The sequence below is a fragment of the Podarcis liolepis genome (assembly GCF_965112155.1).
Source record: "Podarcis liolepis genome assembly, chromosome: 7".
NCBI classification, from domain to species: domain Eukaryota; kingdom Metazoa; phylum Chordata; class Lepidosauria; order Squamata; family Lacertidae; genus Podarcis; species Podarcis liolepis.
Window position 1 is genome coordinate 73,242,256 of NC_139561.1, and position 71,031 is coordinate 73,313,286.

The following is a 71,031-nucleotide window of genomic DNA, read 5'->3' on the forward strand; positions in this document are numbered from 1 at the left end:
TGCCCCTCACAAGGCCCTGTGCAGGTGTGTACAAAGCTGGGGGCCACAAGTGAGAATTAATGCATGCACGGACTACATGTGAGGAGGAGGAAGCTGACAGCCAGTGAATCTTCCTGGAGTGGTTGTAAGCAAGGAGGCAGTCTGGTGGGGGCTGGCTGAGGGCACAATGAGGTTGGTGGTGGGGCAGAGCCCTGTTTGCCTTAAAGCAGTGTTCCCCAACCTTGGGCCTCCAGCTGTTTTTGGACTACAACTCCCATAATACCTCGCTAGCAAGACCAGTGGTCAAGGATGATGGGAATTGTAGTCCAAAAACAGCTGGAGGCCCAAGGTTGGGGAACACTGCCTTAAAGAACCAGCCTCCACTGCTTAGTAGTGACTCTTCGCGCCAGGGACAGGGAACCTGTGACCCTTCAAGATGTTGCTGGACTCCAGCTCCCATAATCCCTGAACATTGGTCACGCTGGCCGGGGACAATTGGAGTTGAAGTGCAATAGCACCAGGAAAGCCAATCTCTGCTTCACAAGGTCTGCCGTGCGTTGCTTCTATGGGAAGCCACCGAGAGGATGTCAACAGCACGAGGCATTATAGAATGGACGAGCTGCTAACCATTCAGAATTGTCACCTTGGGAGTTGAAAGCCACACCCAAGGAGTCACCAGAGGATCGTTTCCATGGACATGGCCTAGCTTAACCTTTCCAAGGCACGTAGCCTCACCCTCAGCTTAAGTAGATGGAGTTTGTTATTATTAGGTGGCACATTGGAGGGAAACACCTGGCATCGTAAGCGCTGTTGGAAAAGAGGTGGGTCCAGACAGGTTGTTCTTGAGATGATTCAAACTAGGCCTGATAGTGACACAATCATGTGTTTTAATGCAGATCCAGGTTCTGAGGGGCTCTTGAACAAGGTGCCTCCCTCCTTGCCACTGTTGTAGGAACATAGGAAGCTGTCTTATATCAAGTCAGACTTTTGGTCTGTCTAGATCAGTACACTGACTAGCAGCAGCTCTATGGGGTTTTCAGGCAAGGGGTCTACCTGGAGATGCCAGGGATTGAACCTGGAACCTCCTGCTTGCAAGGCAGATGCTCTACCACTGAGCTATGGCCCTTCTATCCATAGGGGGTCCCTGTAGCCATCCTTGATCCTGCTGCTGCTGTGCATCCATCTGCCCTGTCAATCTGCTTCCCATCCTCACACCTGCTCAGCTTGCTGCATTTCCAGCACTGTGTCTAGTTGCGCAAGCCACTTCAGCTCTTTTGCAGAACTGCAAAGGTTTAGGATTGCTCCCAAAGAAGGAACCTGTGTTCCAAAGCACACTGAAGAGTAATAAATCTTATTGGTTGGCACTTTTGAAAACCCCTTGTTGCATTTTTTCTAGTTTCTGCGCCTCCTTCCTGGCTGGGGCCTGTGTGTGAGTGCACGTGCGCCTCAACTTCTGAGTTGTCTTCCAAAACATCTAGAGGGCACCAGGTTGGCAAAGGCTGCAGCGCAACCTTGGGGGACCTTGCCTAGATAGCAGCACCCCTGTCTGCGTGCATTGCTTGTTTGTCGAGAAAGTGCATTCCTGCCCCCTGGTGGCAACCCTTACCCTGGTGGAGGTACAGAAACTGCCTCTTCTCGTGCTAGTTCGGAAGAGTTAAAGGTATATATAAATACAGAAGTTGAGCAATGACATGGAGTCATTAAGAGTGAATTGAACGTATGAGTTGCCTAACCAGATCACAGCAAAAAAGGCTGTGTGGTCCAGTGTTCTTTGTCTTCAAACGCCTTGGAAGCTTGCAACAGTGGTGGACTTGGGCAATATGGCGCCCTGTGCGAGGCCAACATTTGACACCCTCTGGCCTACTTGCTGCCTTCCCAAATCAGGCTAAGTGAGGTGCTGGGCTTTGGGAAGGAGGCGTAAGGCTCTGGCAAGATCCTAGAGCCCTTCCACATCCTTCCCAAAGCTGGGTAAGTGATAACCAAGCTTTGGGAAAGAGGGAGGTGAACTCCAGGACTCTGTCAGAGGTTCATGCCTCTTCCCCAAAACCTGGAACCTTGCTTCCCGGGCTTTGAGAAGCTGCTCCTCCCGGCTCAACATCTAGTACAGTGGTACCTCAGGTTAAGTACTTAATTTGTTCCGGAGGTCCGTTCTTAATCTGAACTGTTCTTAACCTGAAGCACCACTTTAGCTAATGGGGCCTCCTGCTGCTGCCGCACCTCTGCAGCACGATTTTTGTTCTCATCCTGAAGTAAAGTTCTTAACCTGAGGTACTGTTTCTGGGTTAGCGGAGTCTGTAACCTGAAGTGTATGTAACCTGAAGCGTATGTAACCCGAGGTACCATTGTATGTGCATACCACTCACACAGCCCTAAATCTGCAAGCAGGGCATGATCACAGCAGTTGTCTGCTGTTTTATGCCCTGTTTCTGCTGAAACTATAAGGGGGGGGGCTTTTTATGCCTAAGGGCCACATTCCCTTATAAGGAACTTTTGGGAATGGGGGCACAAGCCAGTGGTGGATAAGACCAGAGGCAAAAGTGGAGCGAGGCGCCTTCACAGTTCAAGGACACTCTTCAGTCTGGCAAAGAAGGGATGCAGCAGGAGTGTGGCCTGGGAGGAGGCATGGCCTAGGGAGAGTCCCAAGGGCTGACTTAAGACCTTGGGACTCACATTTGGTCCATCCCCATGACAAGGTAGCCAAATTCTCCAGACCTGTATAAGGTAGGGATGTGGAACCTTTGGCCCTCCAGGTGTTGGACTCCAACTGTTATGAGTGTGCCCAATCACTAGGGTTGATTAGAGATGGGTGAGAAATTCCATTCAGTTTGTATCTAGAGGCAAACTGACTGAATTTGAATTCTATGAAACAACACACAAACAAAGCACAGCCCTCCTTCGCAATTCACACTTTTCTGAATTTTGCAATGCCAAGTGTGCATATAAATGCACATATTAGTGGAAGTAGCATACAAAAATGCATTCAGTGTGGGGAAATTGCTTTGCAGAAATGTGCATGTTAGAAAAAATTGTATGCAACAACGTGTATATTAAGGGAAATTTGTATTAGAGTGCTTCTTTGGTACATGAGGGCTTTCATGAGGGCTTGTTTTTGTTTTTAATTGCAAACTGTTGTGAAAATGTGGAGAACTGAACTTAAGATTGGGGAAAAATGAGAAACTGAAATTGACCCATTTGCCTATCCCTAGGGATGATGGGAGTCTGACAACAGGTGCTCCACCCCCTGATATAATATATTTTAAGAATCCGTGTGTGTAGAATTGGAAAGGGAATGTTAATGGAGCTGGAAAACAACAGTCCTAACAAAGTTAGGAAGTTTGCCTTTCGTTAGGCAGATTGGCTGATGGTGCTCAACAGCTGTACTTCTGAAAGACTAGGAAATACCTGAAAGGTTTGTACCTCTTCCCCAACCCAAGCTAAGATGTCTTCATGAAAAGGACAGACTTCCCTTTGAGATAGAGAAAGACACAGAGAGCTGAGCTTGAGCTCTGCAAGCATCATAGGGTGCCAGTGAATGTCCCTTTGTGGACTTTGGCTGTCTCCTGGAGCTTCCAATGATAGTCAACCCATATATTTGTAAATAAGTGAAAACATTATGACAAGCCTCCAGGGATGTCCATCCAAAGGGGTTTGAGCATGGGCCAGGGTTGCACTCCAGGAGCTTCTCATCAGTTAGAGAAGTGGGATGAGCATAACAATATGATGCCCTTGTTAAAGGCCTAGGAGCCTCGGTCAGGAACAAACAATCAGTGATGGGGAGAACATTTCAAAGGCAGATCAAGTGATCCACATGGGCAAGGCCTATCAGTCTGCGCTGCAACTAAGGTCTAGCTATCTCCTGCATGTTCCTAGCACTTCCAGATGTTGAAGAGACATCACATACATGATCTAATTTTAATCCTTACAACAGTTCTGCAAAGGTAAGTCCACATCGCGTCCCCATATTGCAGATGGAGGGGCTGAGGCTGAGGCCCAAGATCGGTTCATGGCGCAGATGAGAGCGAAACCGTGGAATTCCTCATTTGCACCACGGCGTCTTACCCAATGCACCGTGCTCTTCATAGTTCCCAACAGGGAAAGATCTTCTTACATTTTTAACTTGAACATTTCCAGCTGTCAGCGACCTTATTGCAGTCTCCAGTTGCAGTCAGAACATCCTTACCTTGTGGATCAGACTTTTAATAGGTTCCTGACACTTTTTAAAACTAGTTCTGCTTCTGTGCAGACTGACACAGTGCCAGATTTATGTATAAACTAAACAAGCTATAGCTTAGGGCCCCACTCTCTTGTGAGCCCCCCCCAAAAAATTAAAGGGGGAAAAACTGGATGTCCATTTCCAAAATATAAGACAAAAAACAAATAAAATAAAACCTACATACAGCAACAGTGTTTTGTGTTGTGTAGGCTCCTATGATGTAAGTAATGGGCCCCGCCTGATAGCCTGCTCCCTAAAATATCACTGGTTTGCTCATTTCTATATATAGCGTGCCTACATTCTGCATGGACTGGTTGTATCTAGGTCCATAAATTACCATGTAGCATACATTCAACACAAAAAACAGTGACAATTTGTTGTTGACAAAGGACACCTGGACCTTCAGCAGCTTAGGGCCTCATAAAACCTAAATCTGGCCCATCTAAAACAGGGATGGGGACACTTTTGGAGGCCGCATGCCAATAGTGGGTGGGACCAGAGGCAAGAGGAGAGGGTGGAGCAATGAACATAAATTTTACCTTTGCACAGGAGGCTAGTTTCTACGCCCGCTCACACACCCTTCTCTGTCCGCCATCCAGGCAAGCAAAAGTAATTTGGACACAATCCAACCAAGCAAACACACTCAAGAATGTGAAGCAAGGCTGGCGAGGGGGTGTGGCCTGGGAAGGTAGGGTATTAATTTACAAGGCCCTGAACGACTTAGGTCCAGGGTACTGCTTTAAATGCCAGCATGATCACTGAGATCACCTTCAGGGGCATCACTGATGGTTCCCCAAGTTTGCAAGGCTTATCTGACAGCAGCAAGAAACTTTTGTGTCATTGGCACTGTCCTGTGGAATGTTGTGCCAACAGAGAATTCAGAAGGAGCCTTTGCTTTGAACCTGAAACATTTTCTGCGCTGCCAAGTTTATGCAGTCATTGCTGTTGCACTGTAAGCTGCGTGGAGATTTAGGGACAGTGCATTTTGTTAAGAGGACAACGTGTTGTGTTCCATCCACACTAGTGGGAGTGACGACCAGGTTTGCATTGTTTTGGACTAATGTATGGATGTGAATGCAATTCTCCTTGTTGTTGCACTATTCCCAATGTTGCAATGCAGCTTTCGGCTCAAAAACACACACACAAAAACATTAATAAAAAGCACATTTTGTCAGAAAATATGTTCCGAAACACATATTTAAATATATAGATGTTCCATAACAGTTGAGTAAACATAGAGTGGCACTGCTAGAGTGAACACCAAGTGTGGCAATAGTTGGCAGGATAATATTGATGAACAGCGGAGCTTATTGAATGGAAGATGCTAATGTTCTCTCAGAGCTTATGAAATGAGAATGGGACTGTTCCTTGGGGCTGCAGCCCATGCATCCAGCTGTATGCACATAAGGATTTGTGAATTAAAGGGAAAGTATGAATGCAAAGTCAGGGTGGGTTTTTTCTTTAAATCAACATAATAAAGTGTATTAGTATGCTGCATTTTCTTGGAAATCTCCTCCCTCTTAAAACAAGGTCATTCCACAATCACATGGACTACTTCAAACAGGGACACCTTGTCCTAAACCCTGCCTTAATTTCCCCTCTTATAACCTTTCTCATTCACTCCATTAACTTATAACGCATACAAATACTGTCCCCCTAATACAACACAATGAGGAATGGGTGGTACAACCAAACTAATGTTCATTTTCAGCAGAAAAAATAGCTTAGAGCCAGCCTTGGGTGGAGCTTGGCCAAACTTTGCCAAAGGTGGAACATCCTTCACCAGCAAAGGAAGGAAAAAACTGATGTGCAAGGGGGACAATTGATCGCCAGGGCCTTTTTCCTGAAACTTTTCCCTCCCCTGATTTCAGGGTCTTTTGGCTGAAGCTTTTTCTTCCATTGAGGTTCATCACGAATTCTGATTGATCGTCTCCCGGATCCATGGCACGACACAGCACACTTTTGCATACACACCCGGGTTCCCTCTCTGTGCGCACACTTGTGTTCCCCAAGAAACCACACCTTCGAGTTCCCCGCCACAGGTGAGTGGGCCCCCAGAGTCACCCTGCATGGAGAAATGGAAGAAGTTTTCAGCAGGTGCACATCTCCATTCTGTGTGTTCCTCTACATGGTGCTACTTAAACTCAGTTAAATGGCCTGCTTTGTTTTGCATAACATAGCAAGCATACTTGGGTCTGTCATGTTCAGCAGGGGAGAGCCATTGCTCAGTGGCAGAGTGTAGTTTTGTGTGCTTGAGGTTTCAACATTCAGTTTGGTTAGAGTGGTTGGTGGAGCTGCTTACCTGGCTTCCCAGCGCCAAGGCCTATAACCAAGAGGGAGAGGGTAGAAAGGATAGTGCAGTGCAGGTGCAGTGCAGGTGCAACAGCGGAGCCAATTCAGTGCACCTCACTGACCTCTCTGCCATCTTGCCCCTCTCCTTCTTGGCTGCTAGCAGTGGCCTCCTGCTTTGGGGAAGTACTAGAAGAAAAATAGTACCAGAAGAAGTTGTCCTCATCTGAATTTTGAATATGGTTCTCCATGCAAAAATGTACAGTGGGACCTCTGGTTAGGAACTTACCGTATTTTTTGCACCATAACACTCACTTTTTTCCTCCTAGAAAGTAAGGGGAAATGTCTGTGCGTGTTATGGAGGGAATGCCTATGGGTGGCATGCCTACGGATTTTCCTCCTCTAAAAACTACGTGCGTGTTATGGTCGGGTGCGTGTTATAGAGCGAAAAATACGGTAATTCGTTACAGAGGTCCGTTCTTAACCTGAAACCATTCTTAACCTGAGGTGCCACTTTAGCTAATGGGGCCTCCTGTTGCTGCCGCACCGCCACAGCGTGATTTCTGTTCTCATCCTGGGGCAAAGTTCTTAACCCGAGGTACTACTTCCGGGTTAGCGGAGTTTCTAACCTGAAGTGTCTGTAACCCGAGGTGTCTGTAACCTGAGGTATCACTGTACCAAAATGTGCACTAAAAATGCATATTTTAGGATAAAATGTGTACAATATCTTCCAAAAGAAATAAGCTGCCTATACTGGCCCTTTAGTTTGTTTTGACCCTAGAGAAGAGGTCAGCAACATACTGTCCTGTAGGTAACATCCACCCGCCAAGGCCTTTTCTTTCTGAAAAGCTTTCCCCATTGACCCTTTTCTTTTGGAAAACCTACAAGTAAGTTGCGTGGCAAGGTGGGATTGAAGAGGGATTTGGTGGAGTGGGTGCCCATCAGTTGCTGATCTCTGCCTTAGAGACCTAAACACAGATTTGCTATCTAATTGGGGGGGGTGTTATTGGGTTGTTGTTTTTATTTGATGATATATTTTGTGGTTTTATATTATGATTTTGTTCTATGAGCTGCCCTGAGACCTCTCGGTATAGGGTGGTATATAAATTCAATAAATGATAACGATAACAACAACAACAACAACAACAACAACAACACAATCGTACCTTGGGTTTTGAACGCCTTGTGAGTCGAACGTTGCAAACCTGTAAGTGACTGTTCCGGTTTGTGAAATATTTTGGGAAGCTGAACGTCCAGCAGGGCTTTCATGGCTTCTGATTCGCTGCAGGAGCTTCCTGCAGCGAATCAGAAGCTGCGCTTTGGTTTTTGAATATTTTGGAAGTCAAATGGACTTCCGGAATGGATTCCATTCGACTTCCAAGGTACGACTGTAATAATAATAAATTCCATACATTAAAAATAAATAAATGCAGAGTGATGCAGAAATGGGAGGGAACAGGCTAGTAAATGAAAATGTGTGAATCTGACAGGGACCAAAAACAGATTAATCTGTCCATGCTTAAGACCCTAACCCTTTTTCAACCTCTCAAAAGGTGTAGTCCATCTTCACATCAGCCCTCCTCTCACCTGGCAAGAGTCTGTGCCTCCTTCCTGTACTCCAGCGCACATCATGAACGGTGTAATAGCACCACGATACGCCATATTACACTGTGATGTTGGGACAACATTGACATCTGCACACTGTAGCTGAGCTGGAAGCTGAGCTGGAAGAGATATGCAGAGCACCAAAAGGTCAGTGGTAGTGGTGAAACAGAAAAGTCCAAGCAGACAGAAAGGGATGCTAAAAAAAGACTTTGAAGAACACATTGCTGAAAACTTTAATACCAACAACAAGAAGTTCTTTAGATATGTTAGTATCCCCTCCCACCTTCTAAAGTTTGCAAGCTTACCTTGAGGAGATCTGATGGTACCCCAGCCCGAGACACTGCATACACTCCCGTCAGTAGGGCTGCTTGTAGGTAGGTTGATAGTCCTTACAGTTTCGGAAAGTCTGGCACAGGGGCGAAGTCGGAGAAGCATGAAATCCTTGTCATTTTGTCTCCGGTTGTACCCTGGGTACACTTTAACTTCAGCGATATCCAAGCACTGTTCTCCCTGTTCAACCCTCTTCAAGTTGTGCTTTCCTAAGCACACCTTCATTCTGTATGGGGGCACAAGGCAAATGCAAAACTGAACAAAAGAATAGATTGTGGATGAGCTGTGTGAATGCTGATCACAGATCAAGCCAGTTTATGCCTCTTTGTCTAATGTGCAGATTGCCAGGCTGTTAAAGTAAGGCTGTTGCTTGTCCCAGAGGAAGCATTCTCTCCCCCCCCCCCACTCCATGTCACTGCATCTTGCTACAGCCTTCACTTACCCGGGTGTGGGTCTGCAATGGGCTGCTGAGAGCACCCAACATGGATGCACTAAGCTTCCTCCACAATAAATGTTCCAGTTGCCTCTGCGTCCAGTTACAATGGCCGCCTGGTAAGGTCTGGACTGTTGTGGACAAACATACCCTCCAATTATTCGATCAGCTGTGCCTGGCTGGGCAAAAGCTGCAACAAAACAAAACAAAACAAAAACTTTGTGGTTATTTCCGTCATGTTTTTTATACCAATGGTTTGTTTCAGGAACTCGATTTCATGTAAGCTTAATGTGGGCAAGATTTTAAAAATTGTGAAATAATGAGAGATCCTGAGTATGTAATCTTGCCTTAACACAGATTGGTGGACCACAGGATTTCTGCTAAAAGAAGGAACAGAAGAAGCTGCCTCAAAGCAAGTAAGACCATTGGTCCATCTAGCTCAGTATTGTCTACACAGATCGGCAGCATCTCTCTAGGATTTCAGGTGGGGAACATTCCCAGCCCTACCTGGAGATGCTGGGGTTTGAACTTGGAACTTTTTACATACAAAGAAGATGCTCCATCACTGACCTGTGGTCCTTCCTCATTCAATGACCATTCAGGACCCACACAAAAAGTTGTTTTCCCAACCTGTGCTTCACAATTCACTCGTCAACATGGTTTGCCAGTGGCACCAATGCTCTTCAGAGTCTTGTGAAGGCTAGGCACATAGAAAAAATGCCATGTACCAGGGCAGACTATTTGTCCATCTAAGCACAGCATTGCCTACTCAGACGGGCAGTGGATCTCTCGGGTCTCAGGCAGAGTTCTATTACATCACATGACATCTGCCTTTTAGTAAGAGATGCCAGGGATCAAAGCCAGGACATTCTATGTGCAAGTGTGTGCTCTGCGTGCTCTACTACCACTGAGTTACGACCCCTCCATTATCTCTCTTCAGAAATTTCAGGTGCCCCATATGTGAATGAGTGCAAATTCTGACCTATAGCAGATGGGAGAGGAGGCTGAGTGATGGGACTTGGCAACATTCCCTGCTTCAGTAGTACTTATAAAGATAAAGGCAGGCTCTCCAATTGCAACCTGGTAGCTACTAACATGAGTTTGACCAAACTGCGGGAGGCAGTGGAAGACAGGAGTGCCTGGTGTATAGCATCTAGATCAAGGGAAGTAATAGTGCCACTGTATTCTGCTCTGGTCAGACCTCACCTGGAGTACTGTGTTCAGTTCTGGGCACCACAGTTCAAGAAGGACACTGACAAACTGGAACGTGTCCAGAGGAGGGCAACCAAAATGGTCAAAGGCCTGGAAACGATGCCTTATGAGGAACGGCTAAGGGAGCTGGGCATGTTTAGCCTGGAGAAGAGGAGGTTAAGGGGTGATATGATAGCCATGTTCAAATATATAAAAGGATGTCACATAGAGGAGGGAGAAAGGTTGTTTTCTGCTGCTCCAGAGAAGCGGACACGGAGCAATGGATCCAAACTACAAGAAAGAAGATTCCACCTAAACATTAGGAAGAACTTCCTGACAGTAAGAGCTGTTTGACAGTGGAATTTGCTGCCAAGGAGTGTGGTGGAGTCTCCTCCTTTGGAGGTCTTTAAGCAGAGGCTTGACAACCATATGTCAGGAGTGCTCTGATGGTGTTTCCTGCTTGGCAGGCAGGGGGTTGGACTCGATGGCCCTTGTGGTCTCTTCCAACTCTATGATTCTATGATTCTATGATTCTATGATTCTATGGTGTGCTCTGGTCCATGGGGTCACAAAGAGTCGGACACAACTAAACAACTAAGCTACAACAGTTCTCTATCTTATAACAGGGGCAGCCAATATGGTGCCCTCCATATGAGGTTGGACTACAGCGCCCATCATCCATAGACATCAGCCTTGCCAGCTGTGACTTATGAGAGTCCAATAATACCTGGAGGGCATCTGTTGGCTACCCCTGCAGTACAGTATCATAGCTTCTTCCTATACAGTGCCATGAGATCCAAATATAGAGGAAATAATACACATGGAGCATATAATTCTTACAACAGGAGCAAACAACTGTTGTGGGACATTATTGCAGTCAAACCAACAGCACATGGTTTACCGGCAAATTTAGGTTTGCCTGAAAAACGTAAGAAGAGCCTGCTGGATGAAGCCAGTGGCCTGTCTAGCCTAACATCCTGTTGTCACATTGGCCAGCCAGATGCCTATGGGAAGCAGACAAGCAGAAGAACAGCCTTCTCCCTGTTTGTGATTCCCAGCAACTGACATTCAGAGGCATATTGGCTCCAACAGTGGGGACAGAACACAGCACAGGAACACAGGAAATTGCCTTATAGCAAGACAGACCATTGACCATCTATCTCAGTATTGTCTACACTGGCAGGCAGTGGCTCTCCAGGGTTTCAGGAAAGAGTCTCTCCCATCTGGAGGTGCTGGGGGATGAACCCAGGATCTTCCCCATGCAAAACAGAAGCTCTGCCACTGAGCTGCAGCCCTACAGAACAAACGGCCAGTAAAGCAGGTATGTAATATGGAAGCGTTCCAGGATCAGGACTGCCCATTGGTTAAGTAGGGATGTTGGGACAAGATGTCTACCGCTGTTTGACGTTAGGTATCTTTATAATTGCTGTCTGATAGGCAGCCTGTTAACAACCTTGTTTATCGTTCCATCAACCTGTCTGGTAGGTCCTTATTACTTCCAGGTGAGAAACTGAGAGAGTGTGCCAGCACATTGCTGCCTCAGAACCCAGTTTGCCCGGCACTCTTTGATTACCTGTAAGTCTTTCCATTTAAAATCCATTTAAAATGGTTTAAACTTTTTTAAAAAATAAAAATCACACTGGTTGGAATGTGGGAAGTTTCAACCAGAGAGGAAACCCCTCCCAGCTACCGAATACATAGTTTTTTTACCTGAGGCAAGGACAGATGACCCCCCACTTTCATGAATATTACTTCATCACTGAGGTAGAAAGAGGCTCTTAAGGTTTCTGCTATCTGCCATTTTATTTCCCCAATACTACTACTACTTCTTACTATTATTATTATTATTATTATTAACAACCCACCTTTCACCCTAAGGCCCCAGGGTAGGTTACAACATTAAAACACAATATTAAAAACAGTTTGAAACAACTTACAATAGCAGAAATGGGGGGGGCGTTCCCTAAAAATATTCACGTGGAGTGTCAAATGCCAGGATGGAGAGATTCATCTTCAGAATTTGCTAGAAGCTTTAGAGAAAGAGTTACACGACTTAGGGGCTGTCACAGAGAATGCCCTCTGCTGGGCCGCCACCACCTTGTGTGTCTTGGGGGGCAAAGGAACTACCAAGAGGTCTCCACCCTTGGCGATCTAAGCACCTGAGAGGGTCTGTATGGAAGAAAGCGGTCTTCCAGATATTTGGGGGGCCTGAATCATTTAAGGCTTTAAACATAAAATGAGCACTCTGCAGTGGGCTCAGAAATCAGTGAAGCTGTTTTAAAACAGAGGTCAGAGCTGGCCTAAAGATGAGGCAGGGGGAAGCACCAGCCTCACATGGTGGAAGCACGAAAGGTGCTGTCCTGCCCACCCCATTGCTTCCACCACTAGCAGAACGCCAACCCTCTCATGAGAGGAGAGGCATTCCAGCACACCCTGTTGCCACTCAACCTCCCAGCTCTGGGGTGGAGAAGGTGAGCGGAAACACTTTGCAGAACGCCCCTTCTCTCAGAAAGTTTGGCAAGAGAAAGGGCATTGTGAAGGACAGGCAGGAGCCCGAAGGGGGGGCAGAGGAGGGGGACAGGCATGAGGTAATCTAGTGGAAGGGGCCAGTGATTTGTGGGGTTCTGTGCCACCTGTGAAGCAGGGGGGAAAGGAAGAGGCCAGGTAGCCAGAGATGGGAAGAGAGGTGAGGCAGGTGATAGAGTTGCAGGAAGGCACAGAGGTGGGACTGCCTAGCCATTAGAATCTGCTGAAGCTGCCATGCAGGAGAAGCGGGTGTCTGCTTGCATGCGCCATGTCAGAAGAAGGCGTTTAATGTGCTGGTGGAGATGAGGTCACACTGCTGCTCCAACTGTCTGGGTTGGTGCACAGATCTGAAGACACAGACGCCCAGCTAGCTATTTAGCAGAAGTGATTATTTCGTCCTAGAAGCTGATGCAACCAAGTGCTTTGCCAATAAAGAACTAAACCAGGGGTCGGCAACCTAAGGCCCATGGGCCACAAGTGGCCCACGGGGGTCGTTTAACCAGTCCACGAGCCACCCCCAAACCGAGCCGCTTGCTCCGTGAGTCCCTGTGCGCTGTGCTAAACCGGCGCAGAGCGGCGTGGGGACTCACTTCCATGGTGCCAAAAATTGCATCTGCACAGATGCAGATGCTGGAAATCGCAGGTGCGATCTGGCCCACAGAGGGATCTCCGCTGGAGTGAACCAGCCCAGGCAACATAAACCTTACCGACCCCTGAACTAAACTTTCAATTGTGCGTCCTCATTAGGGGGGCTGGTTTGCTCAGAACAGGCATTCTGGAGTGCTGCGTTGCCAGTGATCTTCCTGCCTCTGGGCTGGAGAAGGCGAGTGAGAGCACCTTGCGGAACATCCTTCCCCTTGCAGAGTTTGGTGAGGTGGGGTGTTCTGATATCAGTGGAGGTGAGGGGTTGGAGCGTGGCAGGGGGGCAGGGCAGGAGGCAGCTCTTCCCATCTCACCTCAGGTGGCAAAATGGGACCGTTATTTGAGATCTAAACAGAACCGCAGTCAGTAATCTGGCTGCTGCATTTTGGACCAATTGAAGTTTCCAAGTCATCTTCAAGGACAGCTCCAAGTAACAGTGTATTGCTATATGCCAGTATGGAAGTTACCAGAGCATGGAGGACAGTGAACATGTCATCTCTTGCTCATCAAAGAATGTAGCCAGCAAATCAACTAGAGCTGGGGGGAAGGTACTGCTACCACTAAGGCCACCTGAGCCTACAGACAACAGTTTTGAAGCCAGGGGTACCCGCAAACTGTGAACCTGCTCTTTCCAGGGAAGTGCCACCCCATTCAGGGCAGGTCACCTCCTGTATGTGAAAACTTGAGACACATATCACCTCCATCTTTTGGGGATTCACCTTCAGCTTATTGGTCCACAAGCAGCCCATCACTGCCTCCAGCACAGGCCTAGAACATCAAAGACCTCTTCTGGTTCAGTCAGAACAGAGATGATACCCTGGGTATAACATCATTTGGAGGTTTGGGGGGAGCCTCTATGGCTGGCTCCAACCAGAAGGAAAACCACTCAGCGCCTCCCAATACATTTCGCTGCCTGAGGCAAAAGATAAGATGGCACCCTTCCTCCTCATCTTACCTCCTTCAACTGACAGGACTGGCAATGGAATCTTACTTCAGCACTGGGTTAAGAGAGGCCATTAAGGTCATTCCTGGCTGCCATCTTATTTTCCCCCAAGATGCCCTGGATGTAGTAACATCATCCTGGGTAGGGAAAGGGCAGTCTTCACTGAGGGTAAGTAAGTAAGTAAGTAAGTAAGTAAGTAAGTAAGTAAGTAAATGTCAGCACCCAGTGGTGGAGGAAAATAGATAAGGCTCAAATTACCACAGGTAAGCCCCTCAAACCCTTAAGAAATTTCATGGCTCCCCTTCTGAGAAACTGAATATGGGACAGGGAATTAGGGGGGTGTACTCTGCGACCACTCAAACAGCCATGAATGTCAGGGGCTGGCTGAGGAAGAGTGGTGGAAACCACCCAACCAAGAGCCCCCCCCCCCAGGGAAGGCGCAGAGGAAGAGGAGCCTGGGGACTGGTGGTGGGACACTGGCCACACCTCAGAGGAGGGGATGAGCTGGGAAGTGCTAGAAGCAGGGCACTTGAGGGTAAGTAAAGAGACAGAAACTGGCAGAAACTGCCCCAGCACAGGACACAGTGAGGAGGCTTCCGGTTTGGATGCAGGCGCCGGCAGCGATGACAGAGGGGAGGTAGACCCAGCAGTTCTCCCTCAGAGCCACTCTGACAGCTTCTCTGCTGACAGCTTGCTGCCCCGCCATTCCTAGAACGAAGTGTTTGTTGCTTGTTGCCGAGCAGTGAGTCAGGCAGACAAAGAGGGAGTCCCCTTGAGCTTGCTGGAGCAAAAGATCCCAGAGGGAGCAGCCTGATGCAGGGGGCTAGAGAGTGAAGGAGGGGCTACACACCAGTTTCGAACAACTGCTTCATTAGGCAGCTTTACCTTTTAGAAGTCTCTGTTTGTTCTTTGTTTTGCAAGTTAGCCAAGCATATCTCTCTCTCTCTCTCTCTCTCTCTCTCTCTCTCTCTCTCTCTCTCCCTCCCTCTCTCTCTCCTGCGAATGACCTGCTCTGCCTGTCGGCTCCCTGATACTGGAGGGATACACATTTCCAAAATCAACAAATAACAACAACTTAGGAACATAACAAAGAGACCTTCTATTCTAGCATCCTGTTCTCACAGTGGCCAACCAGAGGCCTATGGGAAGCCTGAAAGAAGGATCTGAGCAGAAGACCACTACTATTCTCATTGCTCCCAACACTATAGGCACAACAAGGGGGGGGGGAGGAAAAAGAAGAAAACAGTGAACATGGTTGCTGCCCCCATGTCACTTTGCTTATTTCCTTACCTCCAGAGCTCATCAGGAGCAGCCCAAACGCCAACAGCTTCATCGTTGCACTGGCAGATCAAGAGACCAGTCTTCCCAAGGAACTTGCTGCAGGGTAAAACATTTACGGTGAACAATTGTGATGGATGGATGTCAGATTGAGTCACTGATACCGGTACCACAGCACACACCCAAATGACGATAATGAACAACATTATCATCAGTAATTGTTTATGTAAACAACTCACCAGTAGTTATTATTCATGATACATTATTGTTGTTAGTGCTTATGCTGAAGCAAACGTCAAGGTAAATGCTTCCTGTTTGGTTGAGGACACGTGTGACCCCCCCCCATGGGGTCAGGGCTGAATGGAAAAGAGGATGCGATTTCTTTCCTATCAGCCTAACAACAACACTAATAAAATAAATGAAGGAGCAAAGCAATGATAATAACAGAATAGAAGAATTACTATGTTGGTTTAACTGGTTGTTAGCTGCTTTGGGGACTGAAGAGCAGAATGAAAAGTTATGATATGAATAGCAAACGCAAGACAAAGCTTTTAAAGCATTTTGAAAATCGGATGTGTTGTCCCTTAGGGGGGTGCATTATTACGAACCAATGCTAGTTCCACTCAGACCAGACCTATTGAAATTAATGGACATGACTAATTTAGGTCAATTGATGTCATTGGGTCTACTCTAGGTGGAATTTAGTTGGATGCAAGCCCAGGGCAGAGACATTGAAATTAGTGGACCCAAGTTAACCATGTCCATTAATTTCAATGGGTGTACTCTGATGATGGTCAACACTAGATGCAACCCCAGGAATCCAAGTGAGAAAAAAGAGGGGCAGTGATGAGAGAAAGGTTGGGCAACTTGGGGCCCTCCAGGTGTCGTTGGACTACACCTCTCATCATCCCTGATGAGATGGCAGTAGGATAGACAGCAGACACATTCTGTCTGCAGGCAGATGCAAATTCCAGCGGAGTATCATTGCAATCAGGTTGCAATCAGAGAGTATTTTTCATTCAACATCCCTGGTAATTGGGGGAGTAATTTTATGAGAGACAGAGCACTCTAGATTTACCTTGAAGCAGTCACATGGTGAAGAGGCTGCATGGTCAAAATGCAGGTGACTGCTAAAAGCTTTGTTTATTTACATTATGCTGTTGAAGTGAATTCCCTCCTGTCCTTTAATCTTATCTGATTAGTGTATTTAGAAGCTCTTTGATCTTATTGTTATTTTATTGATGTTTAATTATATATTGAGTGCGATCTTGCAGCTGGAGTCCAGCAACATCTGGAGGACCAGATGTTGTTGTCCATCTCTGTGTTAAAAGCCCTGGATTGGGGCAAGCCTGGGGACCCTGTGACCCTCTCATTGGTGTTCATCTGGTAGGTTGGGACCTACTGCTGGGTTGCAGCTTAATCTAAGGCAATCTGAGACACAACAGCACTACTACCATCATACAGACACAAGGGGGAATTATGGAGATGGGGATCCCCCAATGCATGTTTGGACTAAAGGTGGGTCTCAGATCTGAAAAAGTTAGGGAAATCCCTAACTCACCAAGGGTTCGACTACCCTCACGTGGTTTAGTCGGCCAGTTGAAGCCATTCCCAGAGTGTGGCCGCTGTTGCATCCAGACAGCTTCTAGAAGCCACAGGTGAAAGCTAAGCACAGAGTGGGGACCTAAGGTGGACAGGCTACCGCAGAAGGAGCACGACATGTCCCCCACCAGAGGAACTACCTCTCCCCTAACTCCTCATACACCCCTGCTTATATATAGGTGCTCTCTGTATCTAACAGAAATTCACCTCTACTGAAAGCAAGCTAAATTCCAACAAAGGCCCACAGTATAATTATGAAGCATAATTCCAATAATTAGACAACTTCTTAGCCAGGTGTCCGTCAATACAACTGTCAATGGTGACCAGAAATGTAATTCTAGTGAACTGAAGTAAACGCTGTAGTAAAAGTAGCTTGTAGTAAACGCTGCTGTGGGAATATGGTATTATTTTAAAAGCCACTTGGCGGGAGAGAAAGGGGTTGGGAGAGAGAAAATCTTTCAAAGTGACTGTGTCTTTTACCCTTTGCCTTCTGCAATAGTGGCCAAGGTTGCTTTTACTAATAGATAGATAGATAGATAGATAGATAGATAGATAGATAGATAGATAGATAGGCTGCCATTTGTGGTAGCCACACAGCTTGGCATTCATCAGGCCAGCCAAAAGTTTCAATCAATGATTACGATCACAGATCAGCCATACATATGACATATTTAAAACCTTGTCACACCACTTTAACATTCACAGCTTCCTCCCCAAAGAATCCAATGGAATCGTGGTTTGTTAAGGGTTCTTGAAACTGTAGCTCTGTGAGGGGTAAACTATAGTTCCAATGATTCTTTGGGGGAAGCCATGATGGTTAAAGTGGTATGAATGTGTTTCAAATATAAGGTGTGGATGTCACTGCAGCCAACAATGAAAGTTCAGACTCATCTGAATTTTGTGATGCAAGTCTCCAAATCATGTGTTTGAAAATTCACAGGCAAGATGGGCATAAATGCATATATTTGGATTCCAGAATTTCACATTTTGGGTTACACATTCCAACAGAACAATCCAGCAGGTGCCTACTCAGAAGTAGGTTCCATTCAGTTCATTAGGGCCTATTCTAAGGGATAGCATGTCTAAATCCATGTTCTTATTTTGGAGTAGAATGAACACACACACAGGGAGAGACTACACATATTTTTGTGCCAAGACTTGAGCCCCAACAACAACAAGAGTAGCAGTGAACAAAACAACCAAACTTCACCAAAATTCCCAGTATTCTGATACTCTTAAGAAATTCATGCATTCTGAAATCTCATTGGGATGCTGTAGATATCTGAGTCATCCTTCAGTAAGGAACTCCGAAAACAATGGTGTATAGGCAGTATTCTCAAGTATCAGGTTCAATTCAACTCTGAACTCTGAACTTCAAATTGGAAACATTCACCAGACTCACACACAATGTCGCTTCAACTCTTTGAATCCAACTACCCTTCATTAAGATCAACCCACCTGTAAGATCAACGCCCTGTAGCTCCATGTTGCATTTCTATCATCCAACTGTATAATCCACTTAGAAGCCAGCTGTGGCGTTAAGCAGTATATAAAATAAATAAATAAATAACTACCAGATTTATTTATTTTTTTAAAGCAACGAAACACACAGGGATTTCCCCTTGCAAAATTGCCTTCCAACATCCTGAGAAACAGTAGCCAAGAATGACTCCCAATCTCTCCTATTGTTTGACTGCCAAGGCTGCAAGAGAAGAAAAACATAGGCATGGATGGCGTGATGGATGCCTTTGCAGCTTAGCTCCTTGACAGCCGTGATGATGGATGGGTGTTTTAATTATTTATTTTAGGTTCTCCATCGAATAGCTCCCCAATGGCAGCCAGCAATATGCCGTTTCATATTTTGAATAGCACTCCCGACGACACACACAGATAACCGGAAATAGCTGAAACAAGAATTGCCTGCTGATTAATAAGCACAGTTTCTTTGCCTCCTGGATAACATTCTAAACATAACCCTAAGAGTGAATCTATATGTAGGCTTACCTCCCGTTCCTGACGGAGAAACCCTGGGTGGAAGGAGCTTCAACAGTGATGTCTGGTAGGAGAGCAGGTGAATAACTAGTGGAGAAGTTAGCATTTAAATGCCAGGGGAGCAGGGCGGCCTTGATGGATTCCCTTCCTGGTGCATCACAGCTTTGAAGGCTCTCGCTGTGACTCAAAGCCGCGGCTGTCTATCTTCTGATCTCTGAACTTCAGCAAGGAAACCCACGTTAAGAGCTGAATGGGCCAAGCTGCTGATGGGTCCACCCTCCACCTCTTCATATGATTGCTCTTGCAGTCTTGCCAAGGGGCATTTGCAGGCAGGGCTCATCCCAGGATATTTATGGCACTATATGCAATGCATACCCAAGAGAACAGTGGCACCTCCACTGTACCTTTTTCCAGGGAAGGGTGGCGGAGGAAAGAGAAATATGAAAACCATCCTTTGCGCTCCTGAAAAGATTGGCACTCGAGAAACCTGAAAGGCAGGCTCTCCTTCACCTCCAAAGGAAAATCTAGATCTCTTGCATGCCCATCGATGTCAGGCATACAATCCACCCTTGTTAGAAGTTTCTATTACGCATGTCTGTTTTTCATTTTCTGCACAGAGCAATGCTTCAGAAGAGACCTGGGCTTTTATCAATGTTCCAGCTAGAGTCTTAGTGCAGTTGGATGAACAGTGATTAGCAGGTGACCATCTATTGGAGCATCATGCCTTCAGGTTAAGACTTACAAGATGATTTCTGCATGTCAAGCTTCTGTTCACAGCAGGCATGGTGGGACCTGCGCAGTTTTGCTTATCACCTGTGAACGCTAGCCATGCTGGCTAAGGATGGGAGAGCACAGTGATTCAGTTCCCATTCAGAGGTATATTGCGTATTGCCACCATAACTTGTTGCAATTTCTAAGACTCACCCTCTGTGGTTTTGCCTAATCCTCTTTAAAAGCTGTTGTTTTGCCTAATCCGCTTTGAATGCTATCAACACATCTTGCAGAAGCAAATTCCATAACATTGAACCCATAAAATAATGATACATTGTGTGAAGTTCCGTCTATCCTGAGTCTTTTGCCAGCCAGTTTCATTGGATGGTCCCGAGGTCTTCTTTCGTAAGTATCTAATAAGAAGCCCTTCAAATTGAAGCAGCTGAGTGGTGAAATGGAAGTTGCGATGAGCTGAGTCAACAACCCTGGGCAAAATCAGGAGCTGCTGACACATCCATGCCAGGATGAGAGATGGAGAAGAAAAAGCTGGTGGCTGTCTTTGGTGAGCAGCGTCATTCAAAATACCTTAGAGAAATGTGGTTAGGACAGCCAAGCCAGGATTGATAATCAAAACGTATTGCTCATGTAGGAACAATCCCTGTGATAACCACCTTGAGACAGTTATAGTGCAGCCAGCATATGTTTGTATGTGTGAAGAGGCAGAACCTTCTCTTATGCAATATGGTAAGGGAGGCAGTAGTCTCTAATAATGAGGAATCAACAGTTCTGTGACAGCAAGTGTGTGGTTGAGCACACTGGTCTTTAGATGGTGGGTTAGGACCCACTAATGGGTCATGACTTGATCTAAGGTGGTTGCTACAATGCACAACTACCAGACGAATATGTGGTTTTTTTTAAAAAAATCAAGAAATGGGCCAATGCATGTTTGAGTTCAAGGTGGTTCCCAGGTCAGGAAAGGTTGAAGATTACAGGTCTATCTCATCCCTGTTCCTGGTACGTCAGTCTAACCCCTCTAGATGACTTACCATTAATTAGAAAATTGTCTTTTATGAAAGTTATTATGACCGTTGTGCAAATAATGAATACCAATTGTTTCATAAATGAGGTCACTTCCAGTGACTATCTAGATCAGTGGTTCCCAACCTTTTTTGGCCATGCCTCACCTAAGCATCTCTAAAATCCTGATGCCCCCCCTCCATGACATATAATTCTTATTACAGTGGTACTGGATCCGTTCCGGAGCCCCGTTCGCATCCTGAAGCGAACGCAACTCGCATCTGTGCATGCACGGGTCGCGTTTCACTACTTCTGCACATGTGTGTGACGTCATTTTGAGCGTCTGCGCATGTGCGAGCGGCAAAACCCGGAAGTAACGTGTTCTGTTACTTCCGGGTCGCCGCAGAGCACAACCCGAAAACGCTCAATCCAAAGCATATTTAACCCGAGGTATGACTGTATTCAAAAGGTGAACTCCTATTCATGTGGATGAAGCCTAAAAGGCCATTCACTGTTAATAACTCATTCTCGAATTGCCCCCCTTAAAAATCAAATTGCCCCCCTGTGGGGTGTGTGCCCTACATTGGGAACCACGGATTAGATGAACATACCCAGCACAATACATGCTGGTGCGTGAGGCAAACCATAAAATGGTGGCCTCTCCCTGACAGAGAAGAAGTGGAGAGTGAGGACCTACATCAGGAACCCAGGGGTTAAAGATCTATATCAGGATCTGTGTTCCCAATGGATCCTGCCACCTGAGGTGGTTGCCTCACTTTGCTCCATGGGTGAGCTGGCCTGGAACATACCCAAGCCATGATCAGCATCTGAGACCCTGCTTTCTGGATTAGGGTTAGGGACAGGGCCTTTTCAGTGGTGGTACTGCTGTTGTAGATTTCCCTCCCTGGGGAGCTTTGCCAAGCCCTCACTCCCTATCCTTAGATAGTTTTTGAAAACTCATTTTTATCCAGGCTTTGTGGATTTTTACTGTTCATGATATTAATTTATTTTTATTGTTGATTTATCATCCATATAAGGGTAGGGAACCTGTTGCTTTCAAGGTGTTGGTGGACTGCAACTCTCATCACATTGGCTACACTAACGGGAGTTGGAGTCCAGCAATATTTGGGAAGTCATGGGTTCTCAAGCCCTCCTCTAGAATGATATCCTATATAGATGTTAGGGGTGGACAAATATATCAATTTCAGTTTCTCTCTATTTGTACTTTTTCCAATCTTAAATTCAGTTATCCACATTTCCACATCAGTTTGCAATTTCATTTTTGAGCAAATTCCCCTTATAAACACACCTCTGCAAAGCAAGTTCCCCTAATGTAATGCACATTTGTATGTTATTTTCACTAATTTTTTATGTCCCAATATATGAATTTTTGTGCCTTCTATTCGGCTGAAGAACTGCACTGCAAAATTCAAAAAACTGCAAATTTCAAAGGCTGATCCGGTTTGCATGTTGTTACAGAAAGTAACAGAGCATTTGTATCAAAATCTGTTTTGGAAGCTGGTTATGCCAGGAGATCAGTGAGATTGCTGGTCAAATGACTTTGGTTCTGTTAAATATGCTTTTGGATAGAAATTTAGATCTTGATCATAAAGAGCTGTTGAACTATTGGCTGCACAAGAAGCGGTAACTCAGAAGTGGAAGTCACTGGAGAACATAAACCAGAGGTATCAAAAAGTACGACAATGTGCTCTTTTAGAGAAATTGACACAGAAAAGAAAAGCAACCAAGGGGCAAAAGATAAAGAAAATGCAGAGCTTTTGAGTTATCTCTTCACCCCAAAACCCTGCAAACAAAAATCCTGTAAAGAAAATATGAAGAAAGAACATATGGAGATTATCAGTATATATAGTCATTGGTCAATCTTAAGCCGGTTGTGGTAATAACTCACCCGTTGCACCTGTTTTGTACGTTTCATTTTTAATTTGTATCTTCCAGAAAGTTTAATAAAGAATTTTTAAAAGTGTGCATGTGGTAAGTTTGCCTTTACATGCAAGCTGAATTTAATTTCTCTTTCCTCCCTAGTAGCTGCACTGATTTACAATTTTACTGGTCCATCCCATCGTGGACCAATATTCAATACAGTATATGCTGTGCCATTTAACATGGCTTGTGTGGTGCCCTTCTGGCCAACCGGAAATCATGTTGCTAGTCATTGTTGTGACTATTTCAGTAATAGCACAACAATGCAGATAATAACTATGGTTGCAATCGAGGGGAGGGACTGGGTTATAGGTTACAGAAACACACCCAGAGGCCAGACTGATACTTCGAAATCCCAGCTGAGGTGTTCCAGGGAATCTCTGTGAATGGAGAAGCAGCCTTAATTGGGGTGTTTCTTTGGGCTTTTCCTTGGTGCAGATGAAGATGGAATAGTAAGAAACTCACCAAATTCCTGGAGAGGATGCACCTCCACAGGCACATACCTTCACATGTGGTGGGAATGTCCCCAAATCCAACTCTTCTGGACATCAATCATACAAGAAATGTGCAAAATAACTAAGCAAGTATTAGAAGTCACCCCAGAACTGGCGCTACTAAATATCTTCCAAGATAATAATGCCCATTCACATCATAAAGAGCTCATAAGCCAACTACTCTCAGCAGCCAGAAGCATCATAGCCAGACCCTGGAGAGACCTGTCAGGAATAAACATGGACCAATGGTATCAAATAGTATGGAAAACAGCCTTATTAGAAAAACTAACCAGTAAACTGAAACTGAAATAGAAGAAGATGCCTTCACTCCAGTATGGTTCCCCTTTATCACATACACAGCCCAACAAGACAATAAAAAGAATCCGCCAACAGCATACCAATCAATCAATCTGGCTAACCTGATCCAAAAGCACGCACAACACACACACACACACACACACACAAAACGAATCTCACTACAGCCAACCAAAGACAACCAATCAAAGCCTAGGCCACCCCCAACCTCTCTCACCACCAAGGAAATATTGTTGTTGTTGTTTAGTCATTTAGTCGTGTCTGACTCTTCATGACCCCTATTGGCTTGTTGTATTGACTCCCAGGAAAAGACCCTGATGTTGGGAAAGATTGAGGGCACAAGGAGAAGGGGACGACAGAGGACGAGATGGTTGGACAGTGTTCTCGAAGCTACGAATGTGAGTTTGACCAAACTGCAGGAGGCAGTGGAAGACAGGAGTATCTGGCGTGCTCTGGTCCATGGGGTCACGAAGAGTCGGACACGACTAAATGGCTAAACAATAACAGTATTTAGTAGACTGAAATCCACAACAGCAGTGAATATGGATAGTATTTTCTGGATTGGTTCCCATTCAGGATGTGGAACAAATAAGCAGACACTATCAATTTCCATTTCCTTTGGAATCTTCCAACATCAATATTGAGAATACAGCAAAAGTTTTTTGTTTTGTCTTTTGCGGATGGGATTATCTTCATCACCCGCCTCCGACCGGATGAGGAGGCTAGAGAAAGAATCAAACGGGAGCAGGAAGTGTGCTGCTGTTGCAAACGTATCTTAAAGATACCTGTTTCATCAGATGATCTGCGAAGTGCATCTAAGGAAGGATTCTAGGAAGATAAAGACGAGGTTGGGGGCATGGAAGGCAATCAGCACAATGGGCAGAGCATCAAGGTTGACTAAGGTCAGTCAGGGATAGGGGATCCGCCTGTCTGTTTTGTCCAAGAAGTCTGACAATGCTGGAAAGATGTAGATGTCTCTAACTGTTGCCAGCCTCAAGGCCCTGTTGCCACACGAGCAGGTACAGAGATAATAATGCAAACACTTGGCCGGGAGGGTGTGGGCAAAGTACATAATTTCTGGGTGTGGTTGCGACAGGTGTTGACGATGGCGACAGATGTCAGGAAAATGGGAAGCATGAATATGGAAAGTAGCAATTGCAAGTATGCAGGCAGGACGGAGTGTCCTGGCGATGGAGCAATTACTGCCAGGGACGCCTGAATGATCACAGGAAACCTCTGAACTGCACCAGAAAGTCATTCCCAGAATTCCTGGGTGAACAGAATGTGAACTAAGTTCATTATGGGGTAGAACTTGGAACAATTTCTAGTTCCTCTTCCAAGTTCATTTTCTTACAGGTTATTTTACTCTTTGGGCTTACTCCTAGGCCTTAAAACTTAAAGATCATATTAGTTGGGGAGAAGAAATTAAGCAATTTATATCCTACTGTGGTGTTTTTTTTAAGGTTTATTGCTCTTCTTATTTTATACTTTAGCACAACAGCTTGCAGCATCCCAAGTTATTGATTGATTGATTGATTGATTGATTGATTGATTGATTGCTGAAGAACATTTGGGCGAACCAGAATTGAACCTTGAACTTAATGTGAACTCAACTAGTCCATTTGATAAAGGGGAAAAATGTGATCCGGAATTAATTCCATTTTGAGGCCCACGAAGTGATTCTGAGAAGCACACAAGATGGATATAGTGAGTGGATTGAGCAGTGGCATCAGCCCCTAGTAAGAACATCATGATGTTTTTGCACATGACACACAAGCAGAGAGCAAGGGAGTAAGAAACTGAGCATCCCCACCATTGCTGGAAGATACACTGCTCAATGCTCACAGGTGATACCGGGGATGTCAAAAGAAGCATGCCGGGCCAAAAGTGATGTCTAGACTTGCAAACTCTATTGGCAATCCACCTACGCTCAGAAATCTATGGAGCTGTAGTCTGGCTCAGTTGCCGCCACCGCCACCGCCGCCACCGCAATCCTATATCCTTCCTCCGCCATTTACGTACACCCAGACAAACAGCACACACTGTGAAGGCAGGATGGAGAAGAGATGCAGCTGTGGTGGTGGAAGAAAGCTCTTATTCTTGGCATCTTCATGCCAAGTGAGGGGAAAGCCAACCTGGGAGTGTTCCTTGGCTGCTCTCATGTCCTTTCTCCCCACGCACCTACTCACAAGTACTTCCAGGAAATGATGCGGTTGCATTGCTCTGACACAGCTAATAATAATAATAATAATAAATAATTTTATTTATACCCCGCCCTCCACAGCCAAGACCGGGCTCAGGGCGGCTAACACCAGGTATAAAAACAAATTGATTAAATACAAGTTAAAAACAAGATTAAAATACAACATTAAAATGCAGCCTCATTTCAGTAGAAACTCAAATCAAATCGCTTATATGATGATGCCAACTGCTTTGGAGCAGCGATGCATCTGGTTTGTGGTTCTAAGGCAGGGGTAGCTGATGGGGGTGCCCTCCAGACGCTGTTGAACTACAACTCCCACCAGCCTCAAGCAGCAGGGCCAATGGGCAGGAATGATGGGAACTGTAGTCCAACAATATCTGGAATGGCATCACATTGGCTACCCTTTCTTTTAAAATCTGTGGTTTTTTTTGGAGGGGTGGTCTTCAGCGCTAGTGCTACTCAGAGTAGACCCACTGAAGTCAGTGGGCATAGCTAACTTAGGTTTGTTACTTTTAACTGGTCTACTCTGAGTTGGACTTAGCCGAATACAACCCTCTAAATTGTTAGATATTTACGTATTTCATTTTTGCTATCCATGGTTTATCTATCATCTATCTATCTATCTATCTATCTATCTATCTATCTATCTATCATCTATCTATCTATCTATCTATCATCTATCTATCTATCTATCTATCTATCTATCTATCTATCTATCTATCTATCTCTATATGTATTTATCTTCGGAAAGGGCTGTATGCAGCGGAATTCTCCTGAGAGTAGATCCATTGCAATTAATGGGGCTAACTGTGTCATGCCCATAAATTTCAATGGGCCTATGCTCAGTTGGTCTGCCACTTGGACGCCCATGTCTCCCAAACTGACATCTAACCATTCTGTAAATTGTGTACACATTTTGGGGCAGGGTGGGGCCATAAGAGAATTGCGTAATACTGCCTTCCAGCTGTTCTCTGGGGTCACATTCTGCCCATCCATTTTTATTTATTAAATTTATATGCCGCCCTTCATCAAGAGAGCTCAGGGTGGTTCACAGAATAAAATACAAGATAAAACACAATCTGTCCAGATGTTCATCCATTGGCCATTGCTTAACTACAAGGTTGCTGTCTCTGATCAATTCAACAGTTCCGTGTACAATAACACATCCCTTACAGCAGAGTAGGTAACTGTTGGCCCTTTAGATTTTGCTGGGCTACAGCTCCCATCATGCCTGGCCATTGGGCATGCTTCCTGGGGCTGATGGGAGTTTTAGTCTGGAACACCTGAAGGGCCAAATATTCCCCACACCTGCCTTACGCGTTCATTTTCCTAACAGAATGGATTCCCCTTGATCCTCATCATGCATAACAATGAAGCCACCTGAGAATTCGGGAGCTGGTGATGTAGTCCTGGGTGTGTGAACATGAGGAGAGCGAAATGAAACTATTTGATCAGGTGTCACAGCAAAAAAAGGATGTAGGCTTTTAATCTTATTTATTTATGCAAACATTTAAATCCCGCCCTTCGGCTGCGATAGCACCTCTTTGGGCTGCTTGCAACATTTAAAATTGCAGTTTGAACCACAAGGTAAAAACACCTGCCACATGCAAGAAAAGCCGGCCAAAATAAAATGGCCATTGGGTATCAAGGCCGAAGGGTGAGTTTTGCAACCCTGTTCCTCCTGCTTCTTTAAATTGACAGCATAATTCGAAATTGTCCCGGAAAAACCAGAACAACCCGTTTCCCCCCACAAGAGCACCAAGGCCATCACATGAGATCTCACCCTGGAAAAAAAACTTTTGGGGGGCTGTGCAGCACTCCAAAACACATGTTTTGGGGTGTCATGAGGGCACAGCCCCCCAAAAGCATGTATCTGGGGCTCCATGATCTCACACAGGTTATGTGAGAAGACTTGTGTCCTGGTTCTGGGACTCAACATGTTGCGGAGTATGTGATGTTATTCTCTTATTGCAACAGGCCTCTGTGATCTACCAGCTGCGACAGCTGCCTCAGGAAACCACTCTCTGACAGGCCCCCTTCTGTGTCAGCGAGGTGGCTGCAGGTTGCCATTTTATATTTCCCTTAATGTCCCTTAGGGGCATTGTGGGAAATTTAAAATGGCCGCTTAGAGACCTAGCCACCTGAAGTAAAGGACTCAGGGCAGGTGTGAGGTGGCCAAGTGTCTTACGTTACAGTCCTCTGCTTTGAAAGGCTTTCATAGGACACGACTGGTTTCGAAATAATCCTCTCTTTTTTAAGAAGAAGAAGAAACCCTAAAGAAGGGAGAGCAGGAAGGGCCTTGGAGTTGCCTGTCAAGAGTTTGGACCTGAGAAACAAACGGAGCAGGCACACAGGTCACTCGCTCATAGTTTTCTCAACCACTGTCAGATGTCTTGCATTTCCATCTAAATTGTAGTAATTCTGTCTACATTTTCATCGCTACATTTACATAAGCATATGCAAAAAAAATAATTAGCGTGTATGTGTCTTCATTTCTGGTGATGTATTTCCTTTTCTGTGGTGATGCATATGTTGCCACCCAAGCTGCGGTTGCTAAGATAGGGGTGGGGAGCCCTTTTCTCCCCAAGGGCCACATTCCCTTCTGGGCAACCTTCTGAAGGCCACATGCAAGTGGTGGGCAGGACTAGAGGCAAAAGCAGGCGGAGCAATGAATGCAAATTTTACCCTTATACAGCAGACTAGCTTCTGCACTCACACCTCTCTCTCCACCCTCCATCCAGGCAAGCAAGAGGCGTGATGAACCTTCAAGGACACATTTGAGCCAAGCAGAAAGCTTGGGGTGCGAAGTAGGGCCAGTGAGGGATGTTGCCTGGTGACAGGGAGTTCCAAGGTCCAAAGAGAAAGGCCTGGAGGGCAACATTTGGCTCCTGAGCCTTAGGTCCCCCATCCCTCCAACTAATGGAAAAGGCAATCACGTCACTAGAGACACTGAAAATGTGCAGCTCCCAGGCCAAGTGTATGGCAACAAGGAGCAGAGGGAATCTTCCAGGCAAGGGCTGTTGTTCTTGGCAAGTCTCGACAGGTGGTTAAATGAATGGAGCTGCAAAATAATTGGTCAGTGATGAGCTGCGAGACCGTTCCTCACCTGCAGTTCTTCACGAGGCTGGACCTTTCCTGTTTGGGGCGGGCTAGGAAAGCTGACTATGAAGAGCATTGTCCAATGGGGATAAGCATCCTATTAAGTATCTGTGCCCCTCAGTAATACCCTAGTGTGCATTAGCTGAGTTAATTATAATGCCTGCAACACAGCAAGCAACGCCTCTGCTCTGCTGGTGGGTGTGCAATTCCAGCGCTGCCTCTGCGTCAACAAGGCGATAATTATGCCAACCCGGCGACAACTGCTCACTCAGCAAATCCACACTTCCTGTGCTGGAACATCCTCTCATTCTTACTAAAGCACCTTTGAAAGATGGAAGCCAGACGCTGTGCCAAAGCTATCATTAAGATTCCAAATTGGCTTGGCATCCCTTTGCTCCGAGACTCAGGCAGCTGGATCGTGTCCTCAAATTTAGCTGGTTTAAATGCCTCCTGGTTTGTGTTCATGCTTCCAAACCTGCTCCCTCCTATCACTTGACTGAGTGCAAACATTACGAGATGTATCCTTTCTCCCCTGATATATGTATAGAGGCGAGAAGCAGCTTCCAAACAAAAACACACACACCATGCAATCTGCATCAGGCAAGTTTTTTCCAGTTACAATCTGTGCCACTAGGATGGGTGACTAGGTCTATTTTGGTTACTCACAGTTTCTCACTTAGGTTTGATTCTCCTCATTGCCATAAAAAGGTAAAGGTAAAGGGACCCCTGACCATTAGGTCCAGTCGTGGCCGACTCTGGGGTTGCAGCGCTCATCTCGCTTTATTGGCCAGCATGACTAAGCCGCTTCTGGTGAACCAGAGCAGCGCACGGAAACACCGTTTACCTTCCTGCCAGAGCAGTACCTATTTATCTACTTGCACTTTGACATGTTTTCGAACTGCTAGGTTGGCAGGAGCTGGGACCGAACAACGGGAGCTCACCCCATCGTGGGGATTCAAAACGCCAACCTTCTGATCGGCAAGTCCTAGGCTCTGTGATTTAACCCACTCATTGCCATATCCGTTTGCATTTTTTAAATTTTTTAAAAAAAAATTCTCAGGGAAATCCATCAGCCTTTTGGTACTTTTCTCTCCTAATATACACAGCTTAATGCAATTTTGCCCAGTATATGCATTTTTGCAAAGGTTTTTTTCCCCTTAACACAATGCATGTTGTATGTTAATTGCACTAATATAGGCATTTATATGCACACTTTACCTTACAATAGGCATTCTTGTGCACGTAACTTGGCTTGCAAAATTCAGAGAATTACAAATTTCAGAGGATGGCTGTGTTTGGGCTCACGTATTGTTTCGGAAAGTGTGAATTAAATATGTTCGCCTATAAGTGCGAACAGAATAAAATTCCCTCCTGTCCCTGTATGCCATTTAAAGTTGCCACTCTTCTTTTTGTCTAACCTTGACTTCTGTGTTTCAACAACAGCTTGACAGATGTCTGTATGGTAGATGATGCTTTCCCCTTGTAAATGAAGTCATTCAAAAAGTCACATCCTAAATTTCTTCAGGGTTGTGCTGCTGTGAAACACGACAACCCTAGTGTTATTCAAAAGCTGGCTTTCAAAACAGTGTCCTGGGAACTTTGCTGTTTCTTTGCCAGAGATTCCACAATGAAGTCAGCGATGTCAGACAAGCTTCTGCAACATTAACAATATTTCCTTCACAGTAGGGCAAGGGTGGCTAAGTGTGTGTTTTTTCCAGCCCAGGGCTGGATTCCCTCAAGGGTAATGGGTATGGGGCTGCATATTGGCAGTTGGTGAGATCGGAGCCAGCCATAGGTGGCACTACTGCCACTCACCACCCAAGGCTCTTCCAGGAGGGCAACCAAAATGGTCAAAGGCCTGGAAACGATGCCTTATGGGGAACGGCTAAGGGAGCTGGGCATGTTTAGCCTGGAGAAGAGGGGTGATATGATATGAGGGGTGATATGATAGCCATATTAAGGGGTGATATGATAGCCATATTCAAATATATATATATATATATAAGGATGTCACATAGAGGAGGGAGAAAGGTTGTTTTCTGCTGCTCCAGAGAAGCGGACACGGAGCAATGGATCCAAACTATAAGAAAGAAGATTCCACCTAAACATTAGGAAGAACTTCCTGACAGTAAGAGCTGTTCGACAGTGGAATTTGCTGCCAAGGAGTGTGGTGGAGTCTCCTCCTTTGGAGGTCTTTAAGCAGAGGCTTGACAACCATATGTCAGGAGTGCTCTGATGGTGTTTCCTGCTTGGCAGGGGGTTGGACTCGATGGCCCTTGTGGTCTCTTCCAACTCTATGATTCTATGGTTCTATGATTCTAAGAGCTGTTTATTGAATATTCTTCCTGATTTGCTTGCACAAAGTTTACACCCAGCCAGGGCCGGATTTAGGTTTGATGAGGCCCTAAGCTACTGAAAGTAATGGGGCCCTTTATAGGTCCAGGTGTCCTTTGTCAACAACAAATGGTCGCTGTTTTATGTGTTGAATATATGCTATATGGTAATTTATGGACCTAATAAGTATCTAAAGCATTTGCACATGTTGCCATGAAACCAGTCCATGCAGAATGTAGGCACCCTATATATAGAAAGGAGCAAACCAGTGATATTTTAGAGAGCAGGCTAGCAGGTAGGCCCCATTACTTACCTCATAGGAGCCTACACAACACAAAACACTGTTGCTGTATGTAGGTTTTATTTTATTTGTTTTTATCTTATATTTTGGAAATGAACATCCAGGTTTTTCCCCCCTTACATTTTTTTTGGGGGGGGGCAAGAAAGTGGGGCCCTAAGCTATAGCTTATTTAGCTTATACGTAAATCCGGCACTGCACACAGCTTAGATTACCGTATTTTTCGCTCTATAAGATGCACCAGACCATAAGACGCACCTAGTTTTTGGAAGAGGAAAACAAGAAAAAAATTATTCTGAATCCCAGAAGCCAGGACAGGCAGCAGGATCACTGTGCTGCGGTCCCCCTGGCTGTCCTGGCTTACGGAATAGCTGCGTGCAGGCTCTCCCGGGCAGGGGATGAAGGGTCCCCTTGCCCGGGAGAGGCTGCGCGCGGCCAAGCAAGAAGCCAGGACAGCCAGGCAAGGGGAGAGGCTGCGCACGGTTAAGGCTCCCCCAAGAGCCGTGCGCCCTTTAAAGAGCGTGCGGAGTGTGTGTGCAGCTCTTGGGGGCTTTTCCCCTTCTTCCTCCTTGGGGAAAAGCCCCGAAGAGCCACACACACACTCCACACGGCTCTTTAAAGGGAGCACTGAGCAGAGCCTCCCACCTGCTTTTAAAAATTGATTTTTTTACACAATAGACACAGAGCACGTCAATTCACTTTAACTGCAAAACTGCAAAGCCGGCAACCTCTCCATCACATCATGAATCTTTGCACCTGGAACACAGCAAACCTCCCAGGACATCCTGTTACCTCCACACACTGCCCCATCCTCCTCTCTGCTGAATTCCACAATGGCAATGCTGAGAATAAGAAGGAAGAAGAGGACAGGCAATGCCACCTCCTGGACTGGAAGTAAATAAAAGGGCAAGCAGATGGTAGCTGGCTGAGGGCAACCTGAGGTCAGTGATGTGGTGTCCCTCTCACCCTAATGAACCAGACTCCACCAATTTATAGCAGGGGTGCCACTGGCACAACCAACTTCTGGAAGGACACAAAAGGCAAAGAGACAATACTCAAGACATTTTTCAAGAGTCTTTATTTTGCAACCTGAGGACGGGAGGGATACTAGGTTGTATTCCTCAGAGATGTTAAGCCAAAGCCATCGTCTCCCGCAGCCAATTAATGTAGTTGCAGACCTTGACAAAGACACTGGGGCTTTCTACCTGAGAGCATTTTTCAAAGCCCCAGGATGTGATGCCTTGCAGTGTGTTATCACAGACGAGGGGTGAGCCAGGGTCTCCCTGCGGAGGCAATGAAGAAATGTCATTATGGAGTAAAAAAATCCATCAATTCAAGGTGGCGGTACTGGGATATAAAGCCTGGGACCTGCAGCGACTAAAGGATGGCCTCACCTCCCATTTCAGGGGTGGAGGCCAGATCTTAATCTCCTCACCCATGTTCCTGGGAAATCCTGGGAACTGTAGTTTGTTAAGATTGCTGGAAACGGTTGGTTTTTGAGGGGGAAACTACAGTTTCCAGGATTCTTTGGCAGAAGCCATGTGTTTTAAAAGTATTTTTGTGTAAACAGCCCTAGGCTCCATGCTTCCTGTCGTCAGCCATGTGCAAGTAAGTATCAAAGACTCTAGGAATAAATCAGGAGACACAGGCATTGGGGTGGCAGTGGTGTTTGATGGCTGGGAGAGGGTGGTAGGAATGGCCATGCTCACCTGGCAGGAATCAGATCCACCCATCTTGACAGTGGCACATAGCATGTGGCCCAAGTGGACAGCAGGATAGGCAGCCAAACATTCCTGGTCAGTCAGGGTGGTGATATTTCCACAGTAGAGGATGTCTGGTGGGTACTCTAGTGGGGTTGAGCAAAGGTAAGGGAGAGAGGAATGGATGAAGTAGGTATTTAACATGCTGCAAGAAAATCTTATTCTCTAATTATTTGCTGGATTCTCCACCCCTGCCAACACACTTTTGCCTTTTCTCATGGGGCTGATTCACACAGAGTTTGTGGCGGGTTCCTAGATGTAAGAAGGCATTGTTTTCCACTCCAAACCCATGCCTAGTCACATGCAGCGCTGTTTCCATTCCACTGCAATGCAGCTTCCAACAACAACAAAAAATGTTATTCATCTCAGTGTTCACTGCAGCAGAATTTCATGGAATAAACTACACAGGTGCTAATCCAACTAAGTTTCACTCAGAGTAGACCCCTTGAAATCAATGGTCCTTCATTATATCCCTTAAATTCAGTGGGTCTCCTCTGAGCAGGACTAGCATTGGAGACAATCCATAATTAATCATGTTTTTATCACGGTATTCCACACCATTCATTTCAATGCAAAGGAAACACAATGCAAATGTAAGGGGGAAGTAATCAATTGTGTGTCATTTGTGGACTGAAAACAACTACAGCAGCAAATACTGATTGCATTTGTTGGATTGAGTTTTGGGCTGAACGTGGGATGACTCAGCAAACATTGGCCATTTCTGCTCCCATTTCCATTTCCATTTGAATCCTCTGACATCTGTAGACCTCAAGTTAAATGCCTTCAATCACTGTCACTACTACCCATTTTCATGACCTTCTGCTCTGGGGCCAATGTACCCTCTTTCTCAGCCAGCTAGGGAGTGTTAGGACATTAATCCTTACAGAAAACCTAACCTATAACTGCTGTTTATAGATGCTTAATGGATTTTGGCAAAGTAGAAGTTGAGGAACTTAGAGAAGTGAGGAACAGGGAATTATAAGACATTATACAGCCTAAACAATGGGAAATTGCTATAGGATCTGTACAAAATATTTCCTTGGACCTGAAATTTGAGATTGATGCGGCAAGGATGAATATTTCAAGTATAAGAGGGCACTGTTTAAAGTACGAGGTGTAAAGCTGGGAATGTCTATTTGATGCATATGGAGTGGGTTTGTACAGTGATATATTTTCCTTTTGGTCTGAAGTTGTTAGTCACATCAATTTAGTATTGGCAAAATCCTTGAAATTTGCGGGTGTTCATGTACTTTCAAACTGTATCCCTGTAGTATGGGGATTAATAGTAGTAAAACAAGTGGGGTTTTCGTGAGCCCTTATGATGACTAAGAAACTTATATTTGAAACCCGGAAGGATACATAGCCACTGTCTATTGCACAACGGTCTGAGCACCCTCACTGTCCTGGCTGCATGTGACCATACTGCATACAGGCATCAGCAGTGCTATTTTTCTAGAAACTTTTCTAGAGGAACTCACCATGAACGCCTCCTTCTTTTTCTTATAATCGCAATGGCACCCACCTGCGAGGTGCCAGAACTCACTTGAGAGGTGCCAAAACCGAGTTTCAGCAAGTTCCCTCTGAAAAAAAGCCCTGGGCATCAGTGATGTGTGGCTACCTATCAGGACATCTGGATGGCTTATATTAAATTATATGTTTAATTTAAGATACCTATACTGATGCCCACTGTGTCCACAATGTGAACTGATCATGGTCTAGTATTATTTGTATATTAATCGTCGTCGTCATCATCATCTCTTTCTTCTTTAATTTTATTTGACTTTTTCTCTTTTTCTGTTCCTTCTTAAGTTTTCAAATAAAAAATGAATAAGAAGGATGTTAATTCTGCCACATAGTGCATCAGGAAAATGGTGATCAGTGGAACTTGGAAGATAAGAAAGCGCAGTGATAGAGGCGTCTCCCACTTCATCAGCAATGGGGATTCAACCCCACCACAATTTTAGTACACATTTTTTCCTAATGAGCACATTTTGTATGCAATTTTGCCAAATGTACACATTTTTACAAAATAAACTTCCATTATGCAATGCATTTTTGTGCACTATTTCCCCTAATATCTGCATTTTCATGCAGAATTTCTCCTAATATACACATTTTTGCACCCATTTACCGTATTTTTTGCACCATAACACTCACTTTTTTCCTCCTAGAAAGTAAGGGGAAATGCCTGTGCGTGTTATGGAGCGAATGCCTGCGGGTGGCGGAGGGGATCTGCTGCAGTCGTGAGCAGAGGATCCATGGTTCCCCTTCCTTCCCTCCTCCATGGTTACAAAGCATGGATCCACATGGATCCTCAGGATTTTTGCATTGGGCTACTCCAAACTCACTGTCAGATCACATGTCTGTGGCCACAGCATGAACCACAAAAATCATATATCCACTATTTCGTTTAGAATCCCCCCCCCTTGTTTTCCTCCTCTAAAAACTATGTGCGTGTTATGGTCTGGTGCGTGTTATAGAGTGAAAAATATGGTACTTGGCTGAAGAACCAAATTGCAAAATTCAGAGAATAGCAAATTTCAATAAATGGTGGTGTTTTGGTTTGTGTGCTGTTTCAGAAAATCTGAATCAGGTAGGTCCGCCTTTAAAAGCAAACTGAGTCAGAGTTCTCCCCCATCCCTGTTCACATCCTAGGTTCCTTCCAGCTCCCCACCCCCACTACCTTTCTGCAGAATGGGGGTGCCCCATCCAGCGACGACACAGTAGCTGCCAGGATCAACACAGCTGCTGGGCAAGGCAAGTGGCCGGACGCTGTCAGTCAGCCTGATGGGGGTCAGGAGTTTGACCAACATGATGTCGTTATCCTTGTTGAAGCTGTTGTAAAAGGGGTGACGGATTGCATTGATTCCGATCTTCAGCTGCTCGGTCCCTTCAAAGCTCAGCAGGCTGTTTTCTCCAAGAGCCACATAGAAGAAACTGTGGTACAAGAAGCAGGTGTAAAGGACAAAGAGGCACCCAAAGGCATTGGAGCAGGTATGTGGCCCTCCAGGTCTCTCTCTCTGGCCCTTGGGAGTCTCCCTAGACCACACCCTCTCTCCAGCCACGCCCATCTTCCCAGGCCACTCCCCCTCACCAGCCCTGCTTTGTACCCTCTTGAGTGCTTTGGCATGGCTAGAATGTGTCCCGAATGCTGATAATGCTTTTGGCTTGCCTGGATGAAGCACAGTTTGTCTTCAGTGTCAGTATATATAAAAACTCAATTTCTCTGACCACTTTTGCCTCTTGTCTCACCAGGTCCAGCAAATACCCCTGCACTGCTTGAGGCGAAACAGGAAGTCCTGCCCTGCTGCTGCCACTGCTGCCGCCCCCACCACCAAAGTACCATGCCTGCTCCTGCTTCCACCTTCACTGTACATTCTGCCACCTCCACCATTAGCAGAGAAGCATCACAGGCACCGGTGCCAATTTCGGGCGAGATTCCAGGGATTTCAGGGAGAGATCTCGGACAAAATCACACGAGAGACCTTGCACACCCCACAATATATTGGGCGATTTCGGCCAAGATCTCACCAGAGATTGCCACGATCTCTTCTAAAATCAGTGCTGATTCCAGCACTTCTCCACTGCTGGTGGAGGTAGAATCATAGAATATAATCATAGAATCATAGAGTTGGAAGAGACCACAAGGGCCATCGAGTCCAACCCCCTGCCAAGCAGGAAACACCATCAGCCTCACCCCACTGAATGACTGTGCTGCTCCTGGCTCTCACCCACCACTGACATGTGGCCCTCGGATGATTGCCCAGAAAGGAATGTGGCGCTCAGGCTGAAAATTACTCCCCATCCTTGTTTTAGAGCACAAGGCTGCGCTCGCTACATTTGGTTCAGATATATCTATTCCTTTCCCCAGGATTAAAGTCTACCTCTAAACACGCCACGAATTGGTCTGCTCCCCTTCTAAGGTCAGCTAAGTGGCCACTCTGGATTTCGCCTTTGGCAGCCTTCTCCAAGCTGGTGCCCTCCATATGTTGTTGGGCTACAACTTCCATCAACCCCAGATAGGGATGTCAGAGGATTCTGATGAAAACGGAAATGGGAGGGGAAATTGCCAATATTCATTTTTGCTGTTGCTTTGAGCCTACAAACAATTATTTAATTGATTGCAAACACCCCACTTTCCATTTGCATTGCACCTCATTGGTGCATAATACAATGGCAATGCAATTTACGTAATAAATTACACAAGTTACGTAGTTTTGCCACCGTGGACAGCAAGCTGAATAACAGACAAACTGCCTTAAACAGAAACAGGGCTAATATAGGGAAGAATGAACAATATTCCTTTTTACATCCATTGCCCCAATCAGCATGGCCAATGGTCAGGGGTTGGTGGGAGTTGTACTCCGGGAACATCTGGAGAGCACAACTTTTGGGGAAAGCTGACATGGGAAGAACGTGGCTGTTTGCCATTGGAAAATTGTGTAAGAGCTAAGTTGAGCCAGAGGACATTGAGCTGGAATCTCCCAAGTTGTTTGTGATTAATGACAAGTCAAGGCAAACAACTTCTTGGCACGCCAATAAAAAATTTCCCCAAAGGGCTTCATGGCACTTCAAAGGGCATTCTGAAGCAGGGTGGCCAAATTTGCTCCCCATCCTGCTCCTGCACACCTTTGAACAGCAGCCTGACATAAAGGCATTGAGCAGGAGAAGCCTTTTTGTAGCATAGTGATGCACAAGGGGAGGGCCAGAGCTCAATGGAAGAGCATTGGCTTCGCATGCAGATGGTACCAGGTTCAATCCACAGCATCTCCAGGTAGGGATGGGAGAAATTTGCTGCTGGAACCCTGGAGAGCTGCTGCCAGTCAGTGTAGACAATAGTGAACTAGGTGGGCCAACGGTGTGACTCTTTACTGGGCATCCCAAGACTGGCTCAATGCCTGGGGTATTCAGGGGGAAACAAGGTTCTATCAAGAGCAGCCACCAGTGCAAACCCACTGAAGACACCTCACCTCTGAAAGGCACACATGGGGATCCCCAAGAGTGTCATTTACTCTCCAGGGTGAGCTCTTCTCAAAAAAGCTCAACAACTTTGGCTGGGTAAAAAGCCCTGGATCTAACCTTTGTAGACTTGGTTGCATTCCAGCCACACAAAAGCTAGATGCACTCCTCTCCCCATCCTGCATCCAGACAAGCAAGAGGCAATATCACAGTTCAGGGACATATTCCAGCCAGGCAAAGGCATGCAAGGAGGGTGTGGAGCAGGGCTGGTGAGGGGTGGGTCCTCGGCAGAGGGGGTGTGGCCTAGGGAGATGCCCAAGAGCTGGGCAGAGAGGTCTGAAGAGCTGCATTTGGCCCCCATAACTGAGGTCCTCCCCCCCTCAATATCTACCCTTCCCTCTCTCAGTTAGGGCAGTTCTGAATCTCTGAATAGCAGAATTTCTCGGGCTCTCCTTAATTCTCAAGACCAGGACCTGCCAAGCTCCCCTTCTTTACTGACAGCCCCATCTGCACTATACATTTGAAGCTCAGTGATACAGCTTAAAACAGCCATTGCTTCCCCCAATAGAATTCTGGGAAGCTTCGTTCCTTGATGGTGCTGAGAGCTGGTAAAGGTAAAGGGACCCCTGACCATTAGGGCCAGTTGTGGCCGACTCTGGGGTTGCAGCGCTCATCTTGCTTTATTGGCCGAGGGAGCCAGCGTACAGCTTCCAGGTCATGTGGCCAGCATGACTAAGCTGCTTCTGGTGAACCAGAGCAGAGCACAGAAACGCCGTTTATCTTCCCGCCGGAGTGGTACCTATTTATCTACTTGCACTTTGATGTGCTTTCGAACTGCTAGGTGGGCAGGAGCAGGGACCGGGCAATGGGAGCTCACCCTGTTGCAGGGATTCGAACCGCCGACTTTCTGATCGGCAAGTCCTAGGCTCTGTGGTTTAACCCACAGTGCCACCCACGTAGGTGGCCCCTATTCCCCCGAGAGAGCTGCAATTCTCAGAGTGGGTGAACAGTTCCCCAGTTTCTTTGGAGGGAGCTATGACCAGGGCTGTCCACCCCATGATGCTCAGTGAGGCAGGTGCCTCAGGCAGCAGGCTAGGGACAATTGAGAAGGATGGCAGATCCGGGCCCATGAGGACGACAGTGCTCACTGCCTCCTGTGCTTGTCACCTGCTGCCACTGACTCTTCCTCATTCTCCACCACTAGTGACGACTCATCCATCCCTGCCTCTTCTTCCACCACTGCCCATCCCGCAACTGGCCTCCTTTTCGGCCCTCTTTTTTCTCCCTTGCCACCTTCAGCATACTGGGGCTTCCTTGGGCCACCTCAGGTGGCGGAGGCAGTGGCGGCAGAGTGGAGGAGTCATTGTCATTAGTGGCAGTGGCCAGTGGCGTAGCGTGGGTTGTCAGCACCCGGGGCAAGGCAAGTAATTTGCGCCCCCTAACCCATGGATTTGCGCCCCCTAACCCGTGGATTTGCGCCCCCTAACCCTAACCCCCAGATGTTGCGCCCGGTGCGGCCAGCCCCCCCTGCACCCCCCACGCTATGCCACTGGCAGTGGCAGGGGAACATGGTGGCGGCGGTGGAGGAGGCTGTTTTCTGTTTTGCTTCAGCCAGCAAAACATCCTGGTTCAGCCCTGGCTATGATGGTGCAAAGTGGTAAGATGCAGTTTTGACTGTATAGCACAGACAGAGCCATAGTTCCACTTTAACAGGCCTCCAGCTTGTCCTTCGCAACAAATGCAGCCCCTGCCTCCCAGTCACACATACCGATTTGTGAAGCACTGAGCAGCGGTGACCAGCCACTGGCTGTTAATCAGAGTCCCTGTGCAGTGGAACTTCCCGCCATCAAACAGTGCTGCTGTCCAGGGCTGAGAGTTCTTGTTGCAGTGGAAACCCCTGAGCAATCCTGGTCCATTCTGTGCAGCCACTGTAATAATAATAAAAATGGACAGGGATATCACAGCAAAGGGTTGGGAACGGAGGAAAGCAAATAATGTTCTTCTAGCTCTGCTGCAGCAAGGCATGGTCACATCTACACACCCACCCACCCTCCCAACTGAGTGGTGAATACGGATGAGGGCAAACACAACACTGCTCCACCAACCTCAGCCAGCCCTGCCTGCCTGTCTTCTTATTTGCGCCAGATCCAGGGGCTAGCCCTGCCTGGCTTGCCTCCCTCGCCCCCTGCGTTTCAGTGTTGCCCTGTGTAACTCAGCCAGGGGAGGATGGAGTCAAAACTAGAATTAGTGGGCTCTCTTTGTCATTGACTCTGGCACCACCCGCTGTTGGTCTTCCTGCCTTCTGTCCCACCAGTCCCAAAGGGCACCAGCCACCAGTGATACTGATAAAAAATGGTACTCATTTGTCCAGGTCGGCACCAGTGGCTTGGCATTGTTGGGCACTTGCTAAGAGCAACTCGCCAGGAAGAGAGCAGGTATTGCCCATCTTTAGAGGCCCCTAGGCCCTGTTGCTTAAGAACACAGGAAGCTGCCTTATGCTTGGGAATGAATCTGGGACCTTCTGCATGCAAAGGAGATGTTCTGGTGTTGAGCTATGGCTCATCCCCAAAGGAGTAGAGACACAGGAAGCTGTCTTATACAGACCATTGGTCTGTCTAGCTCAGAACCATCTCTACACTAACTGACAGCAGTTCTCCAAGATTTCCAACCAAGTTCTCTCCCAATGCCACCTGAAGATGCCGAGGATTGAACTTGGGACCTTCTGATTGCAAAGCTGATGCTCTACCACTAAGGTATAGCCAGTCTCCTCTTTGCTCCCCCTTCCAGTTCACCTGCCCTCTCTGAATGCACAAGCCGAGAAGCATGTTTTGCCTATCTTGAATTCCTTTTGGAAGTAAGTCTGTATATAGTTTTCAAAAATAAATAAACAAGCATATCTGCTCTTCAAGTCTGACTCCCATAATATGCATGATCTTACCTGCTGCGACCAGAAGCACAGCCATTGCTAGAAGCTCCATGCCTATCATCAGAACAGGCAGCAAGAGTAGGCTGTTGGGTCAACAGACGCTGGAAATTTTCTGAAGGATTGAAGGAGAACTGTCATTGCCAGCTTGGGAACAAGGCTGTACAAAAGGGGTGGCCAATGTAGTGCCCTCTAGATGCCCTCCTCCACCTGACCTCTGGTCATCCATTTTTGCTGCTCCACATCAGGTCAGGGAGGGTTGAGGTCAGCATGGTTCAAAGGTACCAGTGGGAATGCCAAATTAGCGCAACTGGTGTATTTTCGCTGTGATGAACTCACCAGTGCCTTGCATTAAGCGACAAAACATAATATACATAAGCAAACAAAATAAATAAATAAATAAATAGTCCAGTAACACCTTAGAGACCAACTAAGTTTGTTCTGAGTATAAGCTTTTGTGTGTATGCACACTTCTTCAGATACACTGAAACAGAAGTCATCAGACCCTTATATATAGTGGGAGGGTGGGGTAGGGTTTTTCTCAAAAGGGTAGTGGGAGATGGGTGATTGACACAATGGGTATAGTAAACCTGTTGACGACTGTTAACAACTGCAATTAGTCCTACAGGAAAAAGCAAGGGATAGTATTCAGATGACCAAAAATAGCTTTGAGACAAGAATCCAATATCTCTATTCAGACCAGGTCTCTCCATAGTTTTCAGTTTAGTAATAAGTTGTAATCGCTGGAGGAGGCTCTTGAGAGTCCCATGGACTGCAAGAAGATCAAACCTATCCATTCTTAAGGAAATCAGCCCTGAGTGCTCACTGAAAGGACAGATCGTGAAGCTGAGGCTCCAATACTTTGGCCACCTCATGAGAAGAGAAGACTCCCTGGAAAAGACCCTGATGCTGGGAAAGATGGAGGGCACAAGGAGAAGGGGACGACAGAGGACGAGATGGTTGGACAGTGTTCTCGAAGCTACAAACATGAGTCTGACCAAACTGCGGGAAGTAGTGGAAGATAGGAGTGCCTGGCGTGCTCTGGTCCATGGGGTCACGAAGAGTCGGACACGACTAAACGACTAAACAACAATAAGTTGTAATTCAGCAACTTCTCTTTCTGAAATTCTTTTGTAATAAGACAGCTGCTTTGAGATCCTGTATTGAATGTCTTGAATGTCATAAGCAGTCCTTCATATATTGTTATCCATTCAACGGTACACACACACAACGAATAGCACTCCTCCTGTTTCCAATGTTCGGGCTGTGGTGCCATTTTTTAATGTACCCTGGTTGTGGGGAATCTTTGACCCTCCAGATGTTGCTGAACTATAACTCCCATCAGCCCCAACGAGCATGACCAGTGCCCACCCACCCACACCCACCACACACAGAAGAAGAGATTAGTAGGTTGGGGGGGACACCTCCAGTTTTTGCAGAAGTACAACAAAAAAACTTTAGGAGGAAGAAATCTAAGATGGTAGACACTAAAGAAATCCTAGTGAGGACTGAGCATGCTCAGTGGGCACAGGCTGCTGACTAACAGTTGGGGAGGGGGAATGGAATGGAGTGGCCGGAAAAGGAGAATGGAAGGAGAGAAACATAGCTTGATAAGGTCCACCCATCCCCTCGCTCTCTCGTCACCCCACACCTACCTAAGAACCAAGAGGTTTGAAGGCTTCCCTCAGGCAAATGCACAACATTTGTTATGGGCCCCCACGAACTTCAAAAGGTGGTATTCAACTAGGTTTTGCTCGGAATAGTTCCATTGCTGAAATTAAGGGACCTAGCTTCATTCATTTCAATGGGTCTAAACTTAACAAAACTTAGTTGAATACCCCACCCATAATCATGATCACCCAGCCATGATCCAGCACGCCACTCAAAATGCCCACCACCACCCTGAAACAGAAGCTCAAAGAAGATGTAAACCCATCAAGTCACCTGAGGTCCCAATTTGAGATTTTGCTTTGAGGGAGGCTGTGATGGTCAGAAGCAGAATCCACAGGTAACAGATGATCGGGAGAGAGGTTCTCTTGGGCTGATCTCATGCAATGGGTTACAGAAGCAACCATTCAGAACAGAGCTTCACTTTCCTCCCCGCCCCTTTCACTGCCCAATGCCCATTGCACTGTTTGGAAGCCCAGCCTGTCCCTCCTTCCATAACTAAACACTCCTTAGATTTTTAACTAGCTGTGCAGGTCAAGGGCATCAAGCAGCTGGTGGAACCTCTGGGATACCTCCCCCTCCATCATTAAAACTCTTGTGCTCGTTTCGAAAATTCTGCACAGTGACTCATTTTTATTTGGGGTGTCGCTGCTGCTTGGCCAAACTCACAAAGTGGGATTACGCCACTGATCTCATGCTGCAAACATGCACCGGTTGAGGAAACGCAGCAGCTGATTTGCTTCTTCCTCACGTCGAGCACAACCAATAATTTCCAAGCGTGTTGGGAAGAACCAGGGACTAGGGATGGAGCGGCAGGCATCATCCCACAACGAAAATTAAGGTTGAAAGCTTCCATTCCTGGTCTCCTCAAACTGCACGGCAGTTAAATGCAGAAGAGCGAGTCTGGCTATTTTATTGTCCGATCAGGTGGCAACTCTGAGCAATGGCATTCCAAGTGATGGAGAACAACGAAGCAGATTGAAGATGGGATTCACACGGACATGTCCAGTAGGGCTGCACCAAGCGTTGTGTGCATGAATCAGGGGTAGGAGACCTCAGGTTCAATGGGGGTCAAACGTGGCCCTCCCAAGCTGCACCCCCCCCCCAGAACACACCTTCCACTGACTTTGCTCATTTACCAAAGCAGAATGCAACCTGGAACTGCGATAATCACTCATGCTTGCCTGGATGAAGGGTAGAGAGGGATGCGCATGTGTAGAAAGGAACATACTGGACTTTGGTAAAATTTAAATCCATTGCTCCATGCCCACTTTTGCCTCTGACCCTGCCTGCTACTGGAATGTGGCCCCTGGGAGGTTCCCCAGAGGGAAATGGTGGACCTCAGGCTGAAAAATGTCCCCTACCCCTTGTATAAATAATCAGTGCCAGGGTTGTGGAGGGCAAACAGGTCTGTGAGCAGTGGCAACAGAAATGCTCTGCATCAGCCCCAGGCAGCTGGGATTTGCCCTTTTGAATTTCCCTGTGTTATCCTGGAGTCATGCTATTCAGGAGACATTGAGGGTAACTAAACTGGCCACTCTCAGACCCAGCCACTTATTTAAAGGAGCGCAGGTGTAAACAGAGGGCTCTGCTTGGCTCTTGCTGTGCTGCCCAAGCCTGCTGGTGCCAAGATTCAAATAATTACTACGGTATGTTCGTGGCATTTTACAGAGGCAAAGAAAGACGAGGTCCCTGCCTTGAGGATCTTACAATCTGAACCACATTATTTATTTAAATAAATTCCAACAGTGGGTGTGAGGCTACAGAGGGTGAGGAAGGAAGGGAGTGGCAAAAGGATGAAGGCGTATTTGCATCAATGTGCTTAATAATGGTTTAATTTCTCTTTGCGTTCTAATACAGTCTGCTTATTTGTTTTAAAAAGGCTGGCAAGCAGGTATGGGCAATGCAATCAGGTATGTGCAACACGGCCCTCAGAGATTACCAAACATGTAGGATGGGGTCAGTCACATGGCATCATGTGACATCACATAGACCTGACATTCCATCATAAATTTGCGCAGTGCACACTCTAAGGTTCCCAGTGGTTCCTTTGCCTCTGTGGCTTCACTAGACACACCGTTGACATCAGATGGCACCAGGTGAGTGACAGGTGGGTGTGGCGGGGTAAATGGTCTTGTGGTCCTCATTTGTCCTGTGGGCCAGAGGTTCCCCATGCCCATTATAGAGAAAGATCAGAAGATCTTGTTACATTTGAATATCTTGATTACTATCAATGGCCAGGTGATGAATAGCTAGGGGTTTAATGAACTGCTGTTAATGTTCATTTAATGAACATTTAATGTTAATTTAATGATGTTAATGTTGGAAAGGAGCACACATTCTCCTGCAGAGAGTTGCGAGCTGAGAGTTGACTGAAGAGGAAGCTCCTTGAGATCCCAGGAATCTGATCCAGCTTAGGGACTCAGCTATACTGCTGCAAATAAAATGTTTTAAGCGTGTTGTAAGGTGCAATATACAAATGTGACACTAGATGGTGAAAGCGAGCTATGGCAAATTCAATATATTTTTCAAAACTTTTTTTTTATAAAGCATTTTCACAAAGTTTTTTTATATGTGTGTAGATTCCACCTAGGAGTGTTTGCTGCCTGCCGGAGGAGTCTCTGCTTGCATTGTTCTCTGCATGCATTGTTATAAATAAAACAATACTGCCTCAGGACCAGCAGCCACACATTTCCAAGCTCATCTTTTGTAGGCGTGCTAGTTGGGGCTAATGGGAACTGGAGCACACCAGGTCTGCGATGGCTGATCTTAATGTGATGAATAATTGTGGGACTCATCCACCTGGAGCTTGTGTAAACTCATGATTTGGGTGCTAAAGTTCAAATTCCTTGGTGTTAGGACACTGTGTGACAGTTTCTTTATGCATGGAACAATTGTCCCAGTCACTCCCTTCTCCTTCTTGCGAGGAGAGGAGTGGTTGGTTACCCATGGCTATGGGTGATCTCACACTTCCAGGTTGTCATTCAGGGTGTTCCAACCTGGGACATTGTTGCAGGGGAACATTAATGCATGTTTTATGAGTTACTGTGCTGTAGAAGAAGCACAATGACAAGATATTGTTGCACTCCTCCCCAACCTCTGAGCGGTGCATGATTCCAGGGCCCACGGGGCCAGGGAGGAAATGGTTCTGGGCACAAAAGTGTTGGTGTTGATCTTTAAAGCCCTAAATGGCCTTGGCCCTGGATACCTGAAGGAGTGTCTCCACTCCCATCATTCAACCCGGACACTGAGGTCCAGCTCCGAGGGCCTTCTGGCGGTTCCCTCACTGCAGGAAGTGATGTTTCAGAGAACCAGGCAGAGGACCTTCTTGGTAGTGGCGCCCACCCTGTGGAATGCCCTCCCATCACATGTCAAGCAGATAACCATTTATACGACTTTGCATAGACATCTGAAGGCAGCCTGTATCAGGAAGCTTTTAACGTCTGGTGTATCCTGTGTTTTTTATATTCTGTTGGAAGCTGCCCAGAGTGGCGGGGGCAATCCAATCAGATGGGTGGGATACAAGTAATTATTATTATTATTATTAATAATAATAATAATAATAATAATAGGTTCCAAATCACAGGAGCCTCCATAAGTACAGACTTCCCCTGCTGCACACGGTTGCCCTTGAAAATGTGGAGAGTGCTGAGGGGGTGATTGTTCATGCTCCCCCTTTCTTGTCTGCTTATTTAAGTTAGGGGTGGGACACCTCAGACCTGGGGGCCACATACTAGCTCTGCTTCCCACCCTGAGTGTTCTTGCCTGACTGGAATATGTCCTTGAACTCTGATAATGCCTCCTGCTTGTCTGGATGGTTGATAGAGAGTGGTTTTTGAGCATGTAGAAACTAGACTACTCTACGAAGGCAACATTTACATTCATTACTGTACTTGCCTTGCTTCTGGTGCTGCTCACCACAATAATGTGGCCCTTAGAATGTTGCCCAGAAGAGAACACAGCCCTCAGGCCCAAAATGGTTCTCCTTTCCTGAGGTAATTCCTATTATGAACTCATAAATAGGGCTTGTGAGTTTGTGTATATGTGCACATGTAACAAACAGATAAATCTAGCTAGAGACCAACTGCCATTCCCCCCCCACCAAGAGGTTCTGGGAACTGTAGTTCTGTAAAGGAGCTGGGGATCTCAAATAGAGAATTTTGGGTGCCCTAACAAAAAAGGTGGGAGTTTTTGCATAGATTGATCAAAAGTCTTCCTGTTGTTAAAAATGAGATGTTCCGGATTTCAGGCAATAAGAGTCACTGAGAGCTGCTATTGTGAGAGAGTTAGAGTCAAACTAAACCCAAAGCCTAGCAATTGTGTGAATGGGGTTTTTAAAAAAATAAATTGCTGGTGGGGGTAAAGGTTCAAACCTGGTATGAATGAATCTGCCAGTTATCTGTGTCTGCATTTCTTATCTTTCCCATCTTAAATTCAGTTTTTCACATTTCTGCAGCAATTTGTGATTTATTTTAAAAACGCATGAAAATTTGTCAGCATTTTAGTGTGAAATTCTCCTAATAAACACAATTTCACAGACAGTTTTGACTTGAATTAGGACTGCCATACGTCCGGAATTTCCCAGACATAACCGGGATCTGCCCATCGAAAATAGCGTCTGGGTGGAACTTCCGGTCAGAGGTGTTGATTTTTTTTGGGGGGGGGGCAATTTTCCCTTTAAAAATAGGTTAAAAACTTCAATTTTTTTCTCCGAGATTTTGCAAAAATAGTTCAACAGCTTTGGCAAAAAAAAAAAAAGGGTCTGGATTGAAATATGGCAACCCTACTAGAATACACATTTTTTCAAACAATTTCCCCTTACACAATGCATTTCTTTGTGTTATTTTCACTAATATATGCATTTACACATATGTACACTTTACACTAGTATATGTGTAGAAATGCATTGCAAAATTTTGGATTTTGAAAGATGGCTGTATTTCAGTTGAGATCTTGTTTTGGAAAGTGCAGATTAGATAAGTTTGCTTTTAAATGTCCCAGGAATCATATTTCTCCTCCATCCCTACCCCCAACCTGCATGCTAGGGTCCCGTTCAGACTGGGGGCCCCACACCTGCAATTTACCTTTCAGAAGGCATTTGTTGTTAATTGCACAAAAGGTGGTGGTGCGTCTAATTTGGCCCTTTAGCAAAAAGCATTCATCAGCTTGAGGTGGTTTCAGAGGGCAGCAGAAGATTTGGTGGTCAAGACCAGGTTTTATTATAGTACATTTTTACACAGCGCCACAGAAGTGTCACAAACACCGCAAACCAACTTAGGGGAGTCTAGTGAAGTCCACAACAAAACATCAAGCATGTTCCCCCCCCTCACTTCAGAGTTTGTTCAGGACTGGAGGAGCAGCCGTAGCTTAATGGTAGAGCACTTGGTGGTGGGTTCAGTCTCTGGGATCTCCAGGAAAGGGTGGGATTGACCTCTGCCTTAAAACAATGGAGAGCTGCTTCTGGTCAGTGTAAACAGTACTGAACTCGATGGAGCAGTGCTCCAATTTGGTATAAGGCAGCTTCCTTTGCTCCAACTGCCACAGGATCATCAGTTATTGCGGATAGTTTCTCGGATCCAGTCCACATATCTGCATACATTCACATAGACGCCAGGCCTCCTAGGTTGTGCACAAATCTGGGGGCCCCAGGATACAAGCCCTTGCAGCTTCCCGTTGCAGACAAGGGGGCCGCCTGAATCACCCTGAGGAAAAAAAACAAAACAAAGCACAATCACTTCTCCAGATCCTTCACTGACAGTTCACCTGTGAGGTAAATAAAGCTCAGGGAGAATGATTTGCACAAGGCCTGTGGCAGATCTTCAAAGTTTCTTATAACTAATTAGTGGTGTGTGTGTATTGTTGCGACAGGGCCTGTCCTACTATTAGGCAGATTTGGACAGCCGCCTCAGATGGCAAATGCTGGAGGGTGGTATTGAGGTGCAGCAGACAAAGAAGCTCCATGTACTATATGGCTTGCCATCCTCATGGGTAGTGGAGGACTATGGGTTGTATACAACTAGGTTTTACTCTGAGTAGATCAGTCAAAATCAGGCATAGGCAAACTCGGCCCTCCAGATGTTTTGAGACTACAATTCCCATCATCCCTGGCCACTGGTCCCATCTCATGATGGGATGGGAGTTGTAGTGTTTGCCTATGCCTGATCAAAATGAATGGCTCTAACTTAGACATGTTTAAATAAAAAAATTCCTTCCAGTAGCACCTTAAAGACCAACTAAGTTAGTTCTTGGTATGAGCTTTCGTGTGCATGCACACTTCTTCAGATACTTCTTCAGATGTATCTGAAGAAGTGTGCATGCACACGAAAGCTCATACCAAGAACTAACTTAGTTGGTCTTTAAGGTGCTACTGGAAGGAATTTTTTTATTTTGACTATGGCAGACCAACACGGCTACCTATCTGTAATTAGACCTGTTTGTTCATTTCAATGGGTCTACTCAGAGTAGGACTAGTCTTACCTACAACCCTATCAGCAGTATTGAAGTAAGATTCAGCTGCCACTTTGTTCAGTTTCTGTATGTGAATTGGTGAGGGCACCATTCTGTCTTTCGTCTCAGGCAGCTTGTTAGAAATATCAAGGGTGAATCTAGAACAGAAGATGTTTTGAAGACTGCGCTGGGCGTGAGGAATTTCCATCCCATAGGCTGAATGTGACTCTCTGTCTGGCCCTTGGGACTCACACTGGGATATACGCACACACCCCTCTAGGCTATGCCCCTTCTCACTAAGGCAAGACCCTCACTGGTCCTAATGCTCATTGAGGAGGAATGATGTCACTTTTGGGAGGCCAGCTTCATGGCTCAACCCTACCAAACAGAGCTATAGTGAAACAGGAAACCCAAATCACACCACAGGTTTAATTAACCACCAAGATGACACTGATAAAAGCCCAGATAAATGAGAGAAATCACAGAAGCACCAAACAATTATCTTTCAGTGGCTAATTCTGGTGGTTAATTCAGTTTGTTGTATGGTTCCATTTCTTGTTTTACTGCTTTTGGTGGTTAATTTTATCACTTGATTCAATTTGCTCTGTGGTTTCATTTCTTGTTTCACTGCATCTCTGCCTCATTTGGCTTGTAGAGTTGGTTTCCTGCTATATGGGAAGCGTAATTATATAGCTTCATCACTAGGTGGCACTAGACTTAGTTCTATCTGCCGTTCTGTTCTTCTTCAAGAGGAACAATAAAGTTCTTGTTTAGCTTCCTGACTAGTACAGGTCTTCAACTGGTAGGATGTGACCCAACACTGGATCTTAACCTAAGACAGATCACAACAGCAGAGCTATCACAATAAGATCTAAAAACCTGAAGAACTGGGTCCTCAAATGCTTGATTAGGCTAAAGGTAGATTGTCTTAAAAGGTTAAAGAGTGCTAATCTACAAGATTCCAGAAAACACTTTTATCCACTGGCATTCACCTAGTCCTCAGGAATATTCTCAGGCTTAGTGGAAATCAATTCAACTCACCTGGCAAGCATCTGTGCCTCCTTCCATAGCGCCAGCGCAAACCATGTTCTCATTGATATAATTAGGGTAAATGGACTGACAGACGTCTTGACCAACAATGGTGACGTTTGCACAATGCAAAACACTGGGGAAGCTTGCTGTAAAACAACAACAACACAGTGTTTGGAGAGAGCGTCAAACATTACAGAATGGGTGGGGACAGAGCAGTATCCCCCGCTCCTTCTCATATTAGCATCTCCACCCCCATCGTTCTACCCAGACACTGAAGTCCAGCACCGAGGGCCTTCTGGCGGTTCCCTCACTGCGAGAAGCGAAGTTACAGGGAACCAGGCAGAGGGCCTTCTCGGTAGTGGCACCCTCCCTGTGGAACACCCTCCCACCAGATGTCAAAGAGAACAACTACCAGACTTTTAGAAGTCAGCCCTGTTTAGTGTTTAGGGAAGCTTTTAAAGTTTGCTGTATTACAGTATTTTAATATTTTTTTGGAAGCTGCCCAGAGTGGGTGGGGAAGCCCAGCCAGATGGACGGGGTATAAAAAAAAAATATTATTATTATTATTATTATTATTATTATTATTATTATTATTATACTAGGACTTGGGGTCATTTGGTCCAATGACTGGAAGGAGATGCAGGACCTGACATCTTATGCATTTCTGAACACCTTTTTTCTCAAAGTATGCATTTCTAAATGCACTTTATCCTAACATACATACACGCTTTTTTTTTTTTTAAAGATGAAACTGCAGCACAAATGTCAGAGAAGTATGAAATCTGCGTTCCAGTCTGCAGGCTTTACTGGAGATTGCAGTTCAGATTAATTCATATCAGAATCCACAAATTCCTCAAGCATGCAGACCGTCATCACAGCCATCTCATTCACCCAGTGATGTCTGTCCTGTTCTTATTTATGCCTTCAGAAGAGGACGTCCATAAGAGAAATGGTGGGTTTGGGGTAGGGGTAGGGGTAGGGATAGGGATAAGGATAGGGATAGGGATAGGGATAGGGATAGGGATAGGGATAGGGATAGGGATAGGGATAGGGATAAGGATAGGGATAGGGATAGGGGTAGGGGTAGGGATAGGGATAGGGATAGGGGTAGGGGTAGGGGTAGGGGTAGGGGTAGGGATAGGGATAGGGATAGGGGTAGGGACTAACAAATGAAATGAGTAAAGGATTGTAGCCTTTGGTACAAGTGGGGAAGTACCAATCTATTAATTTCGGTTTCTCTCAGTTTCTCATTTTTTTCAATCTTAAATTCAGTTCTCCACATTTCCACATAGGCTTTCGATCTTTTTTAAAAACTCCTCATGAAAACTCATCAACATTTTAGCACAAATTTCTGCCAATGTACACAACTTTCACAAATATACACATTTTACCAAAGACTCTTCTTTTCTTATCTCTGCAGCTGCAATCACCTGGGTGATGCGGACGCCATTAGGCAGTTGAATGCGCATGCGTACTCCATTAGTTTCCCTCCCTGCAACCCTCCCTCTGCGTGGCTCCGGACTCTGGCAACCCACACTACGCCACTGGTTGGAAGTATTTAGGGGTGAAGATTTGGAAAATGGGTATTATTACTTTGTTTTTAACTGTTTTGTAATTTGCCATCCTGTGCTCCTTTGGGAGGAAGGGCGGGAATAAAATGTCATGAAATAAAATAAGAAATAAATGTTAGGTTGAAAGGACACACTTTAAAAGGCAACATACCTTGTGGGCTTGTCGTGGTGCCCCATCCTGAAACGTGGCATTGGGTCCCGGGCACAGGGCAGCTGGTGGGCAAATCAATGACGTTCACTTTCTTGTTTAAGCAAACCGGGGTCAGCAACTTGACAAGCATGATATCGTTGTTCTTGGTCCGAGAGTTGTAGCCCGGATGCACAATGACTTTTGACGCTAGTTTCAGCTGCTCAGACCAGTCCAGTTGTGTGAGGTGATGTTCCCCGAGACGGACAGGAAAAGGACTAGGAGCAAATAAATATAAATGGCAAGTTAGGCTGGTAGGAGTGCTGCCAACAGTGCTTTGCTTTGTTTTTCTTACTGGACTTGATCCTGCACTTTTAACAGCATCGCAGAAGTCCAGCAGGTGCAACGTTTTCCAACATGCATGCCAGACTGTTGCTAAAAGAATAGGAGCAGCACCTTTAGAAAAGTTGGCAACTCTACCTGGCAGTGAAAAAAGAGGTGGTGGTGGTGATGATTTAAATTTATATACTGCCATATACAGTGGTGCCCCACAAGACGAATGCCTCACAAGACGGAAAACTCGCTAGACGAAAGAGTTTTCCGTTTTGGAGGTGCTTCGCAAAACGAATCTCCTATGGGCTTTCTTCGCAAGACGAAAATGTCTTGCGAGTTCCTGCGGGTTTTTTCCCCTTTCCCCCACTTTTTTCTAAGCCGCTAAGCCGCTTATCAGCTGATCTGATAAGCTGATAAGCTGCTAAAGGCCGCTAATAGCGCTAATAGTGCTAATAGCGCTAATAGCGCTAATCCGTCAACGGGCTTGCTTCACAAGACGAAAAAACTGCTAGACGAAGAGAATCACAGAACGGATTCTTTTCGTCTTGCGAGGCACCACTGTACCCACAGGTCTCAGGACGGTTCACAGAGATGGTCAAGTATATCTATTTTTTTCATAGGAGGGATGGGGAAGCTGTGACCCTCCAGATACTGCTGGACTCCAACTCCCATCAGTCCTGAGCATTGGCCATCCTTCCTGAAGCTGATAGGAGTCGGAGTTGAACAGATTCTGGATGGCCGCAAACTCCCCTATCTTTGGTTTGTATGAACTGCAGTGAGACAGTGCAGGCAAAGCTCATCAAACATTCAAAAGCACTGCGCAAATGCCCATTATTATTAGGTCTTTTGGATGCAGTGCTAGACGCCACTTATGCAGGATTGAGAACAGAAGCAAGACTCCATTGCCGAGTGAGATCACTCACAATGACTATACGTGAGATTTACATTAATGCTGTGTGGGAATGCCTTCCACGTTGAAGTTTCGTAATGCGTGGCCTTCAGCTGGGTCGACGCATGCTTGCATATGATTTGCAGGGGCCTTGCTAGGTACTTAAAGGCTTGTGTCACAAGATTGCAACACATTTGCATATCCTAATTTGTCTGTATCAATGCCTCTGGAATATGAAGACTGTGGGTGCCTGGAAAGGCAACAGTACAGTGCCCAGCCTTCCTATAATCAAAGTAAAACAATGTTTGGGAAAAAAAATTCATTTTTAAAAAAAAAGCAGGGGTGAGGCCCCACTGTAACAATGCCCCTGAGATTAGATGTGATAAATTCCCTGGGGAAAGGGATTGATTAAGACTACTCTGGAAAATGAAGCTCTGTGAGGGGAATTTAGGGCTCTCCTAACAACTCTCAGGTGGGACGCGGGTGGCTCTGTGGGTTAAACCACAGAGCCTAGGACTTGCCGATAGAAGGTCTGTGGTTCGAATCCCTGCAGTGGGGTGAGCTCCTGTTGCTCAGTCCTTGCTCCTGCCAACCTAGCAGTTCAAAAGCACGTCAAAGTGCAAGTAGATAAATGGGTACCACTCTGGCAGGAAGCTAAACGGCATTTCCGTGCGCTGCTCTGGTTAGCCAGAAGTGGCTTAGTCATGCTGACCACATGACCCGGAAGCTGTACGCCGGCTCCCTTGGCCAATAAAGCGAGATGAGCACCACAACCCCAGAGTCGGCCACAACTGGACCTAATGGTCAGGGGTCCCTTTACCTTTAACAACTCTCAGTGCCTTTAACAAACCACAGCTCCCATAATTATTTGGGGGGGAACCATGACTGAAGAGGTAGCATAGTGCTTTAAATGTACAGTGAGTGTAATAATACAGTGCCTCTCATGCCCACAAACAAACGCGTATTTTTCATATGTGTGCGCTGGCACACGCAAACCCCCAGCCCTCTCCCTGCCCGTGTACACTTACACTCCCATTTTACAGTGGGCAGCGGTGAGCACCCATCTGTTGGTGATCAGTGTCCCTCCACAGTGCAGTCTGAAGCCTGAAAAAAGTGCAGCCTGCCAGGGCTGGGAATTGATCGGACAAGGCCCCCCGCCAATTATCCGGTTTTCATCTGCTGTGGCAGCTGGAAGAACATAAAACCACAAATCATTACCATCTTGCCACATAAACGAAGCTCAATAGGTTACTACAGACCTCCAAGTGTCCCTATTTTCCATGGATGTCCCCAATTTAGAGAAGCCATCCCAGTTTCTGATTTGATCCCAGAATGTCCCACTTTTCCTTAGGATGCCCCTATTTTCATTGGAGAAATGTTGGAGGGTATATTACTATTAGTATATAAAGCACTTAACAGCTGGGGACCTGTTTACTTGTAGGATTGTTTTATCCCATATATGCCTTCTTGGTCACTTTGGTCTGCAGAACTTGCACTATTACAAGTGCTGCTGCGACATATAATACGCATTCAACACTTGTAGGAAACGGATCTTTGGAACTCCCTTCCTGTTGATATCAGGCAGGCACCTTCGCTGTGCTCCTCCCAGTGCCTGACTAAAACATTTTTCTTTACGCAAGCTTATCCAGACATGTAGAAGTTACACGTTTTGTTTTGTTTTTAAGTACCGTTGATTTTAATCATCTTCTGAATGTTTTCAAATACCTGTTTTTATCAATCATTTCAATGCTTTGTTTTATATTTTTGTAAACCGCTCAGAGGTTTCCTTACAACCAAGCAGCAATCTCAATGTTGTTAAATAAGTTAGACAAATCAAACAACTTTGTGTGATCATAGGACTGTTCACACGGTGAACAGAATGCGGCCACAAGCTGTCTCTGCACATTTACAAGCATTTGTATGAAAGAGTGTACACTAGCTGATTTGTACAGCTCAGCTATTATGCACACAGACACACAGATTGCTGAACATGTTGAATATGACACGTGAATAACTGTGCTAATGTACATCTCCGCTTTTTGGGTATGCTAGGATCGGCATATTTCAAAGAGTGAAAATCCGGACAGAATTTGGGGGGGGGCAGGGGGCATGAAAGTTGTTGAGTTTTTTTTAAAGGAAAATCATCAAAAGCAATACTGCCAACATGGGTTGCCTAACATCCAGATTTCCCCAGACATTCCAGTAATTTCTGCCTGGACACTGCTTCCGATGGCTGACTGCTGGCTATGTCTGGGAAATTCATGTATACATGCACACAGACGGTACACTAGTCAAATGTAATTTGTGAACACCCCCTAAGTTACACTTTTGTGAGGAATAGGTGCATGACCAAGGCCTGCTTCACAAGTTATGTTTTTAGGAGATACGAGTTGCAATACTAGAAAAAGAAACATATATATTGGGGTTTGATGGAGGAGGCAAAGTTCAATCTGGGGCAGAGGGAATTTTGGCTCATATGTTCAACTTCTGAAAGAGACATTTATTAGCTAAATATTTAAGATATTTGCATCCTGCTTTTCTGACTAACCTCACAAGGTGGATTACATAAAAATATTGAGACAAAAAGCATGAATTAAAACAAATAAGACAAGCAACTGGGGGTAGCCTTTATGAAAGCTAGATCTCTCCTTTCCTCAAAACATAATGGTTCTTGGGTAGCCTTGTGATGGCAATTGAAGGAAGAAGAGGCCACATCTGCAGCAATACTGGGAAACCATGTTGCTGTTAAAGATGGAAATATCTGCCAATTTTGGTTTCCCTCAGTTTCTCATTTTTAGTCCAGTCTTAAGATCAGTTCTTCACATTACCACGTCAAAAATATTAAAAGTAAAACTTTCGGGGAGAAAAAAGTCCACTCCCTGTTGGGCTTGCTCTTAATATCACCCTCCTGTAGTCTAAAATGGTACAGGCCACCCTCCTACCTCAGGATTCCAGCACCACATTCTGCTGGGAAAGAATGTCTAAATCAGTGCTACTTTCCTGGCCCTCAATGCTGCTGTCACTATTCCCTGCCCTCATGGATCTATTGATCTAACCTCAGTGGTTGGCCAAAAACACCAAACAGCTTTTAAATGTTTCCATGTGTTTTTCAACCACTAGATGCATCCTGTGCCGTACACTCTCAAACATATTTACCACACCTAAAAATACAATAACAACAACAGCATCACACACTTATTTTGCCTGCCCTACAGATCTTACCAGGAGACACCAGGAACAAAATGGCAGTCAGCAATTCCAGTAAATGAGACGACATGGTGGTTGGGGGTAGGATGCAATTCTTTCCAGGAATAAGCTGTCCTGTAAGAGAGGAGATAATAATGCAATCATTCCATTGTTCTAGGAGTTCCAGAGACACAGAAAGCAGTGGGAGAAAGGAGGACAGTTGAAGATAGCAAAGAGCCTCCAAAAAACCTGCTCCTTTTCTTTTCACCACAACTCCACAAATGTGAGATGTGAATCAAAATAACTGAGAGACATTCTGCCCTTTACACAGAATGAGGTGTTGTTGTTGTTGTTAATTACTGGCCCTTTACCCTAACTTCCCAGCATGGGTTACAACAATTGGAAATGCAACATGAAAACAGTTCTTAAAACATACAATTCTAAAAAGCGCAACCACAAAAAATAGGGTGGGTCATAAAAATTTATATCTCAGGTGCCCAAGGTTAGAGGAAAGAGGTGCACCTTTAGCATTTACTGAAAGCTGCAGAGTGAAGAAGCCAGATGCACCTCTGTGGGGAGGGAATTCCACAACATCGGGGCTGCCACAGAGAAGGCCACCTCCTGGACCACCCCACCCCATAAGCTTCGGAGAGCAGTGGAGCAACCCAGAAGGCTCCGTCTGCCCTGGCTTACTTAGGGCATTAAGCACTAATGTGAGCAACTTAAATTGGGCCTGAAAACAAACTGGCCAACCAAGGCAGGTGTTTTAAAATAAAATGGGGGTTTAGTGTCATCTAAATGGAACCCCAGCCAGTTACCTGGCTGCTATATTTTGGACCAGTAGACTGACATGGAAGGATGACAGACTCTGCCATTTTATATCACAGGTAGGAGGTCCTGTTTTCAATTGTTCCTGCACATAAATGCTCCTTATATTCCCTGCATGGTAAACTAGGACATCACAGAGAAAGGTTAAATGCAGCCACTTCTCCCTGGTGTGCTAGATTACTATAGGTAGAAAAATTCGTATGCGGAGGAGTATTCAAAAGTATCTCACTCACACACAGAGAGACCCCTGCACTCTGAAACAGTACCATTCAGATTTTACCACTTCATTCTGAACAATGAGTAGGACAGTGGAGTTAGTAATTGGCTTGAAGTCCATCTCCAGCCACTTGGGTAGTTATATCTGATCTTTTCCAAGATTGCTTCCAGACTTGAGTGATTTGCCAGTCCCCAATCATGGCTGTTCTGCTATAAGAGGGTTGTGGATTAGCAACTCAGCTTCCACACTTCCGGAATCCAAATAACAACCTGTTGTAACCAAGAGGGCAGTTCGCCTCTCCCCAGCTTTAGTTGTCAGGGTGAATTTTCATTAGGATCACACCGTGGAGGGGGAAAGGGTTAAATACTCTCTTCCCCATCACTGTATTCCTGATCATGAGTCCCATTCTCTGTAAGCACAAAAGGTGCTTCCAGGCTTAATGCTGTAAATGGGTCATTCAGATTTTTGAAACAGGCTGCTGGCAAGAGGTGTTTTTTAAAAAGGGGGGTGGGTTCCCCAATCCAAAAGGGTACATCCAGATTAAAGGGGATTCTGGCATTCTGGTGTCAAAGATGGCATGTGGACCCTACAATAAAAAGCCCACAACAACTTGCATGCATAAGGAACACTGATCCCACAATATAAACCTGTCTGGAAGCAAGCACATACACACTTCAATTTAGGGACTGAATATAGATATACCATATTTTTTGCTCTATAAGACTCACTTTTTCCCTCCTAAAAAGTAAGGGGAAATGTGTGCGCGTCTTATGGAGCGAATGCAGGCTGCGCAGCTATCCCAGAAGCCAGAACAGCTTTCACTGCGCAGCGATCCCTCTTGCTGATCTGGCTTCTGAGATTCAGAATATTTTTTTTCTTGTTTTCCTCCTCGAAAAACTAGGTGCGTCTTGTGGTCTGGTGCGTGAAAAATACGGTATATAAATGTCAATGTGATCTGGAAACGATTTGCCGCTCAGAACCAGCGCATCATGCAGGGCTGGTTCTTGGTGGCCACAGCCTCTCCTCTTCCTCCTCAACCACTACGACAGGAACCAGCAAGGTTTACCTCGCCTGGGCCGGTTCATTCCCATAGAGATCGCTCCATGGGCCCGATCGCATATGCGCAGACATGATTTCTGGCATCTGCGTCTGCACAGGTGCGAATCCCAGCGCCATGGAAGCGAGTCCCCGCTCCGCACTGTGCTGGTTTAGCACAGCACACGGGGACTCGTCAAGTGGGCAGCTCGGTTCGGGGGCAGCTTGTGGGCCGTTTAAATGACCCCCATGGGCCATTTGTGGCCTATGGGCCACAGGTTGCCGACCCCTGCACTAAGAACTCTTCAAGGGAGGAAGTCACCAGCGGTGGCCATGGAAAGGCCATGGAGAGACAACAGGATGCTTCCTCTCAGCCGCCACTCAGGGCAAGTATCAGCTCACCCTCCTCCCCAAGGTTGGTGACAGCAACATTGTCAGAGAAATTAGGGACATTCCAAGATCAAATCCAGTGCTCTGGTCCATGGGGTCACGAAGAGTCGGACACGACTAAACAACTAAACAACGACAACAAGGATCAAATCAGAACCCGGGGTGGCTTTTGTAATTCTTGAACTGTCCCTGAAAAATGGGGACACTTAGAGGGTATGTCATCTCCGCCTGAGCAAATTCTGCTGCTGTCAGATTTTCTGTGTTCTGGGTTTAAAAAGAAAAGGAACTGAACAGAGAAAACATGAGAGGAGGATGTTCTGATTACTGCACCATGCAGATGCCCTCTAGAAAGCGAGCAAATAAAGATGCCAGGATCTAGATCTAATCAATCAATAGTTCTTGCAGGGCAACAAGCAGAACAAAGAAACAATATAAATCACTCCGGAGTGACTCAGTCTGTGCCATTCTTATCATGCAACATAACAAACCTTTTCAAATCCTGCACAGAAAGCTGTTGAGTAGACAGCCTAGAGATATATCTATGGTTTGCAGACTCCAACAAGAAAGCAGAAAGACGTATCAATTTGAGTCAACAGCAGGCAGCTCCTCGCTGAGAGGTTATGCTGGGGAGACGCTCCTTGACTGCAGGCTGCATCCAGAGGAATTTGTACAGCCTGCCCAGATCTGTTCAGATTCACCAAGTTGCAGATATTTCAGATAAGGAAACAAATAAATCAGGGTGTTGGCTATCAAGACAGAGATCTCCTGTCAGCTAACTCCCACTGCCTCCAGAGGAGAACCTTAAAGAGATGTCCCAGAGAAAATGCACTACCCAGAAAACAATACACCTAAGGTGGTTTTCAGACCTTGAAAACAGAAAGCCATAGAAGCATAGAGATGTCTTACCCCCAAAGGCTGCCGGAATCCAAGACACTGTCTCTCAGGCCCTTCTTGGCTTTTATTTCAACTAGTCCTGCCCTGGATTTACCGGGCTTGGGCTTTTCAGGAAGTGTTTGTTAACACCCCCGCCTTGCTCTTTCATAGCCGAGTGACTAGGACCAAATCCATTGTTCAGATTAATGCAGACTTCCCGATGATATAACTGGTGATTGTTAGAGGAGGAGGAAGAAGAAGATGCCCTCAGAAATCGCCTGTGTTGAGGGCTGAATCACACATCCTCTCTCTGCTCACCACTGGACACCTGTTCTCCCTTGAGCAAGTTGTCTGAATCACTTGCCCTGTAGCATCAGCCAAAGATGGGCTTGCCCCACACTACCTGAAGCAGGGCCGGCCCTCCCATGAGACGAGGTGAGGTGGTTGCCCTCGAGCAGTATATTATGTCGGCGCTGTTATTTATGTGTGCATTCATTCATTCATTCATTCATTCATTTTACACATTTATTCACAACATCTATTTTCTAGGCTACTGTCCATGTCCTCTCTGACCCTCAAAGCAGTGTATAGCCAGCCTCCATAAAACAATAAACATATTCAGTTTTAAAACACACCATTCCCAAATCTTGAAAGTAGAGACAACCAACAGGGTGATCTCCAAATTATAACCCTGTTGTTGAACTCCAGTTCCCATCAGTGCCAGCCAGCATGGCCAGTGGTCTGGGGTGCTTAGTGGGTCTGTGACTTCATAATAAATGATTGCTGAGTCTGGGGTGATGGGAGTTAGAGTCCAGCAACATTTGGAAGCCACCACATGGGCTGCCTTAAAGAATGATTTTAATACAATCAATTGCCATAATTCAAACATCAGTAACCTTCAATACATAAGCCTCCTTCACCTGTGAATTTCATGATGGGACTTTGGGACTGCACCTCTAACCCTGACCTTGAGGCCACATGGCTCCCCAACTCCCAACCCCAATATCTGAGTATTATGGCTGGACATCTGCAGGGGAAAGCTAATGGATGAAGATCTCTACATGCGTTGGCTTTCTGGTCCTGATTGTGCTGGGTTCTGGTTTGCATGAAAAACCTATGCATGATGAAGTCTACAAGCATAGGTCAATCCTCAGTATGTCCATGCCTACCTCATGGATGCCCAAGGTGGAGCCAAGGGGACGTATCCTCTCAGGAGCTGTGATGTGTCTTCATGAGATTCCTGCACTGGTAGCACTTCAAAGGACTGCACAGATCCATCAGTTTGTGGGATGCTATCATGAAAATAGATACAAACTTCCTGTGGATCATCCAAGATTTGATCTCCCTCTGCAAGATCAGAGCTTTCTTTGAGTTAAAAGGAGATAAAAAGCTTCCCCTGGCCCCTGGGATGTCCTCCCAGGGTCTATAGAATTGTAGGGCCAGTCTCACCCCCCAAAAGTAGCAACTAACATATCAACTCACACAGAAAGTCAATAAAACGCTACGTGGAAGACAGAAGTTTTAAAGTCCATTTATGGAACGGATGCATACAACATGAACATTGTCAGTAGTACATGTGAAAAGGATCTAAAGGTCTTAGTAGAGCACAAGCTTAACACAAGTCAACAGTGTGACGCAGCAGCAAATACGGGTCCCGCTATTCTAGACTTCATCAGCAAAAGTATAGTGTCATGATCAAGGAAAGCCTTAGTACCAATCTAATCTGCCTTGGTCAAACCACACCTAGAGTACTGTGTCTATTTCTGGGCACCACAATTTATGCCAGGTATTGGCAAGCTGGAACGTATGCAGAGGAGGGTGACCAAGAAGATCAAGGGTTTGGAAAGCAAGCCTTATGAGGAACAGTTGAGGGAGTTGGGTGTGTTTAGGCTGGAAAAGAAGAGACTGAGAGGAAATAAGATAGCCATCTTCAAATATCTAAAGGGTTTTCACATGGAGGATGGAGCAAACTTGTTTTCTCCTGCTCCAAAGACTAGGACCCAAACCAATGGCTCCAAGTTTCAAGAAAGGAGACGCCAAATAATCTTCAAGAATAAATTCCTGATGGTAAGAGCTGTTCGACTGAGGTCCAGTGCCAAGGGCCTTCTGGCGGTTCCCTCCCTGCGAGAAGCCAAGTTACAGGGAACGAGGCAGAGGGCCTTCTCGGTAGTGGCACCTGCCCTGTGGAATGCCCTCCCACCAGATGTCAAAGAGAAAAACAGCTACCAGACTTTTAGAAGACATCTGACGGCAGCCCTGTTTAGGGAAGCTTTTAATGTTTAATAGACTATTGTATTTTAATATTTGACCAAACTGCGGGAGGCAGTGGAAGACAGGAGTGCCTGGCGTGCTCTGGTCCATGGGGACACGAAGAGTCGGACACGACTAAACAACAGCATGTTCCTGTGTTCTTGTGTCCTTCTGAGGTGTGTTTGGTGTACTCAGCTGGCTTTGCTCTATATTTATTTCTATACAGAAGCTTACTATGTTGGTGTGAGTTTGGGGGCAAGGCCATGAAAAGGCCATGTGAAGCTCCTTCATTTTCCTTTGGACCAGACCAAAGGCCCATCTGATCCAGCAGTCTGTTCTGACATGGGCCAAGCAGAATGCCATTGGAAAGTCTCACAAGCAGGACTCGTATCCAGGATGGCAAGGAACAACCATAAACTGGGTCATTGTATGAAATAGCCCCTGTTTAATGGCATTCACTTTCAGGTGACTTGACTAACAGAACACCAAAACAGCGCCACTAGTTATGATTCATGGAGGACGTATGCATGGAACCAGCAAAAAGGGTGGTAATTTGTTACCATCAAATTACCCAGCAGTGCTTTGGGTTTCTCTGTTTCTTTGACTTAATTACAATATATTTACTTCCCAGGGCCATGACATCTAAGGGTTGCTCAACTAATTCAGTTTCAACGCCTCTTGTGAAAGGGAACCCCCAAAGCTGGGAGACAGTGGCGAAACAACTCTCCCTGTGTCCGATGAAATAAATAAATTGGCCAGACCACATTATTACAGCCACTTTTAAAAGATGTCTTCTGTTGGCTGTCTAATGGCTGATCTTCAACTTGACACCTATCCTTACAGGAACCTGGGGTTGATGTGGGTGTGAGAGCCTGTGGCGAAGCTCTGCATACTTCATCAGAACCTCTTATGACTTGTAATTGGAAAGATTTGGAACAGCTGCAACAGGTTATTTAGTCTAACACCTGTCCTAAGGCTGCTTGTGCACTAGGTATTTAGTGTGGAGTTGGCATGCCTCTTTTGATCACATTTTGCAGGGGTCCACGTGACGTTGTCGTCCATTTGCAACTCGCCTGCATTTTCCCAGCAATATGTGAGTGAGAGTTGGAGAGCTTCTCTAAACAGTGATGTGCTATGGAGATTCTGATTTCCCCCCAAAAAAGTATACTGTTGATTCTCTGATGTGTTGCATTCTGATTTTGTAGGTGGTTTGTTTTTTTTAACATGCATCCCAGTGCATTTATCTGAGGTACTTATGAATAGGAAGGAGTCCCACAAAGAAGAATTCAGAACCTCAGTTGAATGCATCATTGGAAACAATTAAAACAGTAAAACTGTTCTGAAATCAGACAACAACACAGTTTAAACACACTTTTCTGATTCCTGTGTGGGGAGGTTATCTGATTTGCTTGTGGGGTGTTAACACATCTTCCCATTAGTCATTTGTGTGTTCCATACTTTTCAGTGTCCTTCTCTTCCGATTTTCCAAACCACAGAAAGTCCAATTATTTTTTTAAAAATAGATTAGTTGTTCTAGAGCAGGCATCCCCAAACTCGGCCCTCCAGATGTTTTGGAACTACAATTCCCATCATCCCTGACCACTGGTCCTGTTAGCTAGGGATGATGAGAGTTGTAGTCCCAAAACAGCAGGAGGGCCCAGTTTGGGGGTGCCTGTTCTAGAGCAACAGAGAGCTCAAATCCACTTTAATTGAGCAAACCTCCTTTTTTTAATAGGTGCTTGAATTCTTCCCACAAAACTATGACAGTCTGGAGGCAAAAGCTCTTTCATTTTAGGCATTGCATCATGCTATGTGTCACAGCCTTGTCACCTGAGAAAGGAGAATTTCCCCCCCTCCCACACAGAAGGGATCCTTCTTTCAAGATGGTGCTTCTCGTTGGCAGCTTTTATAAGTACTTACATCTACTAAAAACATCCTAGTGATTAGCTGGAGCTACATTTTTAGTTGATCAGAATTATTAAAATTGATTGAACTGATTCATCTTCTGAACGCTGCAGCCCTGGTGGTTACTGTATGTGATCTGGTGGTCAGCTTTATCTGTAGGCAGATAGGAGCACATGAAATTTCCTTACACCCATTCAGGCTATTTGTGTATCTAGCTCAATATTGTCTACAGGAGGGATGGGAGAGAATTTCACAATCATCACACATTAATGTGGTCTCTGCAGGTGTCCATTCATTCACCAAGCCAGCAATTCAGTCGCTTTCCATGTATGGGCTGAGTGATTTGTTCTGGATCACATGTGCTGAAATGTGTATTCTACTGAACTCAGTTTCGCTAAGGGAATAATGGTGGTAGTAATAATAATAATAATAATAATAATAATAATAATAATAATAATAATTTTATTATTTACACCCTGGCCATCAGGCTGGGTTTCCTGATATACAGTACATATAAAACATAACGAAACATCAAACATTAAAAACCTCCCGATGCAGATGTCTTTTAAAAGCTGTGTAGTTCTTTATCTCCTTGACATCTGAAGGGAGGCCATTCCACAAGGAGGGCGCCACTACTGAGAAGGCCCTCTGCCTGGTTCCCTGTAATTTAGCTTCTCGCAGGGAGGGAACTGCCAGAAGACCTCAGTGTCCGGACTGAGTGATGGGGGTGGAGACACTCCTTCAGGTATACTGTGTCGATGGCATTCAGGGCATTAACATTTATTCTTATGTTTCTTATCCTGTCTCCTTATTTACATAGCGCTCCAGTACATGGGGTTTTTTGGGGGGGAGGTGTTGTTGTTGACATCTGTCTGTCTCAAGAGACAATGACAGAGTGCACCTTTGGGGGTAAAGTCAGACCATTGGAGAGTGACAACGCCTGCTTTGACTGTGCAGACTGATAGAGGAGAGACATGTTTTATTGCAGGTGGGGCAGATGAAGGTGTTCGGTTTTGCTGCTACAGGAGCACCATGGCGTTTCTTCTCAGGGTGTAGGGTTAAGGTAAGAATATAGGAAAAGCCTGCTGAACCAGGCCAGAGGCCCATCCAGTCCATCTAGTTCTATTCTCACAGTGTCCAACCAGATGCCTATGGGAAGCACTTGTGCCGTAAGCTAGCAACATTTAGGGCTTTTCCACACTTCTGCTTGTCCCATGCCTAGGAAACATGTGTTCTGGGGCAGTTCCCCCTTTCCCCACTCCTTTCCCAGGGAAAACCTACTCTTTAGTGCTAAATCAGAGCAAACATCAATCCAGAGAAAACCTAAAATTGCTGTTTTTTCCAATTGAGCGCCGAAGAGCGGTTCCCACCCCACCCCATCTCCCGAGGGAAAGCAGCGGGACAAGAGGAAGGTGTGGAAAAGCCTTTAATTGTGGTATCATCTTCACAAAGAAATAAGCAAAAGCGTTTTAACAAAGATAATTGTTCTCTGAGCTTCTCGGGGTCACAGCCTCATGCGTTGCTGTACGAAAGCTATGTCAGTTTCACAACCCCAAAATAACTAAGGAAAAAGTCAGCTAGCTCAGTTCACCAAGTCTCTTCGTCATTTCGCTGTTTGGGGGTGGGGTGGTGCAATCCCAGCCATGTATGCTTCATGTCCTTGCTTTCATCATCATCCGTGAGCCTCATCCTGTCACACACGCATCCCCATCCAAAATATTGGCAAATGTTTAAAAGAGTTGTCAGGGTAAATTGCACAATAACTAGAAAGGGAGCCTTTAGTGTCATCAGCCCAGTATTGTGGAATACTATGCCAACAGAGATTTAGCAGGTGCCTTCTGCTTTGACTTTTTTTTTTATGCACAGTGACTCAATGGAGATTTGCAGGGATGATGGAAGAGAACAGCTCCTCAGGTGCTTTGCCCTTGTCGCTTCCGAGGGCCACACCTGCCTCGACCTCACGGTGGCAGGTGGCAAACCCAGCTCAATGGCACCCTTGCCTGCCCTTGTTGAACCTGACTGTCAAAAATGCCGTGCTGTTCACCCAGGCAAGCAACGTCATTCAGAGCCGTAATTACGGTGCCTGCGACCTTTTCGCTGGGGTCCCATTTGCATAACATCTTCATGGTATGCAGAAATCAACAGCCAAAGCTTCCTCTTCCTTCCCGGTCTCCCCCACCCAATTGCCACACAGCACTTTGTTGTTGTTTAGTCATTTAGTCGTGTCCGACTCTTCATGACCCCATGGACCAGAGCATGCCAGGCACTCCTGTCTTCCACTGCCTCCCGCAGTTTGGTCAAACTCATGCTGGTAGCTTCGAGAACACTGTCCAACCATCTCGTCCTCTGTCGTCCCCTTCTCCTTGTGCCCTCCATCTTTCCCAACATCAGGGTCTTTTCCAGGGAGTCTTCTCTTCTCATGAGGTGGCCAAAGTATTGGAGCCTCAGCTTCCGGATCTGTCCTTCCAGTGAGCACTCAGGGCTGATTCCACACAGCACTGCATTTATGCAAAGAAATGAAATGTACCTCTATTGCCAAGGAATGTTGTGCCGGGGACTGGCTGGACATTGAGGAGGATGAGTGGTGTGTGGCTGGATGAGTAGATGGAAGAACCTGGAGAATGATAGATGGAAACTCTGATTGAAGAAGGGAGCCTGCCATTTCAAGTAAACCAAAAGGCAATGCCTTGTTTTGGAAACAGGGTCCTTAACTTTGCCAATTAGATGCAGCAGTCTCTAGGCCTGGTCCTTAACATTGCGGTATATGACCAGCTAAACATCACGAAATATTGGTATGTTGATATCTCGCCCAGCCCTAGCAATGTCATAATCCAAAATTACCTGTAACCAGAGACCTTTAATCTGCCCATCAGCAGCACCATGGCAAAAGTCCCCCAAAGTTTGTAACTTCTAAAAACAACAGAGTCTTGCGGTGCCTTTGAAAAAACTGGTGCATAGTGGCAGAAACACTTGTGGGCGGCTATCCTATGCATGTCTATTCAGATGTGAGTCCCATTAAGTGCAATTGTGCTTGGTCCTGCAGTATTTGAGGATTTTCAGTTTAGGGGGGAAGGTGAGTAATATGGTGGTCATGATCATACCAGGTGTGTAAGATTGTGAAGACGGTTGGTAAAGGTAGATTTTTCTTCCACTCCTGTAAAATTCGAACTCAGGGCCACTCAACGATGCTGAATGTTGAAAGTTTCAGGTGAAATCAGCGCTTTCTTCTGCCAATGCCATCTATCATTTGAAAAGTACAAGCAGGTCACAAGGACACATTTAGGGTACATTGGGTTGTAGTGTTTCAGAACCATACCTACCCTAAAGGAAACATTTGCACAACTAGGTTATCAGTGCCATCAGTTCAACTCTTCTGAAAGTTAATGATACGTACATGCTTCTAGGAGCATAAAGAGTTGCTTTTCACCAAGTCAGATGGTTCTCCTTCCAGCCCATAATTGTCCAGAGCTTCAAGCAGGAGTCTCATGCCTTCTGCTTTTTGATCCTTCCCAGTGGTAGAGGGGTAAATTTTGAAGTGCAAGACACAAAAACATTGGGTGGGGGAGAGAGAGAGACCAGACTGACCAAGGCTGCACAGGGGGATTTTGTGGGGGACTTGGCCCCTCTTGAATATTTGAGTTTCTTCCCCATAATTTTCAGTTTTCATCTTTCTTTCTTTTAAAGACCTCTCTTCCTTTTACTTGTGAAGCTTTGACCCAAAGCATGCAGACAAAATTGTGCAGATGGGTTACATTTTTAGATATTTCCAAGTTCCTAGTCCTTTCTGAGAACTTCTTGTTTGATGCATACTTTAATGAGGAGTAAGCTCCTTCCCTGTGCACCACACCATAATTAAAGAAAAACTGGAAGCAATTTTCAGAAACTGGGTTGTTAACTCTGTCAATTTGACGCAGAAGTGTCATAATCCAAAATTAGCTGTACTCAGAGACATTTTAATCTCTTCATGCTGCAAAGTCACAACAGGGAAGTGTCAGAATAAATACTCTGTTGGATGTAGGGTGGTGGCTGTTCTCAGGATTTTTCACAGTAAATAACCCACAAGGAACCAACAACAACAACAAATGCATTGAGTACAGCACTTTGTTGCAAAATTAAGTTGTCTGGTTATGTGAGGTTCAGCCATATATTCCCTTTGGGATGTTGAGCTTTTGAAACCCTTTTACAGTGGTACCTCAGGTTACATACGCTTCAGGTTACATATGCTTCAGGTTACATATGCTTCAGGTTACACACTCCGCTAACCCAGAAATAGTGCTTCGGGTTAAGAACTTTGCTTCAGGATAAGAACAGAAATCGTGCTCCGGTGGTGCGGCAGCAGCAGGAGGCCCCATTAGCTAAAGTGGTGCTTCAGGTTAAGAACAGTTTCAGGTTAAGAATGGACCTCTGGAACGAATTAAGTACTTAACCTGAGGTACCACTGTATTATTGTCTGGCTAACCCTTATGATGGGACACAGGTGGTGCTGTGGGTTAAACCACAGGGCCTAGGGCTTGCCGATCAGCAGGTCAGCAGTTCGAATCCCCTCGATGGGGTGAGCTCCCGTTGCTCGGTCCCTGCTCCTGCCGACCTAGCAGTTCGAAAGCACGTCAAAGTGCAAGTAGATAAATAGGTACCGCTTTGGAGGGAAGGTAAACGGCGTTTCTGTGCGCTGCTCTGGTTCGCCAGAAGCGGCTTAGTCATGCTGGCCACATGACCCGGCAGCTGTACGCCGGCTCCCTCGGCCAATAAAGCGAGATGAGCGCCACAACCCCAGAGTCGGCCACGACTGGACCTAATGGTCAGGGATCCCTTTACCTTTAACCCTTATGATAAAGATGAGGAACTTCTGGCCTTACAGATGTTGCTGGACTGCAACTCCCATCATTCCTGATTCCAGCCATGCTGACTGGGGCTGATGGGAGTTGAAGTCCAGCAACATCTAAAGCAGGGGTGAGGAGGACATTGGAAGCTGCCTTATGCCTGATTATACCATTGGTCCATGTAGTTCAGTATTGTCTGCAGCAGCTTTCCACAGTTTCAGGTGGGATTCTCTCCCAGCTTTTCCTGGAGATGCCAGAGGTTGAAACTGGGACCGCTTGCATGCAAGGCAGATGCTCTCCTGCCGATTCATGCCAGGTAGATTAGGGATCTCTACCATAGCTGAGATTCCGGCATTGCAAGGGGTTGGACTAGATGTCCCTGGGGTCCCTCCCAACTCTATGATTCTATGAAATATCTGGCTGATGTGCTATGGAGCAGGAAGAGTTTCTGACTCCCAGTTACAGAACAGAACTATTTATTGCACTCGAGCTCCGTTCAGTTCTGAAAGCAAACTCCTGGGCGCAGGTGGGAACGAGAGAGAGAGATGTCTCAGCTCCCACTGAAAGGTGAATCGGTCTAATTACCACTTCCAGAAATGAGAGGCAAATGGAAATATAGCCGTCCCTCAAAATTTGTGCTTCTTTGAATTTTGCAGTGCAGTTCTCCAGCCAAGTACAGTGGTGCCCCGCAAGATGAATGCCTCGCAAGACGAAAAACTCGCTAGACGAAAGAGTTTTCCGTTTTTTGAGTCATTCCGCAAGACGAATTTCCCTATGGGCTTGCTTCACAAGACAAAACATCTTGCGAGTTCTTGCGAGTTTGTTTCCTTTTTCTTAAAGCCGCTAAGCCATTAATAGCCACTAAGCCGCTAAGCCGTTAAGCCGTTAATAGCCGCTAAGCCGATAATAGCCGCTAAGCTGCTAAGATGCTAAGCTGCTAATAGCCGTGCTTCGCAAGACGAAAAAACCGCAAGACGAAGAGACTCGCGGAACGGATTAATTTCGTCTTGCGAGGCACCACTGTAATGCGTACAGAAATATCTATACAAGGGTGAAGTGCGCATGAAAATGCTACCAATAAAAGAAGAATGGCAGACAAAATTAATGCCGCCGGGACCACATAACATTGGTTCTGAGAGATCTGCATTGGCTCTCAGTATTTTTCTGAGCACAATTCAAAGTGTTGGTGTTGACCTTTAAAGCCCTAAACGGCCTCAGTCCTGTATACCTGAAGGAGCGTCTCCACTCCCATCATTCAGCCTGGACACTGAGATCCAGCACCGAGGGCCTTCTGGCGGTTCCCTCATTGTGAGAAGTGAGGTTACAGGGAACCAGACAGAGGGCCTTCTCAGTAGTGGTGCCCGCCCTGTGGAACACCCTCCCTTCAGATGTGAAGGAAATAAGCAGCTATCTTCTCTTTAAAAGACATCTGAAGGCAGCCCTGTTTAGGGACGTTTTTAATATTTAATGCTGTATTGTTTTTAACACTCGATTGGGAACCGCCCAGAGTGGCTGGGGAAACTAAGCCAGATGGGCGGGGTATTAATAAATTATTGTTGTTGTTGTTGTTGTTGTTGTTGTTGTTGTTGTTGTTGTTGTTGTTATATAATGGACTTTGCAGAATTAGATAAGATGACAGGAAGGATTCCAAACCTGCGGGACCAGAGATTCACAGGAGATTGGAATAAATATGCGAACAATTTGAAGAGCAACTGTAATCAACAAATTATGCTAGTAGGACTACAAGAAGTTTTGTAAGGAGGAATATATGAAATATTGCAAAGAAGATAAAGAAGAGAGACATTAGTTATGATGATTAAAATTAATAGTGAAAGTAAGAAATGTAAATTAAGTGGAAAAGATTTGAAAATTTTCAGATGTGATTGATGGAAGTCAAAAAAATTGTATAAGATATAAAAGTATGTTTTATTACTGTTGAAAATGATATGTTAAAAAATTAATAAATATATATATATATTGATAAGGTTACCAGATTAAAAAAAGAAGAAGTGCGCATGAAAATGCATACTGTACTCTTCCGGACCAGCCCACCAGCAGAAGTGCCTGTTTGCCACGGATTCTGCCTGTTTTCCATGCAAAGAGTTGTGCCCATTCCACTCTTCAAAAGAAAGGTGCAGTGACGGTATTGCTTGTTGGAACTACATCTTTGTTTGCACCTAGCCATGCATCTAAACCTTCTTTGTACCTGCTATACTTTGCTACCAGTGCCTTGTCTATGTACCCATCTGATTTTGCTTTCAGACTTTGGCAAAAGCAGAACTGAGAATGCAAGGTCTTCATCCAGCACTGAGGGGCAAGACATTCCCTTTGGATTTAGATGGTGCTCTTGCCTCATGCCCCCAATAAACCTCCACCCCTGGGA

The 71,031-nt window shown here is 45.7% G+C and overlaps 3 protein-coding genes across 5 annotated transcripts; all 3 read right to left on the reverse strand.

Annotated features, from left to right (window-relative positions):
• Window positions 1–5,871: 5,871 nt before the first annotated feature.
• LOC310710973 (trypsin-3-like) lies at window positions 5,872–19,220 on the reverse strand. 2 transcript variants are annotated; one of them, XM_083512371.1, is made up of 6 exons: window positions 19,036–19,220; window positions 15,442–15,528; window positions 8,859–9,039; window positions 8,392–8,642; window positions 8,069–8,205; window positions 5,872–6,257 (listed from the first exon to the last, which is right to left on the reverse strand). In XM_083512371.1, the coding sequence occupies exons 2-6, from the start codon at window positions 15,482–15,484 to the stop codon at window positions 6,102–6,104; spliced, it is 768 nt and encodes a 255-aa protein (XP_083368497.1). In that variant the 5' UTR covers window positions 15,485–15,528; window positions 19,036–19,220; the 3' UTR covers window positions 5,872–6,101. The 2 variants fall into 2 exon arrangements, with proteins under 2 accessions (XP_083368497.1, XP_083368498.1); XM_083512372.1 differs by lacking the exon at window positions 19,036–19,220 and adding an exon at window positions 18,490–18,521.
• A 13,345-nt stretch (window positions 19,221–32,565) lies between these two features.
• Window positions 32,566–41,132, reverse strand: LOC310711144 (trypsin-like; the record flags this gene model as incomplete). The annotated part of the gene is made up of 5 exons (XM_083512612.1): window positions 32,566–32,718; window positions 33,145–33,281; window positions 35,879–36,132; window positions 39,923–40,082; window positions 41,093–41,132. The coding sequence occupies 5 exons, from the start codon at window positions 41,130–41,132 to the stop codon at window positions 32,566–32,568; spliced, it is 744 nt and encodes a 247-aa protein (XP_083368738.1).
• Window positions 41,133–47,940: 6,808 nt separating this feature from the next.
• LOC310710975 (trypsin-like) lies at window positions 47,941–59,941 on the reverse strand. Of its 2 annotated transcripts, none has more exons than XM_083512374.1 (6): window positions 59,707–59,941; window positions 56,367–56,465; window positions 54,173–54,332; window positions 51,947–52,200; window positions 50,234–50,370; window positions 47,941–48,447 (listed from the first exon to the last, which is right to left on the reverse strand). In XM_083512374.1, the coding sequence occupies exons 2-6, from the start codon at window positions 56,419–56,421 to the stop codon at window positions 48,295–48,297; spliced, it is 759 nt and encodes a 252-aa protein (XP_083368500.1). In that variant the 5' UTR covers window positions 56,422–56,465; window positions 59,707–59,941; the 3' UTR covers window positions 47,941–48,294. The 2 variants fall into 2 exon arrangements, with proteins under 2 accessions (XP_083368500.1, XP_083368501.1); XM_083512375.1 differs by lacking the exon at window positions 59,707–59,941 and adding an exon at window positions 59,289–59,572.
• Between the last annotated feature and the right edge of the window lie 11,090 nt (window positions 59,942–71,031).

What these genes read in the sequence shown, in the direction of transcription:
- LOC310710973 (XM_083512371.1), bottom strand. Translation starts at nt 15,484, where the DNA reads ATGAAGCTGTTGGCGTTTGGGCTGCTCCTGATGAGCTCTGGAG. An exon ending in TACCATCAGATCTCCTCAAG is followed by an intron (nt 8,206 to 8,391) that starts GTAAGCTTGCAA and finishes TATCTCTTCCAG; the next exon opens with CTCAGCTTCCAGCTCAGCTA. An exon ending in GAGGCACAGACTCTTGCCAG is followed by an intron (nt 6,258 to 8,068) that starts GTGAGAGGAGGG and finishes TTCTCCATGCAG; the next exon opens with GGTGACTCTGGGGGCCCACT.
- LOC310710975 (XM_083512374.1), bottom strand. Translation starts at nt 56,421, where the DNA reads ATGTCGTCTCATTTACTGGAATTGCTGACTGCCATTTTGTTCCTGGTG. An exon ending in TTTGTTCCTGGTGTCTCCTG is followed by an intron (nt 54,333 to 56,366) that starts GTAAGATCTGTA and finishes ATGTTCTTCCAG; the next exon opens with CTGCCACAGCAGATGAAAAC. An exon ending in GAGGCACAGATGCTTGCCAG is followed by an intron (nt 48,448 to 50,233) that starts GTGAGTTGAATT and finishes TTTTTTCCTCAG; the next exon opens with GGTGATTCAGGCGGCCCCCT.